Source organism: Salmo salar, chromosome ssa14 (assembly GCF_905237065.1).
Source record: "Salmo salar chromosome ssa14, Ssal_v3.1, whole genome shotgun sequence".
Classification (NCBI taxonomy): domain Eukaryota; kingdom Metazoa; phylum Chordata; class Actinopteri; order Salmoniformes; family Salmonidae; genus Salmo; species Salmo salar.
This window is the reverse complement of record NC_059455.1, coordinates 46448337-46520425: the sequence shown is the minus strand read 5'-3', so window position 1 is coordinate 46520425 and position 72089 is coordinate 46448337. Positions and strand designations below refer to the sequence as shown.

The following is a 72089-nucleotide window of genomic DNA, read 5'->3' as shown; positions in this document are numbered from 1 at the left end:
TAACAGAACTCAGTCAATGATTTGTCAGTCAGCCGGTCATATTAAGTTGTTTAACATTATTACATGTTCCTTCCACACAGCAACTGAATGGGTCGGAGTGACAAAACGTTCTTATGCATCTTGTTTGAGTCAGATGTTCGGTGGAGTTGGCCAGTGCATTCTTGCTGGCCTGATCTTCTTCATCCGAGACTGGAGACTTGCTCAGTTTGTCATGGTTGCACCAATAGCAGTGGTCGCCGTATACATATGGTGTGTACACGTGTCGTCTTTAACCAATATTAAAACGGATCATTTTAATCCATAGAGGCAATACACATCCCACAACGGAAACTATTAAAACTGATGAAGACCTTAGGGATATTACAAAGCGAAGCAGAAGCACCACAACTTGATACAATTCTTACCAGCATTACAGCACCCAAACTGAATAATAATGATTATCAATATTATTTATAATTGTAAAATTGTCTGCCTGTTCTGTGTTTCCAGGTTTATTCCTGAATCAGCCAGGTGGTTATTGGATCAGGGGAAAACAGAGGAAGCTAAGAAGTTGATACTCAGGGTAGCAGCCATCAACAAACGCACAGTTCCAGACACTATTCTAGAGAAGGTAACGTGCATGAATTAGGAATTGGTATAAAGGTCAGGGAGCTGGCCAACCATTGCTTGCCAGTGCTGTGGTAAGATAGTGTAAAATCCTGAATTTGAAGAATTTATCTGCACTTGTTAGCTAGCTAGCTAGCCAGACAGTTGTAGAGGAAATAACACATACATTTTTCAAATTAACTGCCAATATGCCAACATTCCATTCGAACAATGCTGTCAATCCACAGCCATACATTGGCTGAAATCAGTTGATGATTGGATGCAGACAAGTTTTCAATGAAACAAGTACTGATATTGTATCATATAATAGCACTCATAACTTTCCAAGAAAACAAACATTTAGACATTTATGGTCTGTTTATATGTATATATTTGAGAGGCTATTTATACAGACAATTGGCATACAACTTGTGTAAACTGTATTTATAATTATATGGCAGTATTTTAGGTTGACAATAATTAGATTACACAATTTCTGATATCACATGCCTTATTTGGCTGTTTTCGCTGCATAACATGTAGAAGTTGTCCCTTTTCAGGTTTAGAGGAAGTGACCGCTAAATGCTAACTCCCGTTCGCATAAGCTGGTTAGCATAGCTAGCATTCAGAAATCAGTGGTGGAAGTCAAAGTCGTTTTTAACTGTAATGCAGTTGGTTGGTAATGATGACATGAACATGTGTTGGGGTTGACATGCGTACAATAATTATACTCTGATTTTTATCTCAACATAGTGTGAAATGTACATATAAACAATAGCCTAAATGTAAGCACATTTTGCTGGTGGGCAATGAGGCAACTCATGATCTTTCTCTCACGGCCCTTTTCCCCATGCGTTTCCATGGCAATTCCATTGTTTTACTCGAGTTTGATTGACCTCTTAACCGCATCTATGACTGCTGTTTTCAACCCATTCTGGAACTTTGAAGGTTTATGACATAGGCCCTCTAGTAATTTAACAGGATCTCTATGGTAAAGTGTGACACATGAGTCTTTGGAAGCTGAGATTCAAGTGTCTTTAATTATTCATTTCTGTAAAAGATAACTCTATTCCAGATAGCTGAGAAGAAAGTTGTTCGGAAGGGAGGCATACTCATTCTCATCAGATCTCATGTACTTAGGAAATACTTCTTAACAATTACTCTTGCATGGTAAGTACTTTATTAACTCTTAATAATTTAATATCTCATATTGGCCAACTTCCAACCCATACTAAATCTCATCATGACAAACAAATGTGATCTCTGTTTTTGTGTGTCTCTCTGAACTCCCAGGATCTCGTTAAACCTCTCCTACTACTGTCTGTCCTTCAACGTTGGGAACTTTGGCCTGGACATCTTCTTGACACAGCTCATGTTCGGACTCACAGAGATACCAGGTCATATACTCTGCATCTTTATACTTGAATATTTGGGGAGGAAGATATCCTTAATGTCCACCCTTCTGACTGGCGGATTCACATGCTTCCTAATCCTGGCTGTTCCACAAGGTAAAGTTCCAACTGGAATAGATTTGAAATGTTTTGTCATTTAGTAGATGCTCTTATGCAGAGCGAGTTGCAATTCCCTTAACATAGTATTTATCAGAAAAGTCAGTGCTTGTGGGAAAAGAGAAGTGTTTTTTCATTGTATTGTTTTTTGGGGAGGGTGCCGTGAGAGTTATTGAATATACTCTTCAAAGAGGTAATGTTTCAGACTTCAGACGTTTTTGAAAGATGGGCAGAGACTCTGCTGTCCCTGACTTTAGGGGTAACCTTGTTCCATCATTGGTGTGCCAGGACAGAAAAGAGATTTGACTGGGCTGAGCGGGAGCTGTCCTCCTGTAGGGGTGGGAGAGCCAAAAGACCAGAGTGCTCAGGTTGGGATGTAGGATTTGAACATAGCCTGAAGGTAAGGAGGTGCACCTCTTGCTGCTGCGTGGGTAAACACCAGGGTCTTGAAAATTATGTGAGCATCGTCTGGAAGCCAGTGGAGTATGCCGAGGAGCGGGGTGACATGAGAGAACTTAGGACGGTTGAACCCTAGGCGGGCTGCGGAAGTAGTCTAGACGGGTGATGAAATATGCCTGGATTGGAAAATGTGCTGCTTCCTGTGTGAGGAAAGGTCATTATCTACGGATGTTAATGGCCATGAACCTGCAGGAGCGAGTCACTACTTTGATGTTTGCAGAGGACAACAGGGTGTCTGGGAGAGGTCTTGAATGGAGAGGATGGAGAGGTCTTGGATGGAGAGGTCTTGGATGGAGAGGTCTTGGAGCGGGCATGCCTTTGCCTGGATGAAGAGCAGCTCCGTTTTGTCGAGGTTGAGCTTGAAGTGGTGGGCCAACATCGAAACTGAGATACTGTATCTGCCAGGCAAGCAGAGAAGCGTGTCGCCACCTGGGTGTCCCAAGGGAGCAAGGAGAAAAGTAGTTGATTGCCATTGGCAAAGCAGTGATAGGAGAGACCATGTGAGGATATGACCGAGCAAAGTATACAAAACATTAGGAACACCTTCCTAATATTGAGTTGGACCCCCTTTTGCCCTCAGAACAGCCTCAATTTGTTGGGGCATGGACTCTACCAGGTTTCGAATGCGTTCCACGGGGATGCTGGCTCATGTTGACTCCAATGCTTCCCACAGTTATGTCAAATTTGCTTGATGTCCTTCGGGTGGTGGACCTTTCTTGATACACACAGGAAACTGATGAGCGTTAAAAACAAACAGCAGCTTTGCAGACAATCCATGTCTCAATTGTCTCAATACTTTAAAGACAAGACTCTCCTTTATCTAACCACATTGTCCGATTTCAAAAAGGCTTTACAACGAAAGCAAAACATTAGATTATGTCAGGAGAGTACCCTCCCAAAAATAATCACACAGCCATTTTCAAAGCAAGCATATATGTCACAAAAACCAAAACCACAGCTAAATGCAGCACTAACCTTTGATGATCTCCTAGGAAATTATGTTATACAATAAATGTATGTTTTGTTCAATCAAGTTCATATTTCTATCAAAAACCAGCTTTTTACATAAGCATGTGATGTTCAGAACTAGCATACCCACCGCAAACTTCCGGTGAATTTACTAAATTACTCAAGCATGTCAAACGCTGTTTAACCTCTCTAGGGAAGGTGGGACGAAATCGTCCCACCTTCGTAACAGCCAGTGGAATCCTGTGGCGCGTTATTCAAATACCTTAGAAATGCTATTACTTCAATTTCTCAAACATATGACTATTTTACACCATTTTAAAGACAAGACTCTCGTTAATCTAACCACACTGTCCGATTTCAAAAAGGCTTTACAACGAAAGCAAAACATTAGATTATGTCAGCAGAGTACCCAGCCAGAAATAATCAGACACCCATTTTTCAAGCTAGCATATAATGTCACATAAACCCAAACCACAGCTAAATGCAGCACTAACCTTTGATGATCTTCATCAGATGACAATCCTAGGACATTATGTTATACAATACATGCATGTTTTGTTCAATCAAGTTCATATTTATATCAAAAACCAGCTTTTTACATTAGCATGTGACGTTCAGAACTAGCATACCCCCGCAAACTTACGGTGAATTTACTAAATTACTCACGATAAACGTTCACAAAAAAACATAACAATTATTTTAAGAATTATAGATACAGAACTCCTCTATGCACTCGCTATGTCCGATTTTAAAATAGCTTTTCGGTGAAAGCACATTTTGCAATATTCTAAGTAGATAGCCCGGCATCACAGGGCTAGCTATTTAGACACCCACCAAGTTTAGCCCTCACCAAAGTCAGATTTACTATAAGAAAAATGTTATTACCTTTGGTGTTCTTCGTCAGAATGCACTCCCAGGACTTCTACTTCAATAACAAATGTTGGTTTGGTTCAAAATAATCCATAGTTATGTTCAAATATCCACTGTTTTGTTCGTGCGTTCAAGACACTATCCGAAGTGTAAATAAGGGTGACGCGCCCGACGCGTTTCGTGACAAAGAATTTCTAAATATTCCATTACCGTACTTCGAAGCATGTCAACCGCTGTTTAAAATCAATTTTTATGCCATTTTTCTCGTAAAATAGCAATAATATTCCGACCGGGAATCTGTGTTTTAGTACAAAGAGAGAGAAAATAAAAACATGGGGTCGCCTCGTGCACGCGCCTCAGTCTCATTGTCCTCTGATAGACCACTTACCAAAGGCGCTAATGTTTTTCAGCCAGGGGCTGCCTCGACATCATTCAGCTTTTTCCCGGGTTCTGAGAGCCTATGGGAGCCGTAGGAAGTGTCACATTACAGCAAAGATCCTAAGTTTTCAATAAAAAGAGTCAAGAAGCCCAAGGAATGGTCAGAGAGGGCACTTCCTGTACAGAATCTTCTCAGGTTTTTGCCTGCCATATGAGTTCTGTTATACTCACAGACACCATTCAAACAGTTTTAGAAACTGTAGGGTGTTTTCTATCCAAAGCCAATAATTATATGCATATTCTAGTTTCTGGGCAGTAGTAATAACCAGATTAAATTGGGTACGTTTTTCATCCGGCCGTGTAAATACTGCCCCCTAGCCCTAACAGTTTAAAATCAATTTTTATGTGATTTTTCTGGTAAAATAGCGATAATATTCCGACCGGGAGACGTCTTTTTCGTTCAATGACTGAAAATGTAAAATGGACTCTTCACGTGCACGCACGCGCCGGTCTCATTGTTCTCAGATCGACCACTATCCAAATGCGCTACTGTTTTTCAGCCAGGGACAGCAAAGTCATCGTTCAACATTCTGACGCCTTCTGAGAGCCTATGGGAGCCTTAGAAAGTGTCACGTTACAGCAGAGATCCTCTGTTTTCAATAAAGAGGCTATAGAAGGCCAAGAAATGGTCAGAGAGGGCACTTCCTGTACAGAATCTTTTCAGGCTTTGGCCTGCCATATGAGTTCTGTTATACTCACAGACACCATTCAAACCGTTTTAGAAACTTTAGGGTGTTTTCTATCCAAATCAAACAATTATATGCATATTCTAGTTTCTGGGCAGTAGTAATAACCAGATTAAATCGGGTACGTTTTTTATCCGGATGTGAAAATACTGCCCCCTTCCCTAGAGAGGTTAAATCATTTCGTAACATTCATTTCACGCTGTACGTCAGGCTGGTCTGTAGAGTTTAAAAACCATTTTCTGCCATGTAGCCACCAATCCACGCTGTATGGTCTCAGTACAACGTTTCTAACCATTTCAAGGTGTGGACTGTGGCCTCACATCTTTTTGGTCTATATGTTAATTCTTAGCGAGTCCTTTTAAGCACTCTGACCAAATAGGGCGTTCCGTCATGCTGACACGAACTCTGAGCTCACTTCGGCGTGGCTACTGACTGGGCACAAGTTTATATGAAAAACAACTATCTCATTTAGAAAGCTAAAATCACGTTGCTACCTTCAGAAAAATATTCTCATATTTAATCATATATTTTATACCACCTTTAGATGTAAACTTGATACGAAGAACGCATACACTTTCCGAGTTACAGTCACTTTGTCATACCATCCTTAATGACATCACAAAATAATAAACCATATGACTGGATTATTCTTTAGATCACCACGGACCATTCTTAATATTCTTACCTCATGAATATTGTTCCAAAGTTCATTCTTTGGCCGTTAGAGTTTTGGGCAGCAAAGATCTTCTGTAGACAAAGGGATTTATTTCCCAATACTGCAGGGCAAGAAAGAGAAAGTTTCTGCTAACTATTTATGACCGGCTGTTAGTCATAAAACCGAAGTCTGGCTATCTGTCAGCCATGTGCCAAGCTGATCTGACCCTTTTAATCCTCACCAAGGAGAGAGAGTCATGACACTACATTGTAGAAAAATAGTGAAGACATCAAAACTATGAAATAACACATATGGAATCATGTAGTAACCCCCAAAAATGTTTAAACAAATCAAAATACATTTTAGATTTTAGTTTCTTCAAAGTAGCCACCCTTTGCCTTGATGACAGATTTGCACACTCCATGTGACACTACAGGTGACTACCTCATTGTCAGACGATTGCTAGGAGTGGTGGTAGGAGTCAGGCGCAGAGAGCAGAGGTACGGAACTTTGTGTTTATTTAGATTAAAAAAACACAACACGAACAACGCCAACACAAACGGCGTGGAAAAAATGCCAAGTGCCCAAAACAGGTGCACAGCCAGCATACAATATCACAGTCGTAAATCGCCAGCACATCCAATGACAAAAAACACAACCTGACACTAAAATAATCCCGCACAACACTGGGCGGGCTAACCAGGCTTAAATAACCAAAATCAAAAGACAAATGAGGAACAGGTGCAAACAATAAGACAAACCAAACGAAAAGGAAAAAAGGATCAGCGGCGGCTAGTAGGTCGGTGACGACGACCGCGAGGGCGACCCGGAGGACGAGGCGCAGGGCGATCCCCATGAAGGCGGTGGAACTCCCTCAGTAGTGGGGGGTCCAAAATGTCCCTCCTGGGTACCCAGCACCTCTCCTCCGCGCCGTACCCCTCCCAGTCGACGAGGTACTGTAGGCCCCCCCCCGAAGTCTGGAGTCCAGAATGGCGCATATTTTATACGCCGGGGACCCCCCAATGTCCAGCGGGGGTGGAGGAACCTCCGGCACCTCACCTTCCTGCATGGGACCAGCCACCACCGGCCTGAGGAGAGACACATGAAACGAGGGGTTAATACGGTAGTAAGATGGAAGTTGTAACCGGTAACACACCTCGTTTATCCTCCTCAGGACTTTAACCTCTATGGGCTAGGTGGGACGCTAGCGTGCCACCCGTGGTGCACTCCATCAACAGCAGGTGCATTTCAAGAGCGGCAAATTTGAATCCAAATAAATGTCAAAATTCAAATTTTTCAAACATACAACTATTTTACACCCTTTGAAAGATAAACATCTCCTTAATCTAACCACATTTTACGATTTCAAAAAGGTTTTACGGCGAAAGCATAAATTTAGAGTATGTTAGGACAGTACATTTACAAGAGTTGTGTGTAATGTTTTGTCAAGTCAAAGACAGGGTCACCAAAACCATAAAACCAGCTAAAATGATGCACTAACCTTTTACAATCTCCATCAGATGACACTCCTAGGACATTATGTTAGACAATGCATGCATTTTTAGTTCTATCAAGTTCATATTTATATCCAAAAACAGCGTTTTACTATGGCATTGATGTTGAGGAAATCGTTTCCCTCCAATAACCGGCAGGCAAGTCAGCGTCACAAATTAAATAATTAAAATTAGAAAACATTGGTAAAATATTATATTGTCATTTAAAGAATTATAGATTTACATCTCTTGAACGCAATCAACTTGCCAGATTTAAAAATAACCTTACTGGGAAATCACACTTTGCAATAATCTGAGCACTGCGCCCAGAAAAATACGCGTTGCGATACAGACTAGACGTCATGTTGGGGAGATCTAAAATCGAAAATACTATGTAAATAATCCATTACCTTTGATTCTCTTCATCAGATGTCACTTCCAGGTATCACAGGTCCATAACGAATGTAGTTTTGTTCAAAAAGCTCATCATTTATGTCCAAAAATCTCTGTCTTGTTAGCACATGATCTAAGCCAGCCGGACTTCTCGTCATGAACGAGGGGAAAAAATATATTTACGTTCGTTCAAACATGTCAAACGTTGTATAGCATAAATCATTAGGGCCTTTTTAACCAGAACATGAATAATATTCAAGGTGGACGAATGCATACTCTTTTATAACGTATTGGAACGAGGGTACCCAACATGAACTCGCGCGCCAGGTGTCTAATGGGACATCATCGTTCCATGGCTCTTGTTCGGTCAGATCTCCCTCCAGAAGACTCAAAACACTTTGTAAAGGCTGGTGACATCTAGTGGAAGCAATAGGAAGTGCCAAAATATTCCTCAGCCCCTGTGTTTTTCAATGGGATAGGTTTAAAGTCAATACAACACATCAGGTATCCACTTCCTGTCAGAAAATGTCTCAGGGTTTTGCCTGCCAAATGAGTTCTGTTATACTCACAGACACCATTCAAACAGTTTTAGAAACTTTAGAGTGTTTTCTTCTATCCATATATAATAAGTATATGCATATTCTAGTTACTGGGTAGGATTAGTAACCAGATTAAATCGGGTACATTTTTTTATCCAGATGTGCAAATGCTGCCCCCTAGCCCTAACAGGTTAAACGGCCCTACACACTGCGGGCCCAGCTTCCGACAGGGCAAGCGGAGGGGCAGGTTTCTAGCCGAGAGCCAGACTCGATCCCCTGGTGCAAACACAGGGGTCTCACTGCGGTGCTGGTCAGCGCTCTTCTTCTGCCGTCCACTCGCCTTTGTAAGTGCGTCTTGGACGGCTCTCCAGGTGTCCTTCGAGCGCTGCACCCAATCCTCCACCGCAGGAGCCTCGGTCTGGCTCTGGTGCCATGGAGCCAGGACCGGCTGGTAGCCCAACACGCACTGGAACGGTGACATGTTGGTTGATGAGTGCCGTAGAGAATTTTGGGCTATTTCTGCCCATGGCACGTATCTCGCCCATTCTCTGGGCCGGTCCTGGCAATACGTCCTTGGAAACCTACCCACCTCTTGGTTCACCCTCTCCACCTGCCCATTGCTCTCGGGGTGGAAACCCGAGGTCAGGTTGACCGAGACCCCCAAACGTTCCATGAACGCCCTCCAAACTCTGGACGTGAACTGGGGACCCCGATCAGAAACGATGTCCTTGGGCACCCCATAGTGCCGGAAGACATGGGTAAACAGGGCCTCCGCAGTCTGCAGAGCCGTAGGGAGACCGGGCAACGGGATGAGACGACAGGACTTCGAGAACCGATCCACAACGACCAGGATAGTGGTGTTCCCCTGAGATACGGGAAGGTCAGTGAGGAAGTCCACTGACAAGTGTGACCACGGCCGCTGTGGAACGGGGAGGGGGTGTAATTTCCCTCTAGGCAGGTGTCGAGGAGCCTTGCTCTGAGCACACACCGAGCAGGAGGAAACATAAAACCGCACATCCTTACCCAAGGTGGGCCACCAGTACTTCCCCCTCAGGTTCCGCACTGTCCTCTCGATCCCAGGGTGACCCGAAGAGGGGAGATTATGGGCCCATCGAATCAATCGATCACGGAGACCAAGCGGTATGTACTGAACACCTGCCAGACACTGCGATGGTGCAGGTTCTGACCGTAACGCCCGCTCGATCTCCGCGTCCAACTCCCATACCACCGGAGCTACCAAACACGACGCCGGAAGAATGGGAGCCGGATCGATGGCCCTCTCCTCGGTGTCATATAGGCGGGACAGTGCGTCGGCCTTCGTGTTCAGTGAACCTGGCCGATAAGAGATCGTGAACCGGAAACGGGTAAAGAACATGGCCCACCTGGCCTGACGCGGATTCAGTCTCCTAGCTGCCCGGATGTACTCGAGATTACGGTGGTCAGTCCAGATGAGGAAAGGGTGCTTTGCCCCCTCAAGCCAATGTCTCCACACCTTCAGAGCCTTGACCACAGCTAACAACTCCCTGTCCCCCACGTCATAGTTCTGCTCCGCCGGCCCTAGCTTCCTAGAAAAGAAAGCGCACGGGCGGAGTTTGGGTGGCGTGCCCGAGCGCTGGGATAGCACGGCCCCCACCCCAGTCTCGGACGCGTCCACCTCCACTATGAATGCCAAAGAGGGATCCGGATGAGCCAGCACTGGAGCGACGGTAAACAGCTCCTTCAGGCGACTGAACGCTCTGTTCGCCTCTGCTGACCAGCGCAAGCGCGCCGGACCCCCCTTCAGCAGTGAGGTAATGGGAGCAGCAACTTGACCAAAGCCCCGGATAAACCTCCGGTAGTAATTGGCAAACCCTAAAAACCGCTGCACCTCCTTTACCGTGGTCGGAGTCGGCCAATTACGCACGGCTTTAACGCGGTCATCCTCCATCACCACCCCCGGGGTGGAAATGCGATACCCCAGGAAGGAAACGGCTCGTTTGAAAAACTCACATTTCTCAGCCTTGACGTACAGGTCATTCTCCAGCAGTCGCCCAAGCACCTTGCGCACCAGGGAGACATGCGCGGCGCGGGTGGCGGAATAAATCAGGATGTCGTCAATATACACCACCACCCCCTGTCTGTGCAGGTCCCTGAGAATCTCGTCAACAAAGGATTGAAAGACGGCTGGAGCATTCTTTAACCCGTACGGCATGACGAGGTACTCATAGTGGCCCAATGTGGTACTGAATGCGGTTTTCCACTCGTCTCCTCCCCGGATACGCACCAGATTGTACGCGCTCCTGAGGTCCAGTTTCGTGAAAAAACGCGCACCGTGAAATGATTCCACCGCCGTAGCGATGAGAGGTAGTGGGTAACTGAACCCTACTGTGATGGAATTTAGACCTCGATAATCAATGCACGGACGCAACCCTCCATCCTTTTTCTTCACGAAAAAGAAACTCGAGGAGACGGGTGACATGGAGGGCCGAATATACCCCTGTCTCAGAGATTCCGTGACATATGTCTCCATAGCCAACGTCTCCTCCTGTGACAATGGGTACACGTGACTCCTGGGAAGTGCAGCGTTTACCTGGAGATTTATCACGCAATCCCCTCGTCGATGAGGTGGTAATCGGGTCGCCCTCTTTTTACAGAAGGCGATAGCCAAATCGGCATATTCTGAGGGAATGCGCACAGTGGAAACCTGGTCTGGACTCTCCACCGTCGTCGCACCGATGGAAACTCCCTTACACCTGCCTGAGCACTCCTCTGACCACCCTCTGAGAGCCCCCTGTCTCCACGAAATATTAGGATTGTGATTGGCCAGCCAGGGAATCCCCAGCACCACCGGAAACGCAGGAGAATCAATGAGGAAGAGACTAATCCGTTCCCCATGATCCCCCTGCGTTACCATGTCCAGTGGCACCGTGGCCTCCCTGACCAGTCCTGACCCTAATGGTCGGCTATCTAAGGAGTGCACGGGGAAAGGTTGGTCCAACGACACCAGGGGAATCCCTAGCCTTAATGCGAGCCCACGATCCATAAAGTTTCCAGCTGCGCCTGAATCGACTAGCGCCTTATGCTGGAAAGAGGGAGAAAACAAGGGGAAAGTTACTAAAACGAACATGTGACCAACAGGGAGCTCTGGGTGAGGTTGGTGCTTACTCACCTGAGATGGACGAGGAGTGCTCCGCCTGCCATCCCGATTCCCAGAGGAGCTCCCCCAGCATCGGTCGGTAGTGTGTCCTCTCCGACCACACTGGATACAAGGGGAGCCTCCTCCTCCGGTTCCCCTGGACGCGGCCCCCCCTAGCTCCATAGGTATGGGAGCTGGAGGACCTGGAGGTGGAACCAACAGGGCCCCGTCTGGATGCCCGCGCGCAGCCAGCAGATTGTCAAGACGAATGGACATGTCGATTAGTTCGTCTAGTGACAGGGTAGTGTCCCGACAGGCTAGCTCACGGCGGACGTCCTCCCGGAGGCTACACCGATAGTGGTCCATCAGGGCCCTGTCGTTCCACCCCGCTCCAGCAGCCAAGGTCCGGAACTCCAGAGCAAAGTCCTGTGCGCTCCTCGTCTCCTGACGCAGGTGGAACAGCCGTTCACCCGCCGCCCGGCCTTCTGCTGGGTGGTCAAACACGGCCCGGAACCGGCGGGTGAACTCGGGGTAGTGATCCCTTGCCGAGTCTGGGCCATACCACACTGCGTTGGCCCACTCCAGGGCACGTCCCGTTAAGCAGGAGACGAGGACGCTTACGCTCTCCTCTCCCGAGGGAGCTGGATGAACGGTAGCCAGGTACAAATCCAACTGTAGCAGGAACCCCTGGCACCCAGCCGCCGCTCCATCGTACTCCCTGGGGAGAGCCAGGCGTAGGGCTCCGGGTCCGGACGTCGGTGGAGGGGTAGATGGTGGAGGGGGATTTGGTGCTGGGGATGCGGTAGGGAGGCCACTCCTCTCCCATCGGTCCATCCTCTCCATCATCTGCTCCATCGCTGAGCCGATTCGGTGGAGGATGGTTGGTATGGTGAAGGACCCGTTCCTCCATCGATGGGAGAGGAGGGGACTCTGCTCCTGCTGACTCCATAGTTGGTGCGGGATTCTGTCAGACGATTGCTAGGAGTGGTGGTAGGAGTCAGGCGCAGAGAGCAGAGGTACGGAACTTTGTGTTTATTTAGATAAAAAAAACACAACACGAACAACGCCAACACAAACGGCGTGGAAAAAATGCCAAGTGCCCAAAACAGGTGCACAGCCAGCATACAATATCACAGTCGTAAATCGCCAGCACATCCAATGACAAAAAAACACAACCTGACACTAAAATAATCCCGCACAACACTGGGCGGGCTAACCAGGCCTAAATAACCAAAATCAAAAGACAAATGAGGAACAGGTGCAAACAATAAGACAAACCAAACGAAAAGGAAAAAAGGATCAGCGGCGGCTAGTAGGTCGGTGACGACGACCGCCGAGCGCCGCCCGAGCAGGCAGGGGAGCCACCTTCGGTGGGATTCGTGACACTCATGAAGCTAGTTGAGAGAATGCCAAGAGTGTGAAAAGCTGTCATCAAGGCAAAGGGTGGCTACTTTAAAGAATGTCAAATATAAAATACATTTTTATTTGTTTAACACTTTTTACTACATGATTCCATATGTGTTATTTCATAGTTTTTGTCATCACTATAACATTATTCTACTATGTAGAAAATGGTAAAAATAAAGAAATATCCTGGTATGAGTAGGTGTATCCAAACTTTTGACTGGTACTGTACATAAAAATTCTACAGAGGCAGTGGACTGATCATACAGAGATGAGAAAACATGTTGATGTGCAGTATGTTAACTCTATTTTAGACAACGCCGTTGCTATTACTGCTCTTGCTACTGCTGGGCGGTTTTTCATGAACAATGCTGGATCCATATGCAACGTCTATGTTCAGGAGCTGTTTCCCACCTCTGTTAGGTAAGAACTATATATTTCTATATACATGTATACAGTCCCCTTCACTTTTTTTGTGAAGGGGTCATTCTTACTCTAAACTTGATTTAAAAAAAAAGATCAATCATCAATCTACACACAATACTCAATAATGACAAAGCAAAAAATTAAATATATATATACCGTATTTACATAAGTATTCAGACCCTTTGCTATGAGACTCGAAATTGAGCTTAAGTGCATCCTGTTTCCATTGATCATCCTTGAGATGTTTCTACATCTGGACTGGAGTCCACCTGTGGTAAATTCAATTGATTGGACATGATTTGGAAAGGCACACACCTGTCTATATAAGGCCGACAGTGCAAAAACCAAGCCACGAGGTCGAAATAATTGTCTGTAGAACTTCGAGACAGGATTGTGTTGACGCACAGATCTGGGGAAGGGTACCAAAAAATTTATGCAGCATTGAAGGTCCCCATGAACACAGTGGCTTCCATCATTCTTAAATGGAAGAAGTTTGGAACCACCAACACTCTTCCTAAAGCTGGCAGCCCGGCCAAACTGAGCAATAGGGGGAGAAGGGCCTTGGTCAGGGAGGTGACCAATAACCCGTTGGTCACTCTGACAGAGCTCCAGAGTTCCTTTGTGGAGATGGGAGAACCTTCCAGAAGAATAACCATCTCTGCAGCAGTCTGCCAATTAGGCGTTTATGGTAGAGTGGCCAAATGGAAGCCACTCCTCAGTAAAAGGCACATGACAGCCCACTTGGAGTTTGCCAAAAGGCACATAAAGGACCCTCAGACCATGAGAAACAAGAGTCATTGATCTGTTGAAACCAAGATTGACCTCTTTGGCCTGAATGCCAAGCATCATGTCTGGAGGAAACCAGGCATGCTCATCACCTGGCCAATACCATCCCTACGGTGAAGCATGTTGGTGGCAGCATCATGCTGTGGGGATGTTTTTCAGCGGCAGGGACTGGGAGACCAGTAAGGATCGAGGGAAAGATGAATGGAGGATAGTACAGAGAGATCCTTGATGAAAACCTGCTCCATAGCGCTCAGGACCTCAGACTGGGGCAAAGGTTCACCTTCCAACAGGACAATGACCCTAAGCACACAGCCAAGACAATGCAGGAGTGGCTTTGTTACAAGTGTCTGAATGTCCTTGAGTGGCCCAGCCAGAGCCTGGACTTGAACCCTATCGAACATCTCTGGAGAGACCTGAAAATAGCTGTGCAGCAACTTTCCCCATCCTACCTGACAGAGCTTGAGAGGATTTGCAGAAAAGAATGGGAGAATCTCCCCAAATACAGGTGTGCCTAGCTTTTAGCGTCATACCCAAGAAGACTCAAGGCTGTAATCTCTGCCAAAGTACTGAGTAAAGAGTCTGAATACTTATGTAAATGTGATATTTTCAATTTTTATTTTTTATTTTTTTTAAACCTTGTTTTTCCTTTTTAATTATGGGGTATTGTGTGCAAATTGATGAGGGGAAAAAACTGTTTAATCAATTTTAGAAGAAGGCTGTAACGTAACAACGTGGGAAAAGTTAAGGGGTCTGAATACGTTCCGAATGCATACACATATATATGTGTGTGTGTGTGTGTGTGTGTTTGTGTGTGTATAAATATATTAATCTTATATATACATGTACAGATAAGGCCCATAAATATAACTTCTTTTACATTGTTTAATAACCCTTAATGTATCACATCCTTTGCTCCTTCATTCATTCAGACAGACGGCCACAGGCTTAGGCTCAATAGCGATCAGAATTGCTGGAATGCTGTCTCCAATGCTCAACATATTGGCCACATACCATTGGTCTATCCCCACTATTGTGTTCAGCAGCCTGTCATTGGTTGGTGGGGCTCTGGTCTTTCTGCTTCCTGAGACCAGGAGGACAGAACTACCTGACTCTACAGATGAGGCCGAGGGGAAGAGGTAGGTGGTACCAGAGGATATGTGAGGAAAGATGCACATACATAAGACTTGGCAGATCGTTTTTGCATTTGTAGGAATGCTGTGGAACTATAAGAGGGTATTCGTTCATATATGAGGCAGATGGAATAATCAAAATAAGTTACAAAGAAGTTGTTTAAGGATGTATAACTCTTTGTTGTCTTTTGAAGCTTGGTGTCATTGATATCTCCTTTTTCCTGTAGAAATGTGACTATCGCCATGAAGATAGAAAAAGGCTGCAAAGTGGATGATTATGACTATGAAAAATCTACCAAACTATAAAGTCATGTTTATGTTAGTCTTTTTTCTGTGTAAATTTATTTCGAAGGATTAGTTAGTAAGACAGTTGGCTGGTGCATGGTTGTTGTAACACCAAGGTTGTGAATTTGATTCCTGGATGGGCCACATAACTTGCTGTTTTTAACTTTGGCTAAGATAATTTTTTTGAATTACTTTACTCTTTTTGTAACTCTTATTACTGGCTAAATGGATCAAAAACGTACAATAAAGTTTCTACTAAATCAACATATTATTATTATTATTATTATATTTGAATTTAAATACATTTGCAGTGTATCAAGGAATCCAATGATATATACACCATTACTCACATTTGAATAAAAAAACAGACTATCACCCATCTTAACCAATGAATCTGTAAATATTGTTAGGAAACCACCGAGCCAGCCTACTGCTAACTTTATAGTCGCAGTGTCCAGGGGTCCTATAGGTCTGGCTAAATAATCTGTATCCTGATTGAATGTGTGTATTTATGTGAGAAGTAAAAGTATGCAGATCAGGTGTTGAATGCATGTGTCCCAGGAGATAGCAAACTCTGGATCCAGGGCCAGTACCTGTTTAGTAGTTTAGGTAGGTTTAGTTATGTTCACAATGGTTGGTGACAAAAATAAACATATTCAAAATAACTTTTTTTGTTGTTGGGGGGGGGGGGACAAAACGAAGGATTTAACCACCCAAACACAGGAAGTCCCGTCAGACCCAAGGGGCTACATTCAAGCCTCACTGAAGTGTCTGCCAGTCACTGATTGCCCAGAGCTGATCAACTTATCATCAAGCGTTGATATTTCAATCAGCTGTGTAATGCCAAGGCCCCAGGACCAGGATTGAGAAACACTATTCACAATTGTTTCAGATAACTTTTTTTTAATTTGCTACGTCACATGAAATTGCCGTACTGTCTACCTGTCGGGTTGCCAAGATTGTTTACAATAAATAGCTTATTCTTTCTTTTTTTATACAAACAGGTAACTTTGTCATCTCAATTCTTACATTCAGCAGCTACCCAGATCATTAACTTAAAATTAAAACTAAAAAATATTATATTCAGAGTCGTCCTTTCTGTTCCACATTCACGTTTTTTCCTCTGACTGAATAAAACCCAAAGAGCATTCCTTCTGTACAATAAGCTAATTAAATGGAAGTGACTTTATGTCCCAGCTTATTCAACTACAGTTCTATGAAGGCACCTGCCAAGTGACAAGTGAGGTTTATAGTATCTGTAAGGAATCATCAGTCGACGGTCGACTGGCAACAACATGTCATTACTCAGCCGTACTGTAGAGAACCCCATCACAGTCACCCTCTCTTGCCCTGGGACACACTCACAAAACACTCTGTGACTTCTAACTCCTGCAGAAGGCGCTCCTCCCCCGCTGGAGCCTAGCACACAGAGGGGTTGGAAACTATCTTTCCTTACATCAGGCACTAGCCAAACCCAGTGGTTTCTTGTTGCCAGCGGCCCTTACCACACGTGGAGTCAGCCAATCACAGGCAGGTCATCTAGGGTCTTTGATCCTCCTCCCAGTCTTCAGCAAGCAATGGTAGAGTGAGGAGCTACCTCAGAAACCTCTGCCCTGTATACCAACAACTGGGCCACAACCAATAGACCTTTCTCTTACAGCCCTGGACACTCACAACAGATGCATGTTTTAGTGTGTTACTGACCTATGAAAGTGGACTCTGGACAGGCACCTGATGTCTAATTGTACCGTACGGTTGTTCAGGAATTCACATTTAAATTCTCAAAGCCACTTGTCCATGGAGCAGTGATTGGGGACATTGCCCTGTGTAGGGTGCCGTCTTTCGGATGGGACGTTATACGGGTGTCCTGACTCTCTGTGGTCACCAAAGATCCCATGGCACTTATTGTAAGAGTAGGGGTGTTAACCCCGGTATCCTGGCTAAATTCCCAATCTGGCCCTCATACCATCACGGTCACCTAATTATCCCCAAATTAAAATTGGCTCATTCATCTCCTCTCCTCTCCCCTGTAACTATTCCCCAGGTTTTTGCTGTAAATGAGGATGTGTTCTCAGTCAACTTACATGGTAGAATAACGGTTAAATAAAAATACAACACACTAGGCCGACACTATCTAAGTCACAGATTTGGACTATAAGAATGATTTTCCTTAGCATATGAAGGATTATCTCACTCTTGTAAAGATCTTCACAGCAAAACATTCAGATTGGGGGTTTGTTACATTGCATGGGGCGGCAGGGTAGCCTAGTGATTAGAGTGTTGGGCTAGTAACCAAAAGGTTGCAAGTTTGAATCCCCAAGCTGACAAGGTACAAATCTGTCATTCTACCCTTGAACAAGGCAGTTAACCTGTTCCTAGGCTGTCATTGAAAATAAGAATTTGTTCTTAACTGACTTGCCTAGTAAAATAACTAGGGATCTGACAGTGCGGAATGGTTATATTCCTTCTAACTGTTCTTCTTAAAAAGTCCTGTTTCCACACTTGCTGAATCATGCTTGCTGAATGACTGTGGGAAAGTAAAGCTAAACATAAATTTATCTTGCATAAAGGCTTCTCTGTGACAAAGCGCCTTCTTTCTGGAGCTCCTCAAGCAGAGAATTGCTTAATTCTTGAACATGGCTGATTTTGGCGAGATCCTGAGGACCATTTTAGTTTGATCTTGTCTGTGACAATGTTAAGGTGGTTACATTTTCACAAACAGTGTATATGGCTGGTATTCTTGTTCAGGTCTTTTGCTGAATCGTAAGTACACTTGAAGTTCCCTTTCAGTCGGTCACTCGGTATAACATACTATGGGGAGTCAACGACCAATCATATTCACCTAAAGACAACTGAAATCACACCCAGCGGGCCAATGGATACCGAGCCTGCCCTCAGAAGCCCCTCCTTCCTGGCTATAATACCGTGGGCTCGCATTTATTTCCTCAATTCTTCACTCTTCAGTTCGCCTGAAGGAAGAGTGTGTCACGCAATTTACAAACTTTTCAAGCACACGAAGACCATGAGATTCGGTTCCAATTCAGGTGTCTCTTAGTGGGGAGAGACTACTCCTCCCCCTAGATGTTGCGAGTGTTGGGTCTTGATATAGGTTTTTGTGTTTACTAAACGCCTACCCCTTCTACTCTGCTTGTGTAGCCAGTGCTTCCTTGCTTGAGTAAGTTCAAAAAGGCTAACTAGCCGAGTTGGAACCTCCGACCGTGCCCTAGGCCATGTGGTTTCACAACAAAAATGTAAGTTACTCACGAGTTCTGTCCTGTTTGCCTGGGGTGGAAACACTTTCAGGAGGCTTTGGCTCAAACCAGTTTGCGTGACCATTGTCTCCGGCTGGATTCAACTTCCATTGGGGAAACGTATTTTCCTCCTGTCCCTGCAGTGGTGAAGCGTAACTTACCTGTTTAAAGATTTCGACGATTAGCTAAATGCAACCTGGGATTCCCCTCATTCAGCCCGGTTGGTGCTACCAGGTTATGGCGAATTCATGAATGTAAAGGGTATGGAGGAAGCAGGGCTCATTTGCACCCCACCGATAGTTGAAAAGCTAGCGAGTTACTTAGATCCAGAGGCTAAGAAGGGGGCAAATCCTAGCACTGTGCTTCCGAATAAACAGTGACACTACCCAGCGGATCAGCTGAACAAAGTGTACCAGGCTAAGTGTGTGGTGGACCGGTCATTGAATGTGGTCACAATACGACAAATGTATAATTTTGATTTTCTGCAGTAGCTGAATGAGACCGTGAAGTCGACAAAGCCAGTTTAAGAGCTTCTCGATAAAGTCCGTGCTACGGTTGATTTTTGTGGTGGGTCTGTCCAGCTGTACTATCCTGGCTGTGGGGGAAAATATGGAGGCAACGGTTGACGTTGACCCGGATTCATGAGAGGGACAGGCAGATGTATTTGAATAAGCCAGTTTCGCCAAATAGCGTTGTTTGGCTCGGCTATCCGAGTCCTTACAGACCCGTTTTCAGGAGAAACAGAAACAGAATGCAGCTCTACGGGTCACTTTCTCCTTCACGGGGGAGGCTCGGCAGTTCCCGAGGCATGAAGGACAAGGGTCCAGGCCAGAGGCGGGTTGCCTCGGGCCAGGAAGTGGCTTCGAGTTTTTCACCGTCTTGGTGCTTCTGGGCAGTGGGAGACATCTTGGCACAGACACCATGCTGGGTCGAAGAAGAGTGGGGTGAAAGTGGATTCTTCCACGGCGCAGGGAAGAAGCAGCCATCGCGACCCTAGCTGGAGGCCGGGGAGGGGGCGTGTTCTCGGGGCCCTCCTCCCCAAGCATTTACTGTGGCAACAGTGCTCCCAAGTTGCTCGGTCAATGGGGGAAAGTTACTGGTTGCCGAAGTCCCCGAACCCGGTGTGAGGTATCAGAAAGGTGGTGCCATGAAAGCACATTGTTTCTATCCAAGGTTCCTCTGTGTTCAGCGGTATTGACTGTGTTTCTATCCAAGGTTCCTCGGTGTTCAGGGGTATTGACAGTGTTTCTATCCAAGGTTCCTCTGTGTTCAGCGGTATTGACTGTGTTTCTATCCAAGGTTCCTCGGTATTCAGGGGTATTGACAGTGCGGTATCGTCCATGTATGGGCACAATAAACACAGTTCCTTCCCCACATTCAGACACACGATTGTCAAGAGTGGTGGATATGAAAACAAGCATGACAGAAAAATCTAATGATCCCAGTCCTCAGGGTGGCGCTCTGCCCCTTCAGGAGATAATGTACGGTACACTGTTGCGTGCTCCGTCCAGTGTATGCACCTTGAACGGTTACGAGAGGGTACATTCTGCAGTTTGCTGTGCGTTCTTCTCCTATGTCAATGGTGTATATAACCTGATGTATATTAATCCTCTACTGTAACCTGATGTATATTAACCCTCTACTGTAACCTGATGTATATTAACCCTCTACTGTAACCTGATGTATATTAATCCTCCTCTACTGTAACCTGATGTATATTAACCCTCTACTGTAACCTGATGTATATTAACCCTCCTCTACTGTAACCTGATGTATATTAACCCTCCTCTACTGTAACCTGATGTATATTAATCCTCTACTGTAACCTGATGTATATTAACCCTCTACTGTAACCTGATGTATATTAACCCTCTACTGTAACCTGATGTATATTAATCCTCTACTGTAACCTGATATATATTAACCCTCTACTGTAACCTGATGTATATTAATCCTCCTCTACTGTAACCTGATGTATATTAACCCTCTACTGTAACCTGATGTATATTAACCCTCTACTGTAACCTGATGTATATTAACCCTCTACTGTAACCTGATGTATATTAATCCTCCTCTACTGTAACCTGATGTATATTAATCCTCTACTGTAAGATCCTAGCGCCTGTCTTGAGAGAGGAGGGTACTGTGTCGTTTGGCATCCACGACCGCAGATAGAGTGCCTTGCAAAAGTATTCAGACCCCTTGGATTTCTTCTCATTTTATTGTGTTACAAAGTGGGATTAAAACTGAATTCATTGTAATTTTTCTGTCAAAAATCTACTAAAAATATTCTGTATTGTCTTCAAAAAATGTATATTAGTTTTTCAAGATTCATACAAATTTGATGAGTAATTATTCAGCCCCTTTGTTCAGGCAAACCTAAATTAGTTCACAAGTAACATTTGGCTTAGCAAATCACATAATAAGCTACATGGACTCATTCTGTTTGAAATAATGGTCGTTGATTTTTGAATTACTAGCCTTTCCTGTGTCCCCCATACATACAACATCTGTAAGGTCCCCCAGTCAAGTATTGAATTTCAAGCACAGATTCTACTACAAAGACCAGGGAGCTTTTCAAAAACCAAGAAAAAGGCCTGTGATTGGTAGATGGGTAACAATAACAAATCAAGACATTGAGAATCTCTTTAAGCATGGTCAAGTTAATAATTATGCTGTGGATTATGTATTAAACCACCCAGACACATCAAAGATACAGTCGTCCTTCTGAACTAAGCTGCAGGACAGGAATGAAATTGCTCAAGGATGTTACCAAGAGGCCATTGGTGATTTTAAAACAGTTACAGATCAATTGCTGTGATGGGAGAAAACTGAGGTTGGATCAACAACATTGTAGTGACTCCACAATAATGACCTAAATGACAAAGTGAAAGAAAATAAATATACAGAATACTCCAAAACATGTATCCTGTATGCAACAAAGTAATACTGGAAAAAAACACAGCAAAGGAATACACTGTGGCCTAAATGCAAAGCCTTATGTTTGGGGAAAATCTAACACATCACTTAATAACTGCCTCCTTATTTTCAAGCATGGTGGTGGCTGCATCACGGTATGGGTATGCTTGACGTTGGCAAATACTGGGGAGTTTTTCAGGATAAAAAAAATAAATGGAGCTAAGCACAGGCAAAATCCTAGCGGAAAACCTACTTCAGTCTAGAGGGCTGCATTCCGGGGGGATGCAAGTGGGTCCGACAGAGATCATTGCGGCGTGGGAGAGGGCAGTCAGACAGACGATTTTGGGATGAAAATATTTTTCTTGTACCGCAGATTATTTGGAAACGGTCATCTTTCTGCCTAGGCTAACCAATTGTATTAAAAGCACATCTTTGTCACGTTATTCACACACTCTCAGCATTTCGCTGCTTCAAGTTAAGTGGCCTACATCTCCGATCCTAGTTGGATGTACTATGCATGGGCAGAGAATCACTATCAGGTATCTTTCCAAGGAAAATGTACTTATTAAATATGATTAGCCTATAGTTGCCTGTATATTTATTGCCTGGAAATAAATGTTGATCACCCATATTTGTCTTCGTCTGAAAATCGTAGGCTATACAAAATATCTCAAGAGAAAATGCTAATCACTCCGACTCTGCTGTCTTCAGACTATGTCTGGAATATTGGCTGATATAGCTCAGTAATATCGATACCTTAATATAATGGGTCATGTGAGAATCTCTGGTAATTTAACCTAAGCAATATTTTTGGTTATTTTTGTGCATTATTATATTGCCTACATTACGCAAAATTTCCTGGACCCTGGCTGGCAAGTGAGCTATGTCACATACGCCTAGAGTAACAGACGGGTGTGGTATGAAAAGCTACAGACAGGAAGAAGAAATCAGTCCCATGCAGACCTCTACTTCAGTCTGCTGTGCAATAGACACTGGGAGATTAATTCACCTTTCAACATGACAATAACCTACAACACAAGGCCAAATCTACACTGGAGTTGATTACCAAAAAGACAGTGAATGTTCCTAAGTGGCCAAGTTACAGTTTTGATATCAAGGCCCTGCTCTATCAAGTTTTCAAGATATGTGACTCTCAAAATGCAGAAATCATCACCCCGATACAGAGATGATTTCAGTATTTTGAAAGTTACATATCTTGAAAACTTGATTGATGACAAGCAAAAGATTTTGGGACTATGTCAACAATGGACTAATGAAATAAATACCGGAAGTGAGTTTTTGGGTGGAGTTTTCCTTTAAGGTGTCAGCATGCTTCAGTTCGGCTGGCTAGCGAAAGTCGGCTGGGCGAACCGAACGAGGGTGCTTGCATGATCCCTCAAAAGACTTTCGCTTGAAAAATGACAGTAGAGAGTGAGCAACTGGTAATATCCATCTACGGCCAAACAAGGAAATGACGACACCCAAACATGGAAGACACGCGTGGGAAAATAAAATAGTGTACACAGAGAAACAAAATAGCGAGAAAATTGAAGTTGTGCGTATTGCCATGTATCTACTAGATTTGATGTACCTAGCAACACATATTGTATAATAGGTGAGATATGGAGACAGAGAAGATGCCCGCAACAGGCTCACAATGGTGGTTGTAGGGGCATATGGTCGAGAGAGCTATGGTGGAATGTTTCAAGAGAGTTTTTTTGGGTCCAAACTGCTTCAGAAAACCCATGATTTACCACTGCCAGCTGTCCTGCCAGGTACCACAACGCCAAGTCCTCATGTTTTCCGGGGAGATGCAGCACTCCCCATACATGAGAACATCTTGCGCCTTCATCCAGGTATGTTGATAATAGAATGTTGGAATGAATTTCACTTTTTCTGTTTCTAATTTCCCTTGTTACTGCATACGTGTATGCACCTCTATGAGAAATGCCATTTTATCAAAGCTTTTGGACTATGACTGCTGGAAAAATATTTACTTCTTTGTTTTTTGGTTTACCAGTTTTACAGTTTAAAAACAGATTTTTGTACATTTTAGCAAATTAATAAAAATAAATAAAGCAGAAATACCTTATTTACATATGTTTTCAAACCCTTTGCTATGAGACTCACGTTTTTGCTCAGGTGCATCTTGTTTCCATTGATCATCCTTGACATGTTTCTACAACTTGATTGGTAAATTCAATTGATTGGACATGATTTTGAAAGGCACACACCTGTGTATGTAAGGTCCCACAGTTGACAGTGCATGTCAGAGCAAACATCAACCCATGAGGTCGAAGGAATTGTCTGTGGAGATCCAAGACAGGATTGTGTGGAGGCCCAGAACATTTCTGCAGCATTGAAGGTCCCCAAGAACACAGTGGCTTCCATCATTCTTAAATGGGAGACTCTTCCTAGAGCTGGCCGCTCAGCCAAACTTAACAATCAGGGGATACGTTTTTTTACATTTTAGTCATTTAGCAGACACTCTTATCCAGAGCGACTTACAGTAGTGAATGCATACATTTAATACACATTTTTTTGTAGTGGCCCCCCATGGGAATCAAACCCACAACCCTGGCATTGCACACACCATGCTGGCATTGCAAACACCATGCTCTACCAACTGAGCCACAGGGAAGCTACTTTGACAGAGCTCCAGAGTTCCTCTGTGGAGATGGGAGAACCTTCCAGAAGGATAACCATCTCTGCAGCACTCCTCCAGTCAGGCCTTTATGGTAGAGTGATCAGACGGAAGCCACTCCTCAGTAAAAGGCACATGGCAGCCCACTTGGAGTTTGCCGAAAGACACCTAAAGTTCTCTCAGACAATGTGAATCATGTGAAACATGATTCTCTGGTCTGATGAAACCAAGATTGAACTCTTTGGTCTGAATGCCAAGCGTCACGTCTGGAGGAAACCTGGCACCGTCCCTATGGTGAAGCATAGTGGTGGCAGCATCATGCTGTGTAGATGTTTTTCAGCGGCAGGGACTGGGAGACTAGTCAGGTTCGAGGGAAAGATGAATGGAGCAAAGTACAGAGAGAACCTTGATGAAAACCTGCTCCAGAGCTCCCAGCACCTCAGACTGGGGCGAAGGATCACCTTCCAACAGGACAATGACCCTAAGCACACAGCCAAGGCAACGCAGGAGTGACTTTGGGACATGTCTCTGAATGTCCTTGAGTGGCCCAGCCAAATAGAAATAAGCTGTTAACCTTCATTATGTTACCCTTGATGGTTTTCTTAAATTGTATGTGGAGGCGTCACCAGCTGGAGCACCCTTATGTATGGATTTTACAAATTGTCAAATAAATTCAATCAATCAATTAAGCCTGGACTTGAACCAGATCTAACATCTCTGGAGAGACCTGAAAATAGCTGTGCAGCGACTTTCGCCATCCAGCCTGACAGAGCTTGAGAGGATCGGCAGAGAAGAATGGGAGAAACTCCCCAAATACAGGTGTGCCAAGCTTGTAGCATCATACCCAAGAAGAATCGAGGCTACAATGTGGAAAATAGTAAAAAGAAAGGTTAACCTACTCATTCCAGGGTTTTTCTTAATTTTTTACTATTTTACTATAGAGAATGCCAAGAGTGTGACAGCTTTGCACACTCCAGGTGACTACCTCATGAAGCTGGTTGAGAGAATGCCAAGAGTGTGAAAAGCTGTCATAAAGGCAGGCTACTTTGAAGAATCTCACATAGAAAATATATTTTGATTTGTTTCAAACTTTTTTGGTTACAACATGATTCGATATGTGTCATTTCATAGTTTTTATGTCTTCACTATTATTCTACAATTTAGAAAATCGTAAAAAATTAAGAAAAATCCTTGAATGAGTAGGTGTGTCCAAACTTTTGACTGGTACTGTATGCACGAATGGTTCTGAACTGTTTCGGCCGCCTTTAGACAGAACGGAAGTTGCATATTTATCCGGGTTGGTCCTTGGGCTGCCTTGGGATACAGCAACTCGTAAAGTGCGCAGTATCAGGGTTACCACAGTTTCCTGTAGGTTTGAGCCTTGGGCTGCCGTGGTTCATTGACTCTGGTCGGCGCTTGTGTGCTCTTTACCAGTCACTACAGGTGTTCTGTTGTTTTGGACTTACGGTTCCTTGTTTGATTTCAGGATTGCAAGGTATGTATTGTTCTTGGAACCATGTGGTCTATCGAATTTGACTGCAGTGGCAGTGTGTCAGTGCGCATAGCCAAGTTGCAGCAGGTTCTGGTTCCCGATATGGTGATCTGACAGTTCAGGCTTCATGAGGCTATGACAGTTCAGGCTTCATGAAGCTGTGACAGTTCAGGCTTCATGAGGCTATGACAGTTCAGGCTTCATGAGGCTATGACAGTTCAGGCTTCTCGGATATTAAGGAAAAAAGTGGCTTCTTTATCCTATTTTTGTTGCCGGTGGAACCTGTGTGTGGTTAGGCTGCCGTGGGCCTCCTAGTTCGGTACCCTCTGAGCCAGCTTGAGGTGGGATTGTATGTCCCTATAGTATGCTATACCGAGTGACCGACTGAAAGGGAAAGTACAGTTTTGAAAATAACACTGTTCCCTGAAGGAGCAAACGAGGTATAGCATATTTTGGCCCAGCGTCGTCAGGTGATTTGGGCTCACTAAAGAGCAGTACTGAATTGAGGAAATTAATACGAGCCCTGTTATTATAGGCAGGAAGGAGTGGCTTCCGAGGGCGGGCTCGGCATCCATTGGCCTGTTGGGCGTGATTTTAGTTTTCTTCAAGTGAATATGATTGGTTCTTCTGCCCCATTGGCGGCAGGTAGCCTAATGGTTAGAGTGTTAGATTAGTAACCAAAAGGTTACAATATCAAATCCTTGAGTTGACAAGGTAAACAAATCTGTTCTACCCCTAAGCAAGGCAGTTAACCTACTCCTAGGCTATCATTCCTAGGCCGTCATTGAAAATAAGAATTTGTTCTTAACTGACTTGCCTAGCTAAGTAAAGGTAGAAAAAATATAGTCTGTTATACCTCCTTCAGGGATCAGTAGTTATATTCATAAATGTACATTTTGAATGACATCTTTTACTTCTGGTCTTCTGTCACTCTGTAAAAATGCAACCAAACATAAAAAAGTTTTTTTCAGAGGAACATTCATCAAACCTTCAAAAGGAGGTTTAAAACAGTTTTAACCAACATGGTTTTCTCCCCTTTTCTCTTCCAGATTTGGTCGCCAACGAGCAACTCAGATACCCATGGTTATTATGCTCATTTTTACTGTAACGACAGGCTTGTCTCCAAACTTTTATTTGTATATGGCATCCCAGTTTTTAGTAGGGATCGCATATGGTGGGTGATACTAGGTCAAATCATTTCCATTCCAAACAAACCTACCTTCTAAAGGAATAAACATGAGATAACAAAACTTAGTCAATGATTTGTCAGTCAGCCGGTCATATTAAGTTGTTTAACATTATTACATGTTCCTTCCACACAGCAACTGAATGGGTCGGAGTGACAAGACGTTCTTATGCATCTTGTTTGAGTCAGACACTAGGTGGATTTGGCCAGTGCATCCTTGCTGGCATGATAGTCTTCTTCATAGACTGAAGACTTGCCCAGTTTGTCATGGCCGGCACCAACAGACGTGGTCACTTCTATTGATGCCTTCGGAAAGTATTCAGACCCCTTGACTTTTTCCACATTTTGTTACGTTACAGCCTAATACTAAAATGTATTAAATAAAAACAATTCTCAGCAATCTACATACAATACCCCATAATGACAAAGCGTAAATAGGTTTTTAGATTTTTTTTTAAATGTATAAAAAAATATATATATATATACCTAATTTACATAAGTATTCAGACCCTTTGCTATGAGATTGGAAATTGAGCTCAGTTGCATCCTGTTTCCATTGATCATCCTTGAGATGTTTCAACAACTTGATTGGAGTCCACCTGCAGCATTGAACAATGGAGGGGATGGCTGCCGGTTTACTGGCTCCTAAACAACTTTGCTATTTTGTTTGTTTTTTCGATTTTTTTTGTAACTAATTTTGTACATAATGTTGCTGCTACCATCTCTTATGACTGAAAAGAGTTTCTGGACATCAGAACAGTGATTACTCACCTCGAACTGGACAAAGTTTTTGTCTTTAATGAGTCCAACGCAAAAGATGTACTGCTTCCCGGAGACAAGGCCCTCGACCCCGTCATTCGCATAAAGAAAAGATGGAAATACAGGGGGCGGAGGCCTGGGTGCCTTGTGAGAATTAGTCGGCGAGTGAGTAAACCACCACTACCCTCTGTATTATTGGACAACGTGCAATCATTGGAAAATAAACTGGACGATCTACAATTTAAGAATATCCTACCAACGGGACATTAAAAACTGTAATATCTTATGTTTCACCGAGACTTGGCTGAACAATGACACGGATTATATAGCGCTGGCTGGATTTTCCATTTTTCGTCAGGACAGAGTAGCTACGTCTGGTAAGACAAGGGGCGGGGGTGTGTGTCTATTTGTCAATAACAGCTGGTCCGCGATGTCTAATATTAAAGAAGCCTCAAGGTATTGCTCGCCTGAGGTAGAATAACTCATGATAAGCTGTAGACCACACTATCTAACAAGAGAGTTCACATCTATATTATTCGTAGCTGTCTATTTACCACCACAAACCGATGCCGGCACTGGGACTGCATTCAACGAGCTGTATAAGGCCATAAGCAAACAAGAAAATGCTCATCCAGAAGCAGCGCTCCTAGTGGCCGGGGACTTTAATGCAGGCAAACATAAATCCATTTTACCTCATTTCTACCAGCATGTCAGATGTGCAACCAGAGGAAAGAAACCTCTAGACAACCTTTACTCCACACACAGAGATGTATACAAAGCTCTCCCGCACCCTCCATTTGGCAAATCTGACCATAATAACAATAACAAGTAAAAGTACAAGTACAATAACAAGTAATACTAAAGCAGGAATTACCAGTGACTCGCTCAATACAGAAGTGGTCAGATGACGTGGATGCTACGCTACAGGACTGTTTTGCTAGCACAGACTGGAAAATGTGTTTCATCAGCAAGTGCATCGATGACGTCGTCCCCACAGTGACCGTACGTACATTTCTCAACCAGACGCCATGGATTACAGGCAACATCTGCACCGAGCTAAAGGCTAGAGCTTCCGCTTTCAAGGAGCGGGACACTAATCTGGACGCTTATAAGAAATCCTTCTTTGCCCTCAGATGAACCATCAAACAGTCAAAACATCAGTACAAGACTAAGATTGAATCCTACTAAGCCGTCTCTGATGCTCGTCAGAGCGGACTACTAAGGGAAACCCAACTGCGAGCTGCCCAGTATCGCGAGCCTACCAGACAAGCTAAATGCCTTTTTATACTCGCTTTGAGGCAAGAAACACTGCAGCATTCATGAGAACACCAGCTGTTCCGGATGACTGTGTGACCACGCTCTCCGTAGCCGATGTGATCAAGACCTTTAAACAGGTCAACATTCACAAAGCCACGGGCCAGACGGATTACCAGGACATGTACTCAAAGCATGCGCGGACCAACTGGCAAGTGTCTTCACTGACATTTTCAACCTCTCCCTGGCCGAGTTTGTAATACCCACATGTTCCAAACAGACCACCATAATCCCTGTGCCCAAGACAGAGAAGGTAACCTGCCTAAATGATTACCGCCCCATAGCACTCACGTCTGTAGCCATGAAGTGCCTTGAAATGCTGGTCATGGCTCACATCAACACCATCATGCCAGAAACCCTAGACCCACTCCAATTCGTATACCGCCCAAACAGATCCACAGATGACGCAATCTCAATCACTCTCCACATTTCCCTTTCCCACCTGGACAAAAGGAACACCTATGTGAGAATGCTGTTCACTGACTACAGCTCAGCGTTCAACACCATAATGCCCACATAGCTCATGACTAAGCTAAGGACCCTGGGACTGAACACCTGTCTGCAACAGGATCCTGGACTTCCTGACGGGCCGCCCTCAGGCAGTAAGGGTAAGCAACAACACATCTGCCACACTGTTCCTCAACACTGGCCACTCAGGGGTGCGTGCTTAGCCTCCTCCTGTACTCCCTGTTCACACACGACTCCTTGTGGCCAAGCACGACTCCAACCCCATCATTAAGTTTGCTGACGACACAACAGTGGTAGGTCTGATCACCAACAACGACGAGACCGCTTTTAGGGAGGAGGTCAGAGAACTGGCAGTGTAGTGCCAGGACAACAATCTCTCAATGTGAGCAAGACAAAGGAGCTGATCGTGGACTACAGGAAAAGGAGGGCTAACAGACCCACATTAACATCGACGGGACTGAAGTGGAGCGGGTCGAGAGTTTCATGTTCCTTGGTGTCCACATCATCAACAAACTATCATGGTCCAAACACACGAACACAGTTGTGAAGAGAGCATAACAACACCTTTTCCCCCTCAGGAGACTGAAAAAATCTTCAAAAAGTTATACAGCTGCACCATCGAGAGCATCCTGACCGGTTGCATTATCGCCTGGTATGGTAACTGTTCAACATCTGACCGGAAGGTGCTACAGAGGGTAGTACGTACGGCCCTGTACATCACTGGGGCAAAACTTCCTGACATCCAGGACCTATATACTAGGCGTGTCATAGGAAGGCCCAAAAAATTGTGAAAGACTCCAGTCACCCAAGTCATAGACTGTTCTCTCTGCCACCGCACGGCAAGCAGTACCGGAGCGCCAAGTCTAGACCTTAACAGCCCCCAAGCCGTAGCCCCCCCCCCCCCCGCACATTGACTCGGTACCGGTACCCCCTGTATATAGCCTCATTATTGTTATGTACATTTCTTGTGTGTTACCATGTGATTGATTCGATTTTTTTTTTACTTGAGATTATTTAGTAAATATTTTATTATTAAGTATATTTGTTGAACTGTATTGTTGGTTAAGGGCTTGTAAAGTAAGCATTTCACCTTTTGTATTCAGTGCATGTGACAAATAACATTTGATTGGATTTGAACGTCCCCCTCAATCTGGGAGGGGAGACGGGCCTTGGTCAGGGAGGTGACCAAACTTGAAAATTTTCTTATTTTGTACAATGGACTGCACCGTGTGCAAGTTTTTATTCCTGCCCACCATCTTCAACTATTTATCGTCTACAATTTCGACCACAGTTAGTTGAATTAGGTATACTGAACAAGCCTTTTTGATTGTTAGTCTCTTTGATGTCCCTCACTTGGGGATGTTAAAATGTTTTCTATTCTACTGAGCCATTTACTTCATGTTCATATTATCTTTTATTTCTTATTGTTGTTGCATTGTCGAGAAGGAACCTGCAAGTAAGCATTTAATTGAACCATGTTTATCCTGTACATACGACCAATACAACTTTTGTACAATGGACCGTGTTTTAAGGATTCATGCAGATGAAGGTGAACCAATAAAAGGGTTAATATTAATTAAACATGACAAGTGTTGATGTCTCCACACAGTTCTGAGTTTAGAGCCGTGAATATCTAGGGGACTGCAGTTTATCTGTCTTGTCCCCTGTAGGGAGCGATAAAGGCCTTAATAATATTACAATGGTCTATTCATTAAATGTAATATATATTCCTATTTGATATGAACGTATATAATTAAATTGGACATTGTCTTTCATAACATGCCAGTGATTTTGTTTTGTATCCAAAGCATTTAGCTTACATTAGGAGGAAGTAGCCTAGGCCTTTTATTCTAGTTGTATTACATCATATCACCTAGCAATATTAGTTATCAATGCATCAAGGTGAATATAAAACCACGCTATCTTCAACGTCGGTGTCGTTTTAATAATAGGCATGGCTGTTATAGTTGTATGAATGTATTACAATGCCTGCTAACTGGAAATGAAACACCAGCAGTCCTGATGCAATGAAATATTGGCTTCACAGTGAAACACCACTATTCGGGCTAGTTATCAAATCAAATCAAACTTTATTTGTCACATGCGCTGAATACAACAAGTGTAGACTTTACCGTGAAATGCTTACTTACAAGCCCTTAACCAACAGTGCAGTTCAAGAAGAGTTAAGAAAATATTTACAGAAAATATTTAGTTATCACTCTTAAACAGTAAGTAAAATAGCTTATTTTACTATATCATATTTTTTTTGGCTTCAGCCTCTGTAGATTGCATGAAAGCTTTCCTGTTAGGGGGCTGCCAAGTGGCGCAGCGGTTTAAGGCACTGCATCTCAGTGTGAGAAGCATCACTACAGGCCCTGGTTCGATTCCAGGCTGTATCACAACCAGCCTTGATTGGGAATCTCATAGAGGGCGGTGCACAATTGGTCCAGCGTCGTTAGGGTTTGGCCGGGGTAGGCCATCATTGTAAATAAGAATTTGTTAACTGACTTGCCTAGTTAAATAAAATGAAAAGGTCCACAACGATGTAGCAGCAGATCAAGCAATTTGTGAGAGGAGGACCCCACAAAAAATTATTCTGGTGTGTGTCAGCTTAATTCACTAACAGGTACTGATAAAATGTATTCTGATACTTGTTATTTGTGTTAAATATCTCCGTTCACTGAATTGCAAGCACTAGTTGCTCACGGTGCTAAATTGTCTATAATGTAAACAGATGTAGCTAGCTAGCATAAAAGATAGCTTTGTTGACGCTGGCTGATGATGCGGTTTCCTGTTTAGGTTAGAGGTCACCTTGAAGTATGTTTCAAATTTAGCGGATTTTAAGTGCTCTGCCTTGTCCCATACTAGACAGTATACTCTCTCAGGTGTTCTTGGAAAATCACACTTGAAAGAACAGAAGAACGCAGAACAGAGCTCTAGAGTTCCTCTGTGGAGATGGGAGAACCTTCCAGAAGGACAACCATCTCTGCAGCACTCCACCAATCAGGCCTTTATGTTAGAGTGGCCAGACAGAAGCCACTCCTCAGTAAAATGCACATGACAGCCCACTTGGAGTTTGTCAATGGGCACCTAAAGACTCTCAGAACATGAGAAGCAAGATTATCTGGTCTGATGAAACCAAAAGTGAACACTTTGGTATGAATGCCAAGCGTCACGTCTGGAGGAAACCTGACACCATCCCTACGGTGAAGCAGGATGGTGGCAGCATCATGCTGTGGGGATGTTTTTCAGCGGCAGCGACTGAGACACTAGTCAGGATTGAGGGAAAGATGAAAGGAGCAAAGTACAGAGAGATCCTTGATGAAAACCTTGCTCCAGAGCACTCAGGACCTCAGACTGGGGCGAAGGTTCACCTTCCAACAGAACAACGACCTTAAGCACACAGCCAAGACAACGCAGGAGTGGCTTCATGACAAGTCTCTGAATGTCCTTGAGTGGCCCAGCCAGAGCCCCGACTTGAACCTAATCGAACGTCTCTGGAGAGACCTGAAAATAGCTGTGCAGTGATGCTCCCCATCCAACCTGACAGAGCTTTAGAGGATCTGCAGAGAAGAATGGGAGAAACTCCCCAAATACAGGTGTGCCAAACTTGTAGCGTCATACCCAAGAAGACTCTTGGGTATCGCTGTAATCGCTGCCAAAGGTGCTTCAACAAAGTACTGAGTAAAGGGTCTGAAAAGTTATGTAAATGTGATATTTCTGTTTGCTTTTTTAAAAATAAATTAGCAAAAATGTCAAAAAAAATATTTTGCTTTGTCATTATGTGGTATTGTATGTAGATGGCAAACAATTTAATCAATTTTAGAATAAGGCTGTAATATAACAAGATGTGAAAAAAAGTGAAGGGGTCTGAATACTTTCCGAATGCACTGTATATTATTTATATTTTTGATTGTTTAAATGTTTTTAAGGCACTATACAAAAAAATCTCAATCATTGAGGAACATTCAATTAGAAACATCTGAAGAACAAATGCAACATTTACAATATCAGTTTAAAGGTTCATGCACTTCAGATTCATTCAAATATTTTTGACTTTCTACTTTTGGACAAACTGCAAGACTGCATTGCAGTAAATAATATGAAACAGGTTGTAATATATACAACATAAAGTCAATAAAGACAATTAGATTTTTTTTTTTAAATGCTGTCATGCCTTCAAACAGACTGTAATGAAGATTAATTCACTATAAATAATCTGAAAAGAAGATGGGCTATACCGTATGCACAATCATTAAAGATGATTGGACAGAAAACTGTGGCATTCTGTTCATTACATCATGTCTTTAATAAAAGTTTTGTCAGCGCTTAGGATATAATTTGCATTATGAAGTGCAATATGATGCATTTTATGGGAAATCTGTTAGAAGCAGTATTTTATTACACATTTATCATAATTCAATGTTATTAATGACAACACAAGAAACAGAATAGTTTTCGATCACATTCTAAAATGCAGTTTAGATTAAGACAGTATATACTTATGCATCACTAGATCAATGCTTTTTCAAGCTACTAAATCGTAACTACGCAAGAAAAGGATTTTATATTTAATTAAAGTGTTTTCACATTCATGTTATACATTGTTGGATGCATTTGCAGTTTGTTTTGGTTGTTTTTCAGATTATTATGTGCCCAATATAAATTAATGGTAAATTAATGTATTGTATTGTCATTTTAAAGTCACATTTATTGTAAATAAGAATAGAATATGTTTCTAAACACTTCTACATTAATATGGACGCTACCATGATTACGGATTATCCTGAATGAATCGTGAATAATGATGAGTGAGAAAGTTACAGAGGATCAAAGATCATAACCCCTAAGACATGCTAACCTCCCCTGTTATTGGTAATGGTGAGGGTGTAGCATCTTGGGGGTATGATCTTTGACCCTCTGTAACTTTCTCACATACATTCTCAAATGCATCCAACAAGTTTGTAGAGTCACAAGCTTGATGTAGTCATTGCATGCTAAGAATATGGGACCAAATACTAAACTTTTGACCACTTTATTTCTAAGAATCTTTAGGGGTGTCAATAATTTTGACCCATACATTCTTTTGCTGAGCAATTGTATTAGTATAAAATATATTTTTGGAGCATACGATATAGCGGGTATTTAGGTATTTTAATTATTTATTTACACTGTCATTATTGCTCCTCTTTATCAAGGGTGTCAATAAGTTAGGACCTCACTGTATATAGCATTACTCTCAGATCAAGGCATACTATCTAGTGGCTAACTAGTGGAGGTTACATGCAGTACAAATCACATTGTGGGAGCACCTCTGAGTATGAATTAGGCTGTTTGAGAAGCTTTGCATCATAAACAACCTGCATACACATTGTTTGAAGTACAATAGACCAACATAGCTACTGTAGTAGTAAAACCTCAGTAGTGCATAGGTGAAGTAGGCCTGGCGATGCTCATGTGAATTTCCTTTCTTTTTCGGCTTCAGACCAATGCCTACTTCTGACTTAAAACGTAGTTTTTGTGTTTAATTATCCTAAAAAGTCATCCATCCAGCTATTGTCAGAAGCAGACGTTGCTGTCACTGTCGATGTTGCAGTGTTTCCACCGATAGGATCCAGAAATCCATCCATGAACATATCGGGATTGCTTGGTGCAGAAGATGGCTGCATTACAGGCTCCGAAGAGAAGTTATCATCAGTAAATAAACTCTGGCTTTGTGCAGGAGCAACAGGGGTGATGGCAATTTCTGGAGTCTCTAACCCTAGGAAATCTTCAAAGGTGCTAGAGTTGGAATTGGTTTGACTGGGCTTCTCTGTCACAGTGTCTCCACTGACTGAATTATTACTCATCCCAAAGATGTCATCAGAAAATGTGTAAGGATCCGCAAAGGGGTCTGTTCCATCTTGGCCGAACACAATGGAAGCAGGTGATTGAGCAGGGATACTAATACTACACTCTGTGCCGAATATGTCAAAACCAACGTCGTTCGACACTGCCTCTATTGGTGTGGATATACTCAAGTCAAATAGATTTTGGCTCTGCATCTCAGTGTGATCTTGTTCAGTGGTATTGGTTTCACCCTGCCTTGCTTGGTCAGGGACTATAAACTCGTTACCAATCCCGAATATATCTTGATTCTCTGTAGATTTCATTTGAGACCCTAATATGCTGAAGGAATCGGCAGCAGGAGCACTGGAAGAGAGAAAATCATGGCTCAGAGATACTGTTGATGATGATGATGTGTCTCCTGAGACCTTGATGAATATCTCCTCTTGAGGTTGTGGTGGATCAAAAGGATTGGGAGATTCTTGAAAAACCTCTCCACCCAGATTAAAAAGCCCTCCTTCGCTGAGATTATTTTCTTCTACCCCCACTTCGCCAAACGTTTGATTCATGAGGTTTAGAGATGCGTCTGGGTTTGTCTGAGTGGACAGTGGGACAGCTGGTCTAGAATTTACACCATTTCCAAAAGGGTCGTCAATTGTGTCCCAAAGTGGTCCAGGAGCTGGACAGGATACGTCGTCACCACTCTTAGAAGTTAAAGTCTGATCGGTTGAGGTCTCTAATATTTTATCAGCAACTGTCATCTCTGTATCGTTCACAACAGTGGAACTAGAATTGAGATCACTGGAGACAGGCATCACAGTGTCGAAAATTGACAGGCTTTCAACTTCGCTTCCCTGTGACGTTGGCTCGGGGTCACTGAATGGATTCATATCCTCAGCATCCATCACAGAGCTGATGTATCCAGAGGCAAGCAGATTAGGCTCTACAGGAGATAGAATGTCACCTGTGAAATCAGGGACAGTCAAAGGAACCGTAGACTCAAGTGATGGGAGGGTGTCCGTGGTATTACTTTCGTTCATAACAGTGGAACTAGAATTGAGATCACTGGAGACAGGCATAACAGTGTCGAAAATTGACAGGCTTTCAACTTCGCTTCCCTGTGACGTTGGCTCGGGATCACTGAATGGATTCATATCCTCAGCATCCATCACAGAGCTGATGTATCCAGAGGCAAGCAGATTAGGCTCTACAGGAGATAGAATGTCACCTGTGAAATCAGGGACAGTCAAAGGAACCGTAGACTCAAGTGATGGGAGGGTGTCCGTGGTATTACTTTCGTTCATAACAGTGGAACTAGAATTGAGATCACTGGAGACAGGCATAACAGTGTCGAAAATTGACAGGCTTTCAACTTCGCTTCCCTGTGACGTTGGCTCGGGATCACTGAATGGATTCATATCCTCAGCATCCATCACAGAGCTGATGTATCCAGAGGCAAGCAGATTAGGCTCTACAGGAGATAGAATGTCACCTGTGAAATCAGGGACAGTCAAAGGAACCGTAGACTCAAGTGATGGGAGGGTGTCCGTGGTATTACTTTCAATTAGAACACTGTTAAATGGATTGAGGTCTTCAGAAAGGGAGTTTTCAATGACATTACTTACACCCTCTGGTTGTTCCGAAGGTGTTCCTTTTTCTGTATCAAATACCTCATTCTTCATACCTTCAACATGTTTCTCTTCTGTCTGAACATTGACTGTTTCTCTCCTTTCAACTTCTGTGTCTGCTTTGGTCTCTTGGGTTTTCTTCAAGGCCTGTCCTTTATCTGGTGATGATTGGAACAGTTTTCCCAAGATGCTCCTGGGTTTGGCGTCAGGTTTCTTCTTATCTGTAGTTTCAGCCTTGTTGGTCTTTTCATTTCCACCTGACGTGAAAAGTTTGGACAAAGGACTTTTTCGATTAGACCAGGATCCTCCCTTTTTCATAGGTGTCTTCTCATTCTGTTTGTTAACAGAGCTCTTCGAAGAGTTGGATCTCCCTACACCCTTCGACTGGTCAACCGTCGTCTCCTGCTGTTGTACTTCATCACTGCCGTCAAGTTGATTTTCATTATTTGTACGATTCTTCTCCTCAAGGTTCGGCTCGCTTTCCCTGATCTTTTGATCCACGGAATCAGATTGTTCCAATTGTTCTGCTCCAATGTCCATCTTCCCTGCAGGTTCTGGGAGATTCACTGTTTTCGCCTCAGGAGTTGAATGATCGTTTACTTGGACAACATGTGGTTCATCAACAATATCAGAGGTCAGTAATAGTCCATTTAGACTCTCGCTGTTTGTGTTGACAGCCACTGGAACCTCGAACTGTGTGTTCTCCTGGCTGACACCAATACCTGTATGCTCTGCAACAGATACTTGAGGACTGTCAACATGTTCACCATTGAGTCCTTCCATTTTCTCATGGGAATTGTATTCATAGGGATCTGTAATATTTTCATGGGAATTATATTGATATGGATTATAAATCGCCTCACTTTGTACTTCTATTTCCTCTGCCTCAACTGACAAATGATCTTGCTTCATTGTGATATTGTTATCTATCTCCTCAACAGAAGCATAACCTGGGTGATCATTTTGATTCTCATTTTCTCTATCTGAATTCAACTCAGAGGCAGATGGACTGTCCTCTTTGTCAAGATCATCATCAAGGCTTGGTGAAAACCGAACAGACTTTTTAGTTTTGCCCACAGAATCAGTCTTCTCATCAGAAATCGAATTGTATTTCTTTACTGCTGATAGCGTTGACTTAACCTGCTCTGTTTTATGTTTTGTGGTGGTGACCGAGCTTCCTGGCACTGTACGAGATGAAGAGACAACGGTTTTCACCGTGGTCACTGTTTCCTGTTGAAAGAGGGCTCTTTTGGATGAAACACTCCATGGTCTGGTCTTCTCTGTACGAGGTGCCTCAGGTGAGTCAATCACATCTGTTTTTGATATTTCCCTCCTTCCTGAAGCTGTAGCAGTAGGGTGTATCTTGTCCTGTTCTGAAAGCACCTCTTTCCTTACTTCAACCTGATTTCTCTTTGGTGTATTTTTCCCTGCTAGGTTTTCTGATCGATGATTAATCAATGACCTTTCCTGAGTTGGTGTGTCAGTAACTGGCACGTTTGGTCTCGGAGTGTTAACCTGCTGTGCACTTGGACGACTAACCCCTGTCCATTTCTTCTCTGGTGGCCAACTATGCTTCAGCTTGTTCCTGCTATCAGGACTACTGTTAATAATAGGTTCCCTGACTGACTTTCCCTGACTGACATCTGCAGAGGGCCCTGCTAAACCATCAACAAAATCACCAACTGTCATGTTAGCTTTAGGGCCTTTAGATCTTGTAGAGCCTTTGGGGATCTTCTTGTCATTCTTGTTATCTGGTTCAGGTTCTTGGGGCTTTGGAAGCCAGCGATCTTTGTGTTGTTTGTGCCCAAACCCCTCATCATAATTTCCCTTCCTTTTAAAAAGCTGGTCGTAGTGGGAAATGCAGTAGAACTCTCCATAAAGAGATGAATAGTTTCGAATGCTGCAATGAAGTCAAACATATATAGTCATGTTGTAGGCCTATTAGAAATTAATGAATTGTATTTTGTTTGCTTGATTTAGTTTCTCATTCCTTTTAAAATGCTTTTGAATGACTTCAGTTAGAAATAGATTTTGAGAATTCACACACTAAAGATCATGGGTGGTTGCATATCTCATGTAATGGTTCATTCTATATATGTTGATTGATTGATTGATTGATTGATTGATTGATTGATTGATTGATTGATTGATTGATTGATTGATTGATTGATTTGCATTGGCTATACCGGTATCACAGGAAATATCTCACCTGAGCTTCTTTTTACAATGTTTGCAGCAGAAGCAGTTGTTGTGAAGCACCAGTTTATTGGCCACCATTTTCTCCATGGGGTAGACAGGGGTCAGGCAGGCGGAGCATATCTCCTTCTCAGGCGACTGAAACTATGACGATAGTAACAATGTGATGATGATTGTACTGTTATACCATATATTTACACAGTTCTTTCACTAAATGCATAGATACTGTTGGTGTTCATAATTTGCTGTACTGAAAGTGGACTATGAGCATGTAATCAGAGTTATGCTGTTTTTAATTGACTTCGGCAATGTTGTGATGATGTTGGCGATCGTTCCCAAAATGGTGCAAACAATGTTCCATTAAAAAATATCTGGACAGAAGAAAGTATGAGAAATATCCACACTTAGAGTAAAAAAGTCGCTCTGGACATGAGAGCGTCTACTAAATGACTAAAATGTAAATGTCAAATGTAAATATAATTATTTAATACAATATTTATTGATAATTTACACAACAGAAAATATATCAAACATATTGCAATTATTTGATAAAAGGACTAAACATTTGACTATGGTTACAGTTCAAAAAGTCCATGAGACACAATTTAACACCAATACTGTCTATTACAAATCTTTTAATAATTATGATAACATCATCTGCAGCTAAGAAGAAATATTTATATGACATAATTAACTAAATGGGTCATACTGGATACATGTGGGTTACAATAATACATCAAGGAAATTATTTTGGAAACCATGCAACATTAAAAGTGTCATTTCAAAGTTTTCCAGGTTTTGGTTGACCAAATGTTACAAAAACCGTACCACCCTCTTTGGTGTTGGACTGAGCATTTTCTGAAAAGGGATGACCGGACCTTTGCATGATAGGGGATGTCACGACTTCATACCTGGTTGGACTGGTGACTACTCCAAACTTCTCAGAGTGCTTCGTGACAAACGTCGAAGTCTTTGACGAGACAAATGTGTTGCCAAAGCAGTCCATCTCCTCGTATTTCTCACTGACAGTCTTTGTGCCAATGATTCCGGCAGGAACAGTCTCAGGGACAGTTTGCACCTCCAGTATGCTGACCTTTCGTCTTGGACTAGCAGGACTGTAGAAGTGGTTTGGGGAATCAGAGGCAGATCGTTGACCCAGGTCACCATTGGCTCCATGGGCGCTTGGGGAAGGACACCGCTCTGGTTTAGGCTTGAATGATGAGAACTGTGGCTGTGCTGACTTTGGCTGTTCTGCAGGCTTCCTGGCAGCAGAGTGAATGGAGATGAATGATGGAGAGGATGGGGAGGTAGAGCATTGTTTGATTTGGGGCTTGTCAAGTATCGGAGAGAGTGAGGCTGACTCTGATATTTTTGACGATCCTGATACACCTGTCGTTTTCCCCTCAGATGTCTCCCATGCTTGTTCTGTTTTGGCCTTAGTGGCCTTGGTGGATGCGATACTGATTTTTCTTATGTTGTTGGTGGGTTGAAGGCTTTGCTTGGTCTGCAAGGATTCGTTAAAGAGTCCTGATAAACCTGCGATATCAGCCTCAGATTTTAAATTGGATACAGAATACAAAGCCTTTCTGATCGCCTCCTCTATGTCAATAAGTTTTGCTAACGTCTGCTCTTTCAAATGCATTATATCTTTGCTTGCCTTTTCTAGGTCTCCGAATACAGTCTCTACCGAAGATCCACTTTCCATATCATTGCTCACTAACTCTATTTCAACTTTCTTTTCCCCTTTTGTGTGACTTTGCTTTGTATGTTTACAAGGCATGACTATCCAAGCAGGTACATTCTCGAATAAGCTCTTTAATGAACTGACATCCACTTCCCTGGTCTCTCCTTCTATCTCTTGAACTTGAGACAGGATCGTCTTGAGTTCCTCTCGTTTCCTCAGATTCTCGAATATTTCCATCGCTGCCTTCACGTTCCCTCTCATAATGTCATCTTTGTGAACAGACAGCCTCTGACGTCGCTGGTCCTCGGTCTCTTTCTTTTCTTTCTTCTTCCTCAGAACTACTTTGTCCTCAGGTCTCTGGTGATGCTCCTCCTGGCAGCTCGTCACTGTTATGGATGCTCCTCCTGGCAGCTTGTCACTGTTATGTTGGCTCACTGAAAGTCTATCTGTCGTAGTTGGGGAGTAGGGTTCTTGGAGATCTGTATTGCAGCCCTGATTGTGAATATCTGTTCTCCCCTGCTGCACAGTAGAGGGGTTTATCTCCTGTTGCATGTTGGTGGTTTTGGTGACCTGTTTTTCTTGGCTGACCTTTTCCCGAATTATTTTGATCTTATTTGGCAGCACAGGGGCCACAGCATTCTTCTCCTTCCCCCTGAAGTTTTGGATTGCGACCTGAAAGTCTGTGTTTATTTCCTGTTGTGCATTACCATCTTCTGTGTAGCTCTGCATGCACATTCGGATCTCTTTTGCTGCATTGATTTTCTGTATTACGTTTCTGTCCATCTCATTTTCAGTGCCATTTGACATGGCCAAACGATGATCAACTGCCAATGTTGTTCCAATGTTTTTCTGTTCCCTCTTTTGCTTAAGCTGAACTGACTTTTTGTACTCGGCTGGGATGTTATTGGTAGCACTGGCCTGAGGTGAGTATTGATTTGCTTTCCTATTGCCTGTTTCATTGGAGGCCAGTTCGGGTTGTGAGTCCTTTGTGGTTTGTTGTCTATTTGATGAAGGTTTCTGAGGCAGAGGAGAGGGAGATGGGTTCCCTGGTTTCATTTTTGGGGGAATGACTGGGCTTTGCTGGTTACCTTTAATCGGGCTAGGTGTTTTTGGAGAAGGGGTGGTATTCTCTGTTGCGTCGCTGGGTGTTTGTTTTGAGCGTTGTGGTTTTGGTGGTAGAGCCGGCTTCTGGTATTGTGTTTTTTCATTTGCTTTGGGAGGAAGTGGAGGTGGCCTTAGGGCTTCAGTGGAGGGTGTTTTAGGGTTTTCATCAAGATTTGTAAAAGTGACAGTTGCTGAAGTCTGTGCTGCGATGGCTGGCGGTTCACCAAGAGTTACTGAAACCGAAGGAGATAATTCAGTGTCAGATGGAGGCATAGATACTACAACACACTGCTTTTTCACAGTCTCTGCATCCCTTTCCTTTCTGCTCCCTGCATAAGCTTTACCTGAGTTCCTGTATAGCATGGCAGCTTTATAGTCTCCTTTGGACACATTTATACTAGACTTTTCAAGATATTGCAGCGCCATCTGCATATTACCTCTTACAATTTCCTGTTTGTCTACTAGCGGTCTCTGCTCTGTCGCAGCACTGTGCAGAGACCTAATAGCAGCTTTTATATCTCCTCTCACCACTTCTGCTTCTGCCTCTTCTGTCCCTGTCCTCTCAACATCATCAAACTCTGAGTTTACATAAGGGTGGGTTTGTGCTTGTATGCTGCCGGAGACTGCTGGTTGTGAATCCACTGCGCTAACATGTATTACATCTGAACTCCTTGACACGTAGCCCTGTTGGCAAGCCTCAATTGTCTCCTGATCTCTCTCTGCGTCACTGACCTTTCGGAAAGTCGTCGTGATCCGCTGGCTCCTGGAGGTTGACGAAGACGCAGACTGCCTCACTGTCGTGGAGCTCTGTTCTTGAGATGAGATGTTGACATTGTATATTTTGCCTGGCACGAGGATGTCACGCTCCACACATAGACTCTGGTTCTTTGCCAGCTCAAGGGACTGCTTCGCTGCCTTCACATCTCCCGATACAATTTCCTCTTTCTGTGTCTGGTTTCCCTCTGATTCCGGCCCCTGTGTTGCTAGATCCATGTCATAGATAGTTCCCGGGGTTATGACATCGCGCTCCAAGTGCATACTCTGTTGCTTTGCTCTTTCTAAAGACTGCAGAGTAGATTTGATGTCACCGGCCACGATTTCCTCCTTTTCCATAGAGATAGTCTGTTTTAAAGCAAGTTGCTGCTTAGCTGAGGAGATATCACCACGGATGATCTCTTCTTTAGAAATGCAGTTTTCAACACTAAGGTCAATGGAGCCCTCTGTAGAAAATACTCTTTTGGCATTCTTCACATCCCCTGGTAAGACGTCTGAAATGGTACGTTCCACTTGATCCTTCTGTTTCTGAAGATTTTTCTTCGCCTCCTTCACATCGCCTTGCACAATCTCAATCTGTTCCTTTGCCATGAGGTCAAGTTCATCCAATTCTGATTGCTGTATTTGAAGACTCTTCAGTTTTTGGAGATCTCCTTTCTCGATGCAACTCCTGTATAAGTCGACATTTCCCTTTTCATTTTCATCTAGTCTACATGAAACGGTTGTCCTCTGATTGTTAGCAGTAGCTAACAGGTTGCCTATAGTTGACTTCACATCTCCCCTTGTAATGTCTTGACTATCCATTTTGGTTTGACAGAGAAGGGAGTAAACAGTCATCTCTGCATGTCCTCCCTCAGATTCCTGCATGACGATCCCCTTCTTCATCAGCTTATCTTGAACAAGCAAGTTTTCGATGAGTTTCTGTATACTTTGATCTTTGTCTTGGTTCGTTGATGCTGGCTGATTGACTGGGACTTCCAATACTGTTGTCTGAACTTTACCCTGTTCTACCTCTTTTAGAAGAGTGATCTGGGGCTTCAGAGTCGATCTGGACAATAACTGTAGCATGATGTTTCTGATGTTCCCTTCAACTATCTCCTCCTTCTGAATCTGTGCTCCCTCGGTTTTAATAAATTGGTATTTCACCATGTTGACGTTTGTGATCTCTTTTGCCTCTATTAAGATTCCACTTGAGTGGATGAATTCAAGCTGATGTAGACGAGACAGCGTGTCAATCACACTTTCAACTGTGACAATTTTGTCTAAGGGTGTGGTCTCGAACAGCCAGGTTGTGCTCTTCACATCTGCTTTTGGGATCTCCTCCTCAACGACCTGTGCTGCATTTATATTGGATTCAGCATCCTTGATCTTGTCCAGCGTCTGGGATTCAAACAGCCACGTGCAGCGTTTCACCTCTCCTTTCTGGTTGTCTTCTCTGTGGACCGTCTGGACAGGGCCCTGCTCCTCTGGCTCTCCCTTCAGCCTGTCGATGGGCTGGTTCTCAAAGAGCCAGGTGGACGTCCTGACATCGCCTTGCTGAACATCTGTCACACTAACCATCCTCACATACTTCTTACTGGCTGATTGGTCAGACTCGAAGAGCTGTTTGTTGAGCTTCACATTTCGGTTTCCGAAGTCTTCCACAACCTTGACAGTGGCTTCCTCGTCTTCCTCCTTAGCTGTTAGGGAGTCCAGAGGCTGGGTCTCGAACTTCCACCTGGCTGATTTGACATCACCCTTTTTTACATCTTCCTGGGTGACAGCTCGAATCACGTAGATCTCCTTTTCCGCCTTGATGGCATCGAGAGGCTTCGTCTCGAACATCCACCGAGCTCCTCTCACATCACCACTCATCACTTCCTCCTTCTGGACTGTGGTAACCTCGTGGAACTGGCCTTCCTTGTCTCTAATGGCGTACAGTGGCTGGGACTCAAATAGCATGGTGCTGGACTTGACATCGACATTGCTCACTGGCTTTTCCACGGATTCCGACTTGTGTTCCATAAACTGATCTTTATCATGGATCTTGTCCAGAGAGAACGTTTCGAAGATGAACTTCTTGTTATGGACATCACCAACCTCCATGTCGTTGACACAATGCATGTCTGGGCCATTTTCCTCCTTGTCGTTTATCGTGTTGATGGGACGGTTCTCAAAAAGCCAGGTGCATTTACGCACGGATCCTTTCTGAATGCTTTCGTCTTCATCACACACTTTTATAGACTCTGAACCTATTTCATCTAAGGACTTGGACTCAAAGATCTCCTTGACCCTAGAGACATCACCAGACTGGACATGCAACTCGCTGACATATCTAACATCTTGCTCTGTGTCTGTGTCCTTCCTTATCCTATCTAAAGTCTCTGTCTCGAAAAGGTGCTTCACTGTTTTCACACCAACCTCAGCCTTGACACCATCCTGAATGGTACTGCATAATTTAAAACTTTGCTCCTCACTGTCTTTAATGCTATCCAGAGCCTGTGATTCAAAAAGCCAAGTGACAGACTTCACATTGGTATTCTCAATCTCTTCTTCTTTATCTGGGATCTTTTCTGATTTGTCGTACAAAATGTCCATAGGCTGAGTCTCGAACAGCCACTTGCAGGTCTTGACATCACCTTTCCTAGTCTCCTTCTGTTGCTCTGTTGAATTCTGCTGCTGCTCTGACTGGTTGAACTTGGAATGGATGCCATCAATGGTCTGTGTCTCAAAGAGCCACTTGGCCATCTTGACATCTCCTGACCTATCCTCCTGCCTAGTGATTCCTTTGATAACCTCAACATTCTTCTTTCCCTCCTCAAACTGGTCAATGGGCTTGGTCTCGAACATCCACTTGTAATTTTGGACACTTCCTTTGATGGACTCCTCTCTGTTGACAGTTGTGACCTCGTGGAAATTCCCAGAGCAGTCTTTGATCGCATATAATGGTGTTGTCTCGAAGAGCGTTCTGTTTCTTTTCACATCTCCTGCCGTGATGTCGTTTTCTGTATTTCCGTTCAGCACTTCCTCCTGAGATTGGGTGATATTGCAAAGGGGAATTGTTTCGAAGAGATGCTTGTATGATTTAACGTCACCCTTCTCAATCTCATGATCTTTACTTGGGATTTCTGCTCCAACTAAGGTCTCTTTTCTAATGTTGTAGTTCTCGAACATGTGCTTTTTGCCTTTGACTTCTCCTTGTTCATCAGTAGAGAGGATCACTTTCTTCAAATGCCCGACTTCATAGCATTCCTTCAATGTTTCCATGGGTTGTGTTTCGAAGAGCCAGAGAGAGGATTTGACATCTCCTCCAAGTATCTCCTCCTTCTCCAGAGCTACTTCTGTGGAGTCTCCTTTCAGTGCTGCCAAGGGCTGGGTTTCAAACATCTTTAGTTTGTTCCCAACATCAGCGTCAGGCACAACTTCGACCACTGTCCCCTGAAACCGGTCTTCTATGCCCTCCTCCCGGATGGTGTTGAACGGCTGAGTCTCAAACATCCACCTCTTCCTGTCCACCCCTCCTTTCTGTCCTTCCTCCAGCGATATCCCCCGGATGATCTGCATCCCGGATGTCCCCTTGTTGATGATGTCCAGAGGCTTAGTTTCGAAGAGCCAGCGTGCCGTACTAATGTCGCTGCTACATATCTCCTCTCTGCAGATGGACTTGATCTTGTGGATGTTGCCGCTTGCGTCTCTGAGGGCGCAGCAAGGATCGGCCTGGAAGAGCTTGACTGTCTTCCTCACATCTCCTTTCTGCTCCTGGAGCTCTGACTTCAGCTTGAGGAAACTTTGGTCCTCAACAGAGCTACAACGGCCTAAGGCGTCCAGTGGCTTGGATTCGAAGAGCAGCCGAGCTCCTCTCACGTCTCCGATCTGGATCGGTTCCTTGAGAACAGCCTCAACCAGCTCGCCCTCCTCTGGCTTGAGTTTGTTGAGTGTATCCATGGGCTGGGTCTCAAACAGCCACGTCGATGTCCGGACATCCCCTCGGACTGAACTCTGCCTTTGGACAATCTGTTGGGTTCCGTCCACCATGCAGTGCTCGAACATGGAGGATGTTCCTCTGACATCACCACCTTGAAGAGTCTCATCTTCCAGAAGCTTCTTGGTCATGTGGGGGTGGTCCCCGATGTTGTCCAGGGTCCAGTTCTCAAAGATCCACCTCATGGACTGGACCTCGCCCTGGTACCCCGCATCGGCTGCAGTCTGGGCACCTCCAGATTGCATCGCCGCAACCAGCTCATCGTCGACTACATCGTTGATGTTTTCCCTCAGGTCTGGGTGAATGTGTTTGAAGAGTCTTTTCAGCTCATTCTTCTGTCGCTGTTGGTAGAATGTCGAGAAGGTTTCCTTTGGTGGGGGCACGGGGATGAAGGCTTGGTTGGGGCCACCTGCGGATGGGGACTCTTCATAGTTCTGAGGTCTGGGTGGGATAGGGGGAGGTGGAGGCAGAGGCAGGTCATCTTCCTTCTGACATGCTTCTGAAATGGTGTTTTTTGGGGCTATCTCGGCCATCTTGGAATGAAAAGAGAAAAGGTTCTTTGTGTTATTGTCAGTATTCAGTCGGTTAGAGAGAAGTATTAGTTAGGTACGAGAGAATGTTAGGTAGCAATGCCTGTAGCAATTGAAGCCATACTTTACCTTTCTCTGTACTTGTTCGATGTCTTTCACAGCAAACCATCTTCACTCAAGCTAAGGTTAGCCAAACTTCACACCAGTTAGTAGAGCAGCACTAATGCCTGTCTTAAAGTCACTGAGTAGTGTTTGACGCAAGGTCTTTCTTTCAGTTTCTGTTATTGCCTTGTTTGCTTTTCAAATCAATATTATACATTTACCAAGTAGGATAACTGCCATGTTAAAATGTGTACAGATGTAAGTATATTAAAAGTATTTACCGTATGTATTTGACCAAGTTTGGGTAATAATAATGATTGTTAATGTGACCACCACATCACCATTGTTATGCAAAACCCATTGCCCATCAGCTCTGAGTTGGATGGTTTTCTATATTAATTTCACAGCACTCACACATTGTGTTAGATTAACATATTATACCTTGCTGGCTGTAGTCTTCTTTCCTGAGGAACAGCTGTATTTCTGTTGAATGAAAACAAAGCAATTTATAGATAGATGGATAATCGTTTCGTTTCAAATGTATCCTTGAAAAGTAATGCAACTCATTTTGAATCCTGAGAATGATGGCTATTCCCCGGTCTGCCTGGCATTTGATCCCAGTGTGTGTGTGTGTGTGTGTGTGTGTGTGTGTGTGTGTGTGTGTGTGTGTGTGTGTGTGTGTGTGTGTGTGTGTGTGTGTGTGTGTGTGTGTGTGTGTGTATGTGTGTGTGTGTGTGTGTGTGTGTGTGTGTGTGTGTGTGTGTGTGTGTGTGTGTGTGTGTGTGTGTGTGTGTGTGTGTGTGTGTGTGTGTGTGTGTGTAATTTTGTGCATGTATGTGTGTCCGTCCCTATGTCCGTCTTTGTGGTGTGTGGAGGAATGGGAGGAATGCCAGGCACTCACCGTGTGTGTGGAGCTTCCCGGGGATTCGGCAGCTGCTACTCTTGACAGGTATAGAGCTGATCTGTCTCTCACTGAGCTGGAGGTCCTCTCTCTGTCTCGACCTTGTCTTGACGGGGTGTCTCTATAACTCAGCTGGAGACGCCTCTTGTCATCTACAACACAGACATAGATAGATTGATTGATTAGGAATTGATTTCATGAAAGCTTCTGATAATGTTGATCAATGTCATCTGGGTCTCAGCTTGTATCCTAGCCTATACCGTAGCTACAGCTCCAGTAACATAAAATAGGTGTTTGTAGTCTATTATAAACTGGGTGGTTCGATCCCTGAATGCTGATTGGCTGACAGCCATGGTATATCAGACCGTATACGCCACGTTGCGTGGTGCCTAACTAAGAACAGCCCTTAGCCGTGGTATATAGGCCATATACCACACCACCTCGGGGCTTATTGCTTAAGAATAACTTTAAATTATTAAAAGACACAAAATTGTAAAATTGGCACATGATTGAAAGGAATGAAATGTAAGGTCCAGTGCAGTCAAAAACGTGATTGTCCTTTGTTTTATATATATTTCGACACTTTGAGGTTGGAATAATAATGTGAAAATTATTATAATTCCCTATTAGTGTAAGAGTGGTTTGAAAAGACTGCCTGAAATTTCAGCCTGTTTTGGTAGGATGGAGTTTTAGACCAATAAGAAAGAGAGTTCCAAACCCCTAGTTTTCATTTTTCTCCTCCTCAGTCAGGCCACTCCCAGCTAGTCCAAGCAAAATGTTTGCTAGAGAAATTTCTCTTTGCTAAGAAGCTATTTTGTTTTTTTTAACCATTTTTTTATTGAAAACAATCACAGTAAGGTACTAGGTACTTTAATATTTAATATATAATTTAATATTGTAGACACTTTGTTGATTTACATACAGTACACTAACAGTCAGTGTAAAAGTGCAGTGACCCACATAAGGACAGTGATATTTCTGTGCCCCATGGTATGGTATGCACCACACAGCATTAATAAACTGTGTCTCTGTTGTTGGCTATGCTGAGGTTGGCTGATAATGGAGTGTATATATAGCTGGGTGGTGTTGGTATGTGTGGGTATCCTATCTGTTTGCTATTGTTACACTGTAGGAACCATTCCCTCTTAGACATGAGCCTTTATATGCCATTAGGACTGACTCTGCAAAATAATTGACCTTTAGAACAAAAACAAAATAAATAATGTAACTTGCAATAATGTAATAACTTCATTATCAAGTGTTGTTGCATCATCAGTTGTTACAGGAAAAAAAAGAAATATTGTTGCTAAAATAATGGAAAATATACACTTACAAAACATGCCTTTAACATGAAATATTAGTAATTTCTGTTTAATGAATGGCTAGACCTAACCAGCACCAGAGAAAGGACCTATACATTAGCAAAAACTAGAGTTTGATGGATGTTCTGGTTGTTCTGGATGACAAACCAAATTTCCTACCTCACACACAGCTACAACCTGCCACCAGTTGCCTTAGACACTCAACAAACACCATCCCATTGGCTGACCATCACGACTTGGACGAAGAAACAAAAAACAACAACAACTGCTAGCTCAGTTGGAGCGACCCCTGATTTGTTTTAAGCACATTGTTGGTGTGACTCACCTCCATTACAGACATCCATACCTGACCAAAACACAACAGGTCAGAAGAATGCCTGAATGGAATCCCTCTGGCTGTCGCTGTGTGACTGTGGCACAATACTACAACGTTAGAATGCTCGCAATTCTATTTGGTCAGCCAAGTTTTCCACATTGAAACACAAAGGGGTTGAGTGGTGTTTCACAGCTACTAGCCTGCATCTATGTCGGCAGCGTTGTGTGCCACAAGATGCCCTATTCATTAGAGGCACACTTAACATATATTGAGGCAAATATCTACACTAGCATCTAATACAAAACATCATCCAAATTCGAAATAAACATTGAAACAATAGCAGCCCCAACCACTGAACACCACGAGCCCCAGTGTGTATAGGCCAGAGCCCATAGCCTCTGAGTATTTTCACACTGTTCTGTCAGTCCAAACAACAGAAGCTAAGCCCCTGCAGGCCTGCTTTTAAGGGGTCAGCATTAGCCTGGGCCCTGCTGGATAGACCCATCATCTGTAACTAATGTCCAGATTCGAACATACCTCTGTCCGTTTTCACGCAGTAAGCTCTTGCCGGACAAAAGGATGTGTCAGCTAACTGGCGCCACTCACGAGTCGGGACTTAGAGCATTTTCATAGCTGGGTGAGCAGATGGAATGAGACAACATACTGTCATACGAGCTGTGACTGAGGTCATAACCCCAGAGAAGTGCCTGGGTCAAGCTGAACACTTACTGGGAACACAATATTAATGCTATTGATGCTTATTGATCAGCTATTGATAAAGTTGTTGGCCACTATTGATTATGTCCTTTGACCCATGCTAATTGATAACTCACACTTTAAATTGAACACTTCCTGGGAATATGGTAACAATTAACGTTTGATGTTTATTGATCAAGTGTTATTAATAAGTTAAGTTGAAGATGAGAGGTGATTGGGGGGGAAACAGAAACGGTATTTCTGTCGTCACTAGTTACCACAGCCACTAAGTCACAAACCCCCACCTATTTCTGCAATTTCTCTTCTTAAAATCAGATTTTTAACCTAACCTTAACCACACTTTTAACCTTATGGCTAACCATAACCTTAAATTGTAGTTTTCATTAATTTTTACGACATAACCCATTTTGATTTTGTGGCTGTGGTAACTAGTGACAACCATTCATGTAATCAACAAGTGTTTCCTGAGGATTTCCCTTTTCAAAGAGCAGAGCTGACTTTTACCGCTGTTCAGAGGAGGAAACTTAAAAATCCAACTATGGACAATTCTATGAATCTCAACTGAAGTATTCTTTAATATGTTCGCTCGCTAGCTGTCTGGCAAAGCGCACATTTAGCCAAGCCAGCACATCGTTGAGTTATTTCACACAGTCAGACACCTCCAAGGGGCCTGGCTCTTCCAGTCTAGCTATCCCCTTCTCAATCTGCACAGGAATGGAGAGAGAAGCTATTAGCAGATCAGAAATGTGGGGATTTTGCACTACTGACAGCTGTCCAAATGATGGCTAAATGCAGTAGTTATTTGTTCCCAACCAACCAGCTCAGCTGCTTTCGATTGTAGCTACAGATTCACAGACAGGTCATAAAACTACTACCGGTTTACAAAATGGTTGTCTAGGAAAATTCCAAAAAGAATGCCACCAGACCTTAAAAATGTGCTGATTTTTAAATGGAATCGATACCAACTGTCATCCAAACTAAAACGGGGGGGGGATTTTAATAAAATACATTATGATGTTATTACTATTGCTCTTACTGTGCTGATTCAACTCTATCACGATGCGTTTAGGTTTCCAGAGAGGAGGTCTGTAATTGGTCAATCATGATCTCTGATCCTCCATTCTTGTCATATCTAAGGATTAGGGTCTGAGAGACGATAGCCACTCACTTAAGAAATTGCAAAAATGGCCCATGGGAAAAACTCTAAGACACTTGGTTCCATGACCTTGGGTGGCTGGCTGCATATAGCCTTCTTAATATGACTCCCAAGTGTGTGCAGACACACACACACACTTAAGATATCAGTGTGTGACAAAGACAGGGTGGTCAAGGGGCAGGATTTGATCCATCAAACGTGACTATGACCCATCAGTTAAGATTAAGTTGTCACTTTTTTTCCTTTTTTATATTAATATTTGCTATTAAATAAAAGATATTTAGAATAATTAATTACACTAAACTCTGCAGACTTAACTTTGATGCGGACAACATTAAATGGACAGGCAATGTATGCTAGGCTAAATTATTCATATTTTTGATGACAGTAAATCACTTCAAGCTAAACTCAAAGCATTACTGATTAGTTATTTCCTTAGCCAAAAATCCCCATATCTCCATATCCACATATCCACATATTCCCATATCCACATATCTCCATATCCACATAGTTCCATATCCCCATATCAAAATATTCCCATATCCACATATCCACATATCCAAATATTCCCATATTCCCATATCAAAATATTCCCATATCCACATATTATCCATATCCACATATCAAAATATTCCCATATCCACATATCTCCATATCCACATATCAAAATATTCCCATATCCACAAATCAAAATATTCCCATATCAAAATATTCCCATATCCACATATCAAAATATTCCCATATCCACATATTCCCATATCCCCATATCCCCATATCCAAACATTCCCATATGCCCATATCCAAACATTCCCATATGCCCATATCTCCATATCCCCAAATCCCAATCCTCATTTTACTCACTGTCATCTTTTATCAAGCTAAAACACCAGCTTTTGTCTTATTGACATGGTACTACAAAGTCTCCTCGTCGACTGGAACTATTTTTTTTTTTATCTACAGCACCATTCATTTAGAATAAACGTGTTTAGTCTAAAATAAACACCTCTGTAACTGAATCCATAATACTTACAAACAGTACAGCCAGTGTAGTTGTTATTCTCCTACTGTGGTTGTCTCTCTGAATACAGATCAAACCGTTGGTTGTTGGCTGATACAGTTCCTGTGATGGCTCTAGGATAGTCTGTGTTTTTCTGTAGTGTTAGTCTTTTAGACTTTGGCTATTCCCCTCTCTCTCTCCCTCTCTCTGTGGCTCTCTGTCTGCCTGTCGTGGCACTGTGTGTCACTGTGCCTCTCTTTAGTCTCTAGTCCTGGGGCTCTAGTGACAGCTGATTTTTATCAGGACTGCTGCCCCCGCTGGGAACGTTGGGTCTATTTTGGGAGGGTGGGTGGCGGTGTGTTGGGGCAGTGGGTTGGACAGTCACTATTATTATTTAGGACTGAGTCAATTCTCTCTGTTAGTCACTGAGATACTGGACTAGGGCACCCCTTCCTCACACTGTCATCCCCATCCTCACCCCTCCTCACCCCCTCCTCCCATTGCCATAGCTAACACTCCCATCCCATCCCATTCCCATAACTACCCTCCTAATCAGCCCCTATACTGGAGACAAAAGAAAACAAAGTAGATGTGGGGTCCCAAGTGATCTTGGGCAACATAACATCACCCCTACAAAATGTCAGGATCATGTTAGGACACCAATACTTAGACAATACTTTCTCTGATAAAGATATCTCCATTCCTCAAGCATATGAATCACCTCAGATTCTCTACTCTTCATAATCTCCTCTTTTAGTTTTTATGAGCAAATACAGCAATAAAGCACCTGCGAGCTAATCGTATTTCAGTTTACATTATCAGCCCCTGAGAGCTAATCGTATTTCAGTCTACATTATCAGCCCCTGAGAGCTAATTGTATTTCAGTCTACATTATCAGCCCCTGAGAGCTAATCGTATTTCAGTCTACATTATCAGCCCCTGAGAGCTAATCGTATTTCAGTCTACATTATCAGCCCCTGAGAGCTAATTGTATTTCAGTCTACATTATCAGCCCCTGAGAGCTAATCGTATTTCAGTCTACATTATCAGCCCCTGAGAGCAAATCGTATTTCAGTCTACATTATCAGTGTGCCACTTGACCAAAATAGCAGTTGCACAGTAGTAGCACAGCAGTTAACAGTTTTGTTTCTGTATTGTCTTGCCCAGCGCCCACTGAGCACCTGATAGCAATCCTTCTCCATGCAGTGCCTAATTATGGGGGTAGCTATGGGAATGGGATGGGGGGGGGGGGTGACGGTATCTCTATGGCGATGGGAGGAGGGGTGAGGATGAGGGGTGACAGTGTGCGGAGGGGGTGCCCTAGTCCAGTCTCTCAGTGACTAACAGAGGATTGACTCATTCCTAGATTTTTAGGTTTTAGGATCTCTGAGGATCTTTCTGTCAATCACATTCCTATCAGATTCTCTGTCACAGGGTGATCCCAGACACATCACCAGGTCACAGAGTCACAGACGATATCCTGGAAATATGTCACCTCTACGGAGGTTCGCGACCCTACCGGCTGTGTCATGGTCATACCAGCAAGCACTGCGACACCCCCTGTTTTGAGCATGTGTGCGGAGCTACATAGTTATGTGTCCACACATCCACATCTTACTCTGTATATAGCTTCGTAGAGCTTCCAGGGCCCAGGCACACCTTGGTTCAAACACTATTTGAAATCTTTTCAAATACCTTATGTGTTCTTGATTGAGTTAGCCTGGCTTAATCAACCAATAGAATAGTCCCATAACTGCAAACCCCTGCCTATCTGGCACTCCAAGCAGGTTAAAGTAAACCTCTCAAAGTCTTTGAACGTTTACGAATAGTGTTTGAACCCTGGTGTGGGTCTTGGAACCATGGGGCTGTTGTTTACCTAATGGGGTTTCTGTTTTCTGGAGGCATGCTGAGGCTGTGACACGTCGGGATTCCAGAGAGATATTTATAACAGGGCCACCATGCTGTGGCCCTGGCATTCTGACTCGGTGGCAACTTAAGACTGATTCACTCACTAGATGACTAGTGTATGAGGGGGTGTGTGTGTGTGTGTGTGTGTGTGTGTGTGTGTGTGTGTGTGTGTGTGTGTGTGTGTGTGTGTGTGTGTGTGTGTGTGTGTGTGTGTGTGTGTGTGTGTGTGTGTGTGTGTGTGTGTGTGTGTAAGTGTGTGTGTGTAAGTGTGTGTAAGTGTGTGTGTGGGAGCTGTGTGTGTGGGAGGTGTGTGTGTGGGAGGTGTGTGGTTGTGATTGTGTGTGTGGGAGATGTGAAAGTGTGTGTGTGTGTGTGTGTGTGTGTGTGTGTGTGGGGAGGTGTGTGTGGGAGGTGTGTGTGTGTGGTTGTGATTGTGTGTGGTTGTCAGTGACTTTGGATGCCCTCCACCCCCAGACCAATGGACATTCTGTCAGTATCATTCACTCTTTATGAGATATACAATTATATGTGCCGTAAAACGGGACCTCTGGATCGTTAACTTACACAAACACCAATATTGACGTCAGTGTTGCATATATAGCGGGAATCATCAGGGGGGGGACAAGGGTTTGATTCCAAGGTGTTTTTAATAGTCCTTCAGTCACACGGCACCTAGGCAGTGAACAGTTCCCCCGTTGGAAGGAGATGACCTAATTTTGGCGGGGTTCCTCCTCCGTCATACGTAGCCAATTGCATGTCATGCTGACTGTTATAATAACCCAGTGACTGCAGTAATGTATTAGCGTCTTTAATACTCACCCCTCTGTCATTGCCAGTATATTGCACACTGACTGTAGTAATGTGTGTGTGTCTCCCTGACGTCCCCCGTCCCCGTCCCCCCCCCACGAGCTTCGGGGGACTCAACCCTCTCAAAAATAGACGGTGTCATAAAGCCATGATTTTATTATTACAGGAAATTAGCTTTAAAACTGTAAATCTTTCTCTCTGCCTCATGGCAAAACGTGTAGAATAGCATTAGATTAGCTATTAAAACTACACATTATTCTCTCTGCCCCATGGCAAAATGTGTAGAATAGCATTAGATTAGCTATTAAAACTACACATTATTCTCTCTGCCCCATGGCAAAATGTGTAGAATAGCATTAGATTAGCTATTAAAACTACACATTATTTTCTCTGCCCCATGGTAAAATGTGTGTGTGTGTGTGTGTGTGTGTGTGTGTGTGTGTGTGTGTGTGTGTGTGTGTGTGTGTGTGTGTGTGTGTGTGTGTGTGTGTGTGTGTGTGTGTGTGTGTGTGTGTGTGTGTGTGTGTAATTTGGTCCTACTACTCACCCGGTGTTGTAATTCTGGAACCCCTGACGGAGGACTCTGGCACACCGCTAATGGTCTTCCTCCTCTCGCTCTGAACAGCACGCTGGAAAAAACATTAACATTGAGACTAAGAAAAGGGGAATTTACTTTATTCAGATACATTTTTTCAAGAGACAGTAGCTTATGAAACAAATGGTTGAATTTACACTAATCACACACCTGAGTGTTGTCCTTCCTCCCATGAGTCCCTTCAGCGCTGTAACCCCTCCTAGCCCCCAGAGGGTGATCTTTCTCCTTCTCACTAGACTGAATCCCTGCCACCACTCTGCTGGCTGGAGAGGCTACATTCAGCCTGGGGGAACTGTAGAAGTCCTCTTGCAGGGTGGCCTTGGACTCGAACAGGGCTCGTAGGGCACTGGTCCCCTCCGGAGCTCGGTCCCGCTGGGGAAGATGGTCCATGGAGCGACTCCGAGACAGCAGGAAAGAACCAGAGTCAGTACCCAGACGGTCCACCTGGTCCCCCCGGCTCTCTAACCTCCTCCAAGGAGAAACAAGGCCTACTGACATCTCTTCTCTGGAGGAACTGAATGACAGGGAGGCCTGGGAGAGAGGTGGTTATACCATTGATCAGTAAGTAATCAAATCCAAGAAAACTTTATCTAAAGTTGATTTATTGAAAAGGAAAAGGCAACAACCATCGCTCACCATTAAAAACATATTATTTTATTTAAACAACAATTAAAAGCTTCTTTCTAAAGTTTCTTTGAAAATCTCAACTCACATTATAAACCTTTAGCTTTTCTTCATTGGTTTCAGAAGTGCTTAGTTCCACACAGCTCTGGTACCTGGGGATAAAGAAACAGGGTTAATAAAGCCTAAAATATATTTACGGTCATGAGTTTTTCCTACTCAGGTCAAGTGGTCTGGCCTCAAAACACCAACAGTATTGAATCCAGGTAACTTGCATGACTCAAGACCATGTTAGCTCACTGAGCTAAAGTTTGGTGTTCAGGGCTCAGGCAAACATAGTTCACCAAGACATCTCTGTTCCATCAACTTGGTTCAAAGTATATGTTATTACATATGCACCTGTGTTACAACATATAATATAATATATGAACTTATTAGATCTGTCAGTGTGAGTATGTTGTTGTTCATGAGTAAAACTTTAAACTTACTGTTGTACGAGCTGAGAAACAGACTTCTTGTTATCCCAGAGAGAGGACTTTGATGTTTCCCATGACCTCTCCTGAACCCCAGATCCAGACAGGCTCCTCAGTGATTGGCTCTTCCTCAGGGTGTTCATCGTCTCCATGGCGATACCTTAGGCAACCTCCGCATCTGATTGGACTGGCAGTAAAGTCAGGTGACATCAAAGACGGAGTTCTTTATTTGAATGTTTCCACTGGCGTAAACACATTAATATCTGTGAGTTACATTATAACAAACAAACACACAAGAAAAGTTATTGGCTCCTCCTCGGGCTAAATTAATAAAATGAAAGTGTATTTGAAGAGAATTTCTTGACCAGAAATATATTAAAGCTGACAGTAGGCCCATAGTTCCACTAAAAGTAGAGGGAGAAGGTACTGTTATACTAGGGGGTGTGATTCCACAGCCTGTCACACTGTCTGTCATCTGATCCTATTAATGTTTAATGGTCCTCAGTGCTTTGACAGAACAGTTACAGGCTACCACCACTGACTACACCTGTTTACCCACTGACTACACCTGTTTACCACTGACTACACCTGTTTACTACTGACTACACCTGTTTACCACTGGAACACCTGTTTACCACTGACTACACCTGTTTACTACTGACTACACCTGTTTACCACTGACTACACATGTTTACTACTGACTACACCTGTTTACCACTGACTACACCTGTTTACTACTGACTACACCTGTTTACTACTGACTACACCTGTTTACCACTGACTACACCTGTTTACCACTGGGACACCTGTTTACCACTGACTACACCTGTTTACTACTGACTACACCTGTTTACCACTGGGACACCTGTTTACCACTGGACCACCTGTTTACCACTGACTACACCTGTTTACCACTGACTGCACCTGTTTACCACTGGGACACCTGTTTACCACTGACTGCACCTGTTTACCACTGACTGCACCTGTTTACCACTGACTACACCTGTTTACCACTGACTACACCTGTTTACCACTGACTACACCTGTTTACCACTGACTGCACCTGTTTACCACTGACTGCACCTGTTTACCACTGACTGCACCTGTTTACCACTGACTACACCTGTTTACCACTGGGACACCTGTTTACCACTGACTACACCTGTTTACCACTGACTACGTTTATCTAGCCGGTTATTATTCGGGAGACTCAAGTATTGTGTTTTTGAGTTGATGCATATAAACATCATATCCCATTTACGATAAGCCTGAAAAAGCTTCCATCCTTTTATATGAAACCCAGATAAGATTCCTGTGATATGCTGATTGAAAACAGGATACCTTGGCATGTTAACATCTTTATCCTGTTTACTGTTGTTTTTGCAGTATGAACAGGCTCAGTTTCACATATCATGGGTGTTGTGTGAGGATGTTTTCATCTGATTGTCAAACAAAATCACTTCAATAAGTGGTTTCCTGCCCAGTTCTATCCACCATAATAATTCCATAATAATTTAGCCTACTATAATTACTTTACTACTGGCTACTTTCAGCTCTAATTTAGACAAGTTTCTGACTACACCTGTTTACCACTGACTACACCTGTTTACCACTAACTACACCTGTTTACCATTGACTACACCTGTTTACCACTGACTACACCTGTATACCACTGGAACACCTGTTTACCACTGACTACACCTGTTTACCACTGGAATACCTGTTTACTGCTGACTACACCTGTTTACCATTAACTTCACCTGTTTACCGCTGACTTCACCTGTTTACCACTGACTACACCTGTTTACCACTGGAACACCTGTTTACCACTGGAACACCTGTTTACCACTGACTACACCTGTTTACTACTGACTACACCTGTTTACGACTGACTACACCTGTTTACCACTGGAACACCTGTTTACCACTGACTACACCTGTCTACCACTGACTACACCTAGTTACCACTGACTACGCCTGTTTACCACTGACTTCACCTGTTCACCCCTGACTACACCTTACTGACTACACCTGTTTACCACTGACTACACTTGTTTACCACTGGAACACCTGTTTACCACTGACTACACCTGTTTACCACTGACTACACCTGTTTACCACTGACTATGCCTGTTTACCACTGACTACACCTGTTCACCCCTGAGTACACCTTACTGACTACACCTGTTTACCACTGACTACACCTGTTTACCACTGGAACGCCTGTTTACCACTGGAACACCTGTTTACCACTGACTACACCTGTTTACCACTGAGTACACCTTACTGACTACACCTGTTTACCACTGACTACACCTTTTAACCACTGACTACACCTGTTTACCACTAACTACACCTGTTTACCATTGACTACACCTGTTTACCACTGGCTACACCTGTATACCACTGGAACACCTGTTTACCACTGACTACACCTGTTTACCACTGGAATGCCTGTTTACTGCTGACTACACCTGTTTACCATTAACTTCACCTGTTTACCGTTGACTTCACCTGTTTACCACTGACTACACATGTTACCACTGGAACACCTGTTTACCACTAACTACACCTGTTTACTACTGACTACACATGTTTACCACTGAAACACCTGTTTACCGCTGACTTCACCTGTTTACCACTAACTACAACTGTTTACTACTGACTACACATGTTTACTACTGGAACACCTGTTTACCGCTGACTTCACCTGTTTACCACTGGAACACCTGTTTACCACTGACTACACCTGTTTACCACTGACTACACCTGTTTACCACTGACTACGCCTGTTTACCACTGACTTCACCTGTTCACCCCTGACTACACCTTACTGACTACACCTGTTTACCACTGGAACACCTGTTTACCACTGACTACACCTGTTTACCACTTACTACGCCTGTTTACCACTGACTTCACCTGTTCACCCCTGTCTACACCTTACTCACTACACCTTTTTACCACTGACTACACCTGTTTACCACTGGAACACCTGTTTACCACTGGAACACCTGTTTATCACTGACTACACCTGTTTACCACTGACTACACCTGTTTACCACTGACTACACCTGTTTACCACTGACTACACCTGTTTACCATTGACTACACCTGTTTACCACTGACTACACCTGTATACCACTGGAACACCTGTTTACCACTGACTACACCTGTTTACCACTGGAATACCTGTTTACTGCTGACTACACCTGTTTACCATTAACTTCACCTGTTTACCGCTGACTTCACCTGTTTACCACTGACTACACATGTTTACTACTGGAACACCTGTTTACCACTAACTACACCTGTTTACTACTGACTACACATGTTTACCACTGGAACACCTGTTTACCCCTGACTTCACCTGTTTACCACTAACTACACCTGTTTACTACTGACTATACATGTTTACTACTGGAACACCTGTTTACAACTGACTACACCTGTTTACCACTGACTACACCTGTTTACTACTGGAACACCCGTACACCACATACTAAAGGGTTACAGGTATACTGTTAATATCCTGGTACATCATCTAAAAGTAGAGGGACTGTTAACCTAAGTGTGTGATTTCACAGCCTGTCACACTGTCTGTCATCTGATCCTGTTAATGTTTAATGGTCCTCAGTGCTTTGACTGAACAGTTACAGGCTACCACCACTGACTGCACCTGTTTACTACTGACTACACCTGTTTACCACTGACTACACCTGTTTACCCACTGACTGCCCCTGTTTACCACTGACTACACCTGTTTACCACTGGCTACACCCATACAAACATACTAAAGGGTTACAGGTATACTGTTTATATTCTGGTACATCATCTTCTACGTATACAATTTGTGAAGTCCTTTGCTATGCAATCCTAAGTTTGCATATTGTATTTAAGAGTTGCCAAATGAAAGTAGCAAAAGTTAACACATACTCCATCCCTACACTTAGCAAGACTGTCTGTGACTCAATCTGAGTTAGTAAGATCTTACCGAAATCAGATAAACATGAAGGTATCATTTACATTTCAGTCGTTGAGCAGACGCTCTTATCCGGAGCAACTTACAGTAGTGAGTGCATACATTTTCATACTGGTCCCCTGTGGGATTCGAACCCACAACCCCATGCTCTACCAACTGAGCGACACGGGACCAGCATTAACAATTAACCGTTCGCTATACAGAGATATATTCATTAATATCCTTACCTGAGTGGGGATGTCTTCTGTGCATTCCCGTCTGTGCTATTCAGTCCAGTGCTGTTTTAGAAGCATCCGTCACTCACAAGACACAGCAATTCCCTTTGGCCAAAGTCCCTTATTTTACACACTGCGATTCCAGTCTTCCGGAATCGTGGGACAGATACAGCTCCTCAATGGAACTCATAATGAATCCTCTCTGATTACGTCATAATTGGTGTCATAAAACAAAGTGCATAGTCTTGTTTCAATCAGTCCTTGCTTAACCGTGCCTTATGCTGTGCAGTAAAGATTAAGGCTTTGCAGGTGTAATGGAGGTGGTTCTGTAAAATTTTGATCAGTAATCTTGACTGAGACATGAAGACTTGCATTTGCTCACTGAGCCTAATGCCTAGATTTTAGCTCAATGGGATAATAGCCTTGTGCCATGCAGGATACCTGGCTTAAGCTCAGGGGGATAATAGCCTTGTGCCATGCAGGATACCTGAGTTTGAACCCAGTCTCTTTCCCCCCTCTCCCCCCTCTCACTCTTGCTCTCCCTCTCTTTCCCCCCTTCCCTCTCTCCCTCCTTCTCTTTCCCCCCTCCCCTCTCTCTCCTTCTCTTTCCTCCCTCTCCCCTCTCTCTCCCTCTCTTTCCCCTCTCCCCTCTCTCTCTCCCTCTCTTCCCCCTCTCCCCCTCCCTCTCCCTCTTCCCCTCTTCCCCTCGCTCTTTCTCTCCCTCTCTTCCCCCTCCCCTCTCTCTCTCTCTCCCTCTTCCGCCCTCTTCCTCTCTCTCTACCCCTCCCTCTCCCTCTTCCCCCTCGCTCTTTCTCTCCCTCTCTTCCCCCCTCCCCTCTCTCTCTCCCCTCCCCTCTCCCCCTCCCCTCTCTCCCCTCTCTCTCTCTCTCTCTCTCTCTCTCTCTCTCTCTCTCTCTCTCCATGTGAACCAGTGCAGCTGGTCTAGTCCCTTCCCTCTGATCTAGCCAGCTGGAATGCCTAGCACAGCCTTGATATTACACTACCTCATACCACATATGTGTCCCAAATAGCACCCTATTCCCTATATAGTGCACTAATTTAGACCATGACCCATATGATTCTGGTCAAAGGTAACGCACCATATAGCGAATAGGGTGCTATTCAAACAACAACATTTATCTCTCTCTCCACATAGTTTATCATACTGACTTTTTCACCATAGCAGAAATCCCCTTTATAAACCCTGCTGTCGCTTTAGTAAGTGATTAATATGGCCTGTGTTGTTAGATAGTCATCATTATCGATGTAATAATGCCGGCCACCCAGGGTCAATACAGCGATCCATTACAGCTGTTACAGTTATTTCTGTTTCTTATGTTAAGGCATGTTGTGTTGTTGCTATGGGAACCAATGTGATAAACGAACAGCAGTTTTATTCGCTGATCTGTAAATAAGTGTTTGCTCAGTTGACAAGATCTATGCAGTCCGGGATCTTAAGAACAAGAAATACGTTAACATATTGTACGAATTGGAATCAAAACATATATCATACGAATTGCACAATGTTTATTTGTATTATTTTAAATTTTTTGCAGGACGCAACATATCATACAAAATGGATGCCTTAGAACACAATCAGATGATGACGATCCTGATGGGCCCCGACATTATACCTCGGGTTAGGGACCGGTAGATCGGGTTAGGGACGGGTAGATTGGGTTAGGGACCGGTAGATCGGGTTAGGGACCGGTAGATCGGGTTAGGTACGGGTAGATCGGGTTAGGGACGGGTAGATCGGGTTAGGGACGGGTAGATCGGGTTAGGGACGGGTAGATCGGGTTAGGGACGGGTAGATCGGGTTAGGGACCGGTAGATCGGGTTAGGGACGGGTAGATCGGGTTAGGGACAGGTAGATCGGGTTAGGGACAGGTAGATCGGGTTAGGGACCGGTAGATCGGGTTAGGGACCGGTAGATCGGGTTAGGGACCGGTAGATCGGGTTAGGGACCGGTAGATCGGGTTAGGGACGGGTAGATCGGGTTAGGGACGGGTAGATTGGGTTAGGGACGGGTAGATCGGGTTAGGGACGGGTAGATCGGGTTAGGGATGGGTAGATCGGGTTAGGGACGTGTAGATCGGATGGGTAGATCGGGTTAGGGACGGGTAGATCGGGTTAGGGATGGGTAGATCGGGTTAGGGACGGGTAGATCGGGTTAGGGATGGGTAGATCGGGTTAGGGACGGGTAGATCGGGTTAGGGACGGGTAGATCGGGTTAGGGATGGGTAGATCGGGTTAGGGACGGGTAGATCGGGTTAGGGACGTGTAGATCGGATGGGTAGATCGGGTTAGGGACCGGTAGATCGGGTTAGGGACGGGTAGATCGGGTTAGGGACGGGTAGATCGGGTTAGGGAAGGGTAGATCGGGTTAGGGACGGGTAGATCGGGTTAGGGACCGGTAGATCGGGTTAGGGACGGGTAGATCGGGTTAGGGACGGGTAGATCGGGTTAGGGACCGGTAGATCGGGTTAGAGACCGGTAGTTCGGGTTAGGGACGGTTAGATCGGGTTAGGGATGGGTAGATCGGGTTAGGGACGGGTAGATCGGGTTAGGGACGGGTAGATCGGGTTAGGGATGGGTAGATCGGGTTAGGGATGGGTAGATCGGGTTAGGGACGGGTAGATCGGGTTAGGGACGGGTAGATCGGGTTAGGGACGGGTAGATCGTGTTAGGGATGGGTAGATCGGGTTAGGGACGGGTAGATCGGGTTAGGGACGGGTAGATCGGGTTAGGGATGGGTAGGGTTATTTTTGTCATCAATAACTAGGGTACTGGCAGGGTATCACTAAACTGATCATTAACATTTTGAAGCGGAGCCATTTTCTCATGCTCTGCTGTGCAGTATGGTCTTATCTGACTGACTAAGATCATAACATGGTGTCAGAAGTGCTTCAACCTTGTCAAATATAAGACAGGAGAGACTATTTCACAGAAAATAGTAATGTTCCTTGAGTTTAGAGTGACGGAAAGTAGCTAACGGCTCTCTCATGTCTCGTCATTGAGCAGAGCAGCCCAAGTGGAGCTGTTGCTATGGTTACTCACAGACTCAGAGTCATCATGATTAGAGTGCATGCAGAGTGAGCTGCCTGCACACAGGGATCGAGTGATAGACAGAGAGGAGCAGCAAATGGATTTTCTGATTTCGAGTTTTGGGCAGGGCCGGCCTTAAATTTGGCAGAAGCAATTGGGCCTGAGTAGGGCTAGGTCTTAAAATGCATGCCTGTTCAGGGCTTTACGTAGTACACAAAAAACAGGGACCCGTTTTGGCTCAAAACTACTGGTTGAATTATACAAATGTTCCGGGGGCATCACTTTAAGTCAGTTTCTGCAATATCACTTCACACATTCAAATGAGAGTCCTCCCAAAACCTGTATTTTATGAGTGCTCTCAAAGTACAGTATGTCCTTTGTGAAATGCATTCTCTTACAAAAATGTACCATGGTAGTACAATGGTGGGGGAAAGACCATGGTATTTCCACCAGTACCATGGTATTTTCCTGTCATTATAGTGACCAAAAAAAACATGATATTTGTTTCATTGTAATAGTTACCATGGTACACAAATTAACCATGGTAGTACAATGAAAAAAAATGACCATGGCTTTGTACTAGCAGCATGTAGTGAAACATGAAAGCATGGTAGCTAGTTGTTTACAAGGTATTATGATGGTCTGAGTCCCACCGTTTTTCAGGTAAAATGACCAAAAACCAAAAACAGTAATTTATGGTACTCACATAATTAAACGTTGACTACTCGCTCTGCAATGGCAAAGTGTAGGCCTAGTACCTTCTTAAACCCCTTAAGCTCATAGTGAAACCACAACACACATGGACTAGTAGTGCAGTGTACCTTTTTAAACCTTGGGAGCTGAAGGGAGTCTGAAACCCTGAAAGATTTAAAATAGTTTATCTGGTGCGTCTTTCCACACTACAGTTTTCAGTTGGCTCTCTCCCATTCAACTGATTTGGCTACTCTTCTACAATTCTAGATGGTCAACATGCAAAAATAATTGTTTGTAAAAATGTATTAATTATCATCTTATCTCATAGATACATTTTCATCATGTAATTCTCAGAATATCCCTAAAAACAGCAAGTTTAACAATGTTTCCCTTAGTTTACACTCTGTTTGAATGTTCATTGGTCCTGTCGCCATGACTACGACAGGCTAGTTTGACTGGACTTACATTAGCTTCTATACTAAAGGACTTTTAGAAATTAATTAACCTATCAAGACACAATAAAAAAAATAACAACAATTATATCCTTGCGCTCCACTTAACTTGGTGTTTCGTATCATATGCTTTATAACTCGCCCACCGTGATGATAACATTTTAAAATATTTACTTTATCTTGTGCTTCTCTCTTCATTTTTCAGTTGGCTTAGCTCTCTCATTCAACTGACACGCCGACTAGGCAGGCTAGCGAGTGAGAGCCACTGTAGAGGAAGTGCACGGGAAGAAACATCTAGAGCGTGTGGATCCCTCTCTGATCATTTTTGCTACCATTTATCATAATTATTTCGTTACCATCTTAGAATCTATAATGCAGGTTAAAACCATTGTATATTTCCGTGATTCAGATCTATACCATGGTATAAATTATGTTAAAAACTGGTTGGTTCGAGGCCTGAATGCAGCCAATCATATCACACCGTATACCACGGGTATGACAAAACATGTATTTTTACGGCTCTAATTACGTTGGTAACCAGTTTATAATAGCAATAAGGCACCTCAGGGATTTGTGGTATATCGCCAATATACCACGGCTAAGGGCTGTATCCAGGCACTTTGCGTTGCATTGTGCATAAGAACAGCCCTTAGCCGTGGTATATTAACCATAAACCAAAAACCCCTTGTGCCTTACTGGTTAATCATACAATGGTAATAAGAAACATTTACAAAATAGCCCCCAACACTCTATTGAGCAAACTGGATGCAGTCTATCACAGTGCCATCCGTTTTATCACCAAAGCCCCATATACTACCCACCACTACGACCTGTATGCTCTCGTTGGCTGGCCCTCACTACATATCCATCGCCAAACCCACTGGCTCCAGGTCATCTATAAGTCTTTGCTAGGTAAAGCCCCGCCTTATCTTTACCTGCCTTATCTCACCTCATTTGCTCACATTGTATATAGACTTATTTTTCTATTGTATTATTGACTGTATGTTTGTTTTACTCCATGTGTAACTCTGTGTTGTTGTGTGTGTCGAACTGCTTTGCTTTATCTTGGCCAGGTCGCAATTGTAAATGAGAACTTGTTCTCAACTTGCCTACCTGGTAAAATAAAGGTGAAATAAAAAATAAATAAATAATCTCAACTCACTGGTCACCATAGCAACATCCACCCGTAGCACACGCTCCAGCAGGTATATTGCACTGGTCATCCCCAAAGCCAACACCTCCTTTGGCCACCTTTCCTTCCAGTTCTGTGCTGCCAATGACTGGAACGAATTGCTAAAATCTCTGAAGCTGGAGTCTTATACCTCCCTCTCTAACTTCAAGCATCAGCTGTCTGAGCAGCTTACCGACCACTGTACCTGTACACAGCCCATCTGTAAATAGCACACCCAACTACCTCATCCCCATATTATTACTTACCCTCTTGCTCTTTTGTAACCCAGTGTCTCTACTTGCACATCATCATCTGCACATCTATCACTCCAGTATTAATGCTAAATTGTAATTATTTTCGCCTCTAGGGCCTATTTATTGCCTCCCTCCGCACTCTTCTACATTTGCACACACTGTACATAGATTTTTCTATTTTTCTTTTCTTTTATGTTATTGACTGTACGTTTGTTTATGTGTAACTGTGTTGTTGTTTTTGTCGCATTGCTTTGCTTTATCTTGGCCAGGTCGCAGTTGTAAATGAGAACTTGTTATCAACTGGCCTACCTGGTTAAATAAAGGTGAAATAAATAAATAAAATAAAAATGTAGGTGCCATGACAGTACCACGGTAGTATCATCATACTTCAAGGCTAAAACCATGGTACATTTTCATGATTCAGACCACAGTAGTACCATGGTACATTTTTGTAAGGGTTTTCAGTGTGGAGATTTGTGTGGGAATAAAATGGGACAGGACACTAGTTGAGATGTACTCAACATTTCAAAGATGGTGGCACATGATTTTCATACAATAAAACAGTGTCAAGGGTGAAATTTATATGACAAGGTTTTAATGATTTGCCAAAAGAAATGAGTGTTTTCCACGGACATGAAGAAATTCAAGTAAACATTAACTGTGTCGCTCTTTTTTTGTTGATAGCTTAGCCTTAGTTCAAACAGCGTTATATCGCAGCACCGAACTAAAAAATACATAACTTTCTCTTTGGAATAGTTGGGAGAGAGTTCCGTCTGAAACAATTGAGTGCGCCTCTGTTTCATGAGGGATAAATTAGGTGCGTTCAATTCGCTTGAACGTTTGCTATTTTTTGAGAACGGTTTGTACTGAACGATAGATTTCCACCAAAACGTTCTTGAACAGACCTTGAGGTATGTTTGCTCCCGTTTGGTGGGTGTGGTGAGATGTGACTTCAAGCAATGAGTGACATTTTTAAAGGGCAGTGGCCAAGCTGCTGACAGCGTTCCCCAACCCCTCTCGGTGTTTTAACTGGTCGTTTAGTACAGCACCGTTTCAGTATAATTTGTTATTTGTTCCAGAACATAAAACGTTCCAAGGATCCCGGATTGCACGGACCCAAATACTGTATAACCACACATCTGTTATTCAATCTGTTGACAATACCACTATCCACCAGTAGATGTCAGAAGAGTAACATATTAACCACTAACCTTCTCTTGAACTGTGTCCAGAGAAACATTGTTTGGGCTCTGCACTTGTTTCAGTGGTTTGGTGGTAGACTGGAATGCCTGGTCAATAACAATAACAACCGTTTCCTCATAAACATACATGCCAGTTTGAGAACTCAGTATATCAAAGTTCAGCCATTATGTTATATAGTAAGAACATGGTATAAGCATGGATAATACCAAGCACATAGAAATATAATTATTATTACATTGCTTAAATATTTATATGAGCAAGCATTTGTGCATGATCATTTTCACTGGTTAAGATGTGTTGTAGTTTATACTGTCACTGCCTTGTCATTTGAAACTCCATAGAGCTCTTTCTTTATTTAACTATGCAAGTCAGTTAAGAACAAATTCTTATTTACAATGACGGTCTACCGAGGAACAGTGGGTTAACTGCCTTGTTCAGGGGCAGAACGACAGATTTTTTTTTACCTTGTCTGCTCTGGGATTCGATTCAGCAACCTTTCAGTTACTGGCCCAACGCTCTAACCACTAGACTACCTGCCACCCCTCTTCTACCTCATCAGATCAAACAAGCTGCTTGCTAGGCTTCATTTATTCATGTGTAACACTTCCTGTATTCTAAAGTTCCTGGAGGAGATATAACCTAATCCATTGCTGCTATGTCTATTTCTTCCTTAGTCTCAGCAGTTCAGCATTGTGGGTAATGCAATGCTACACATTGGTAGTGAATGAGGGGAGTTTCCCCCTTTACATTAATAAATTAAGCTGTAATGTGTAACTCCTGCACTGTAATGTCCCTAGAGAAGCCAAACAGAGGATACTCTAATGGGTTAGTTCTTCCTTATTCTCTACAATTCAGCACTGTGGGTAATGCAATGTTATGCATTGGTAGTGGATGAGGTGAATTACAGTGTAAAGGCTATAAAGCCCAATGGAAAAAGGTGTTATATATTTCTCCAACCCCGTGTACTGCCATGGGACATGTAGTAGCTGCCTGGTGGGTGAGAGGCTACTCTGTTCCAGCTGCTGTGTTGGGAGCTCTCTGTTGCTCGTGTTTTGCCAGCTGCAATGGGAGAGAGGGAAGGAGGGCGGGTGGGAGGGAGGGAGGGAAGGAGGGAGGGAGGGATGGAGGGGGAACTGGGCGCCACACAGCCACAAAGAACAGACAGTACTGGACTGAACTTTCTCTCTCTCTCTCTCTCTCTCTCTCTCTCTCTCTCTCTCTCTCTCTCTCTCTCTCTCTCTCTCTCTCTCTCTCGTTGTCTACACAGCCACAGAGAACAGTCAGTGCTGGACTGAACAAGCAGGCTTTCCTCCCTCTCCTCTCCCTCCGCTGCCTGCTGGCTAACTGCTGCCTCTGCAGTGCCTCACATGGAGAAACATGTGATGCTGCTGTCTCTAACAGAAAGAACTGACTGTGCTGCAGACAGACAGGCAGACAGGCAAGCAGGCAGACAGACAGCAGGATTGCTCATGTGCTATCCTGAATCAATGGAGAGATTTTAAAGAAGATATATTTTAAACTACCACACAAACAAACATACACATGTACTCTCTCTCTTTCTTTCTCTCTGCACTTTTTAATTTCACAAAATGCCTTCCTTTTGGCAATCACATCGAATCAATGCACTTAGGGCCCCGATTCAGACTTGAGATAAGTTGACTTAACATGGACTTAAGTCAAAAATGTGGACTGAAGTCCATGTTAAGTCTACTTATCTCAAGTCTGAATCGAGCCCTTAGTAAAGGTTGATGTTAAGTAGAATAGTCCCAGCTGCAACTGTGGCTATGTATCAACAACAATAGGCTCATTGTTCAAAGAAAAAAGTTACTCTTAAATACAGCAGTCATACCATACTAACCCAACAGTTGGTTGCTGCCCTTTCTTTCATTCTCTAAGATCACTCTTGTAGAACAGAGCAAGGAAGAGAAGACAAGAACAGAAAAGAGGGGAGAGGAGAGGAGAGGAGAGGAGGGGAGAAGAGAGGGGGAGGGGAGAGAGGAGACAAGAGCAGAGGAGTGGGAGGGGAGGGGAGGGGAGGAGAGGAGGGGAGAGGAAACAGGTGATTGCATAACCTAGTTAAGTCTACAGAGCTGTACATTGACATGATGTTGACTTGACTTCAGTTCCAGCCTGCACTGTATTGTGGTGACTATAGGCTAATAGTGGACTAATGTTTGGAATGATAATTCACAGCAATATCAGTTCATCTGTAGTGTCCCCTAATTGGACAATTAGTTTGATATACACTATAACAAGGATCATCAACTAGATTCAGCCGCATGAAGATTTGTTCTTGAGCAGATGGTCAGGAGACTGGAAAATAATTGCAAAACATTTGTAGACTGCAAATTGACTGCAAGGACAAACAGCTACAGTTGCGTTCACCTGAATTTACCTGGTCAGTCTATGTAATTAAATGTTTTGTACACTCGGTGTATATCTCCTTATTATGCGTGGGAATACTTGGGAACAGATTTCCACATTTGCCCTGCAGGCCGCTGGTTGGGGAACTCTGCACTGTACACTACACATTACACACTACACACTATACACTACACATTACACACTACACACTACACACTCAGTGGTGACCCATCATTCGTTATTATCCACCGTAGCTTTTATTGGACTGATCATGTCAGCATCATACTTTCAAGCAGTCATCATCATGAATCACGTCAACCACCTACTGGCAAATCCTTTTCAAACCTTGTCAAATGAAGATAAATTCTAAATGCAATGTATCGGTGCTCATCGGCCATTGGACATAAACATTACACAACAAGTTGGAAATCGCAAATTCAACAATGACTGGTTTGGAAGGAATCAGGGGCTAACTGCAACCATTGCAAAGCAATCACTAGCCTGCTATTCAGTGGAGTGGATGTGTGGTCCAAGTCTGGGTTTAAGGGTCTCTTTTCCAAGCTTAAAAAGATAAACATTCACATGCAAACCCATGGGCCAGACTTGGTGTACAGGGAGAATACTGTAAGAACGGCCCATATTATGAATTATGTCGCTGTACATTTCAAAAGTGCTGAACAAATAGTTATATTGACTAAGTCCGTCCTAGCTCGCTCATTAATGTCTTAATAGAAATTACGGATTGCCTCTTATCCGCTCGTCGTCCCCTCATGCCATAGTTCGTACATCTCAATTGTCAGTAGAAACCACATGTGTTTAAGCAAGTCAGCCATATTAGCTATGTTTTTTTTTTAAGTCAGTAAATGAGGCTGAATGAACTGTTCGCTGCCAGACAAGGCTCCTCTGATAGCCAGGTGTAGCAGGGGTGATTCACTCCATGGTGCTGAAAACAAAGCTCTGCTGTTGGGACAGCTTTATGTAGGCCCTAACAGTTTGTGGTCACCGTTATAGGGCAGTTAATGTATTGTTTAGTGTTGTGTTGTGTAGTGGCTTTGCTGGCATGAATAAAAAAAAAATTGGGACACTTTGCCCCACCAACATTTATATGTTAGAATCACCACTGTATACACTATAGATTATACACTATAATTAAGGCCAGGAGTTTTTCCTCATCACGAAACCTGACCAGGAGAAACTCTTGCCCCAGATCTAGTTGGGACCCTAGTAGTTAACACATCTCTGCTCCAGTAAACCAATGATCTCAAGACTCTGATACTGTAGGCCCCATTTGATTTTACCAGTGGAGTGGGTTGTC

The 72089-nt window shown here is 43.5% G+C and overlaps 3 protein-coding genes across 7 annotated transcripts in view; 1 reads left to right on the top strand and 2 right to left on the bottom strand.

Annotated features, from left to right (window-relative positions):
* slc22a13a (solute carrier family 22 member 13a) overlaps positions 1-16005 on the top strand; it is a 17049-nt gene extending 1044 nt beyond the window's left edge. Inside the window, exons 4-10 of the mRNA XM_014141432.2 lie at positions 81-249; positions 490-610; positions 1661-1755; positions 1879-2093; positions 13429-13537; positions 15256-15462; positions 15684-16005. Coding sequence (XP_013996907.1) covers positions 81-249; positions 490-610; positions 1661-1755; positions 1879-2093; positions 13429-13537; positions 15256-15462; positions 15684-15762 — 995 coding nt within the window. The 3' untranslated portion in view covers positions 15763-16005. The remainder of the gene's footprint in view (positions 1-80; positions 250-489; positions 611-1660; positions 1756-1878; positions 2094-13428; positions 13538-15255; positions 15463-15683) is intronic.
* Positions 16006-39904: 23899 nt separating this feature from the next.
* On the bottom strand, positions 39905-42445 carry LOC106569804 (xin actin-binding repeat-containing protein 1). The gene has a single exon (XM_014141431.2). It carries the CDS (start codon positions 42162-42164, stop codon positions 40206-40208), a length of 1959 nt encoding a protein of 652 aa, XP_013996906.1. The 5' UTR covers positions 42165-42445; the 3' UTR covers positions 39905-40205.
* Positions 42370-61888, bottom strand: xirp1 (xin actin binding repeat containing 1). 5 transcript variants are annotated; one of them, XM_014141429.2, is made up of 9 exons: positions 61602-61888; positions 57408-57579; positions 57011-57074; positions 56449-56829; positions 56251-56332; positions 48481-48632; positions 48021-48062; positions 42945-47480; positions 42370-42445 (listed from the first exon to the last, which is right to left on the bottom strand). In XM_014141429.2, the coding sequence occupies exons 2-9, from the start codon at positions 57542-57544 to the stop codon at positions 42443-42445; spliced, it is 5397 nt and encodes a 1798-aa protein (XP_013996904.1). In that variant the 5' UTR covers positions 57545-57579; positions 61602-61888; the 3' UTR covers positions 42370-42442. The 5 variants fall into 5 exon arrangements, with proteins under 5 accessions (XP_013996904.1, XP_013996902.1, XP_013996903.1 ...); XM_014141427.2 differs by having other exon boundaries at positions 57408-57634; positions 61602-61784; XM_014141428.2 differs by having other exon boundaries at positions 57408-57655; positions 61602-61758.
* Between the last annotated feature and the right edge of the window lie 10201 nt (positions 61889-72089).

Excerpts from the sequence above, each read along its gene's own strand:
- LOC106569804 (XM_014141431.2), bottom strand. The coding sequence starts at position 42,164 with ATGAAACCAGGGAACCCATCTCCCTCTCCTCTGCCTCAGAAACCTTCA.
- xirp1 (XM_014141429.2), bottom strand. The coding sequence starts at position 57,544 with ATGGAGACGATGAACACCCTGAGGAAGAGCCAATCACTGAGGAGCCTG. Across the intron at positions 56,333-56,448 it reads GGAGGAAGGACAACACTCAG|CGTGCTGTTCAGAGCGAGAG; the intron begins GTGTGTGATTAG and ends TGTTTTTTCCAG. Across the intron at positions 48,063-48,480 it reads CGGGAAGCTCCACACACACG|AAATACAGCTGTTCCTCAGG; the intron begins GTGAGTGCCTGG and ends TTCATTCAACAG.